Raw genomic sequence first — 71,808 nt, 5'->3', positions numbered from 1 at the left:
TCATGTGCTGAAGTACACGACTGTTCAGAAGCATTCAGAGGGTTCAGAAGTGTCTACAGTTTATGTATGGAAAAAACAGGCCAAATTTAAGTGAAACAGAACACTGAGGCTCCGAGAAGACTGCCAGCAAAAGGTTAAAAGATGGGACATAAGGGCAATGATTTCAAATCAGACCACTTGCTGATAATTTTTCAGCAGCTGCAAGACGTAAAGATACTTCAAGAAGTCAGCAAGAAGTAAGCATGTGTCACCCCCATTCCTGCATGACAGAATCCGAGACGGCTTGGGAAGTCTAAATCTAATTTTAAGGAGCAAAAGTAAAGTAGGGATAACTGAAAATATGGGGGATTCCACGAGAGTAAGGAAATCCAGGCAAACAGCAGACCCTCGGAAGAAAAAGAGGTAGAAAAATGTCTGTTTGAAGAAAAGAGAAAAGCAATAACAGTGTGAAGAGTAACAAGAGTCCCTCACATACTGCCATCTCAGAAGCTTAATGCTCTGCTGGATTCACATCCATGCTTGAGGTTATCTCTGGTGCATGCACCATACTCTAGCCCATGTATTCACCTGAAAGAAGTCTAGATGCAACTGGAGAGACCAAAGTGCTTGAGTAGGTTAAAGCATGCCTTAGGCTCCTCATCCTCCAGGTGCAGAGCAGCTAGGAGCAGAGATGGACACAGCCTGGCTTGTCTTTGCTGCTGAAAACAGACCATGGCAGTGTGGAGCAAGTCAGTACAATCCAGAGCAACTGGTCTGCATGAATCTAGGATCTTAAAAAGCACCTCCCAGACAGGTAAAACAAATACAGCTTTTCTAGCTAGTTTACATTGGAGACTTGAGCAATCTCACTCACAGAATACCCAGGAACTCAAACAGTTCTGCAGAACTATACTTTAAATGAATCACCATTTTCACCAAACAAGAAATTCCTTTTCAGGATATCTCCAGGTAGTTTTAGTTCTAGCAGAAATGTTTACATATGAACAAGGAGAGACACTAGTGATAGAATAAGGTCAGAAAAAGAGGTATGCAGAGCAAGCACAAGAAACACTGAACATACAAACGTCAAAGGACAAGTATCTTGCATTGTAAATGAAATGGGAGATGCAAGTAAAAAGTTTAACACACTGGTTGAAGGCCTAATTAAAAGCCTGTGATCGTGGATTCACCAGTAAGCCCACTGTAGCTCTCAGTACAGTTGCAGGAAAGCTCATGGACACTGGGAGAACACTGCTGTAGTCAGCGTTACCGAGAAAGGTGAGTAAGCCAAATTCAGCACGCATCCATCTGCTTCGGGAGTTTTGCAGAGTGTGCTTCTTGTGGGTGGCAAAGGAGTGATTGGGGCAAAGTTAAAGGAAAAGCAGGCTGAATTTTGACCTGGAAGATCACTTGTTGTCCATGTTTTTAAAAACATTCATCAAAGAGAGCACAGGATGAAGGAAATCACTCATTGTTATTGCTCTTAAGAAATCATTTTTTAGCCTTCCTCATGAATTTGGAAAGTTAAGTAACCAGCATCATCTGAGACACTGGCTAGCTAACAGAAGATGGAAAAAGGCCATCAGAAGGAATCCCTACCCCAGTCTGTGCTAGAAAAGGAAATGCAATGGCCTGGGGCTCGACAGTACAGAGCACTGGTGAAAATCCACCAGGGCAGATGCCTGGGCCTGATTTGGACATTAGGCAGACTTCGAAGGTACAAGGTCCTCAGTACATGCTTTTGACAATGTGTCCATAAGATATTTGAAAGGCTATGAACTACTCTCCAGAGTTATATAAATAAATTAGTCCGCAGAGGGTTTGTCCTACAGCTCCAGAGAGTTCTGTGTTTCTTGTTCAGCTGGTATAAAATGACGTGGCCAGTACATAACTCTTCTTTGTCTTCATGTCCAGTTCTCCTTTTGTTCAACCATTTGTTATTCATGCCACTCAGGTGAGCTCAGGGTAACTGATTTACACTAGCACTCAGTAAGAAAATAACTGGGTGCTGAGATCATGGCTTTCATTGAGCAAGATCTTCAGGTGAGTTAATACAAGCAATCTCACAGGCTTTGCAATAGCCTCAACCACTCAATCAGCAGTGATCTGGCCAATAATGTGCTAAATTTCTTGAAGCATTTGGAACTCTCCCCTGGGTGCTGGTTTCACCTTTCTAAGCAGAAACTGGGCACATTTCTTGCTTTCTTCCTGGGCATGTGACATGTGAACATCCCTCACCCACCTGTGGTTCTCCTGGGATATTCAGCCCTGTCACCATCCCCTTCTCCAGCAGCATACAGCTGGCTCGTTCACCCCCAGCTGTTCCAGCCTGCAGGGCACTGCCTGTGGTGGTGGGAACTTTGGCTGCCTGAACTTCCCCACTGCCACCTTCCAGGACTTCCCCCAGCAATGCCCCTTCAGCCAAGCAAAGTGACCTTCCCCTCAGTCCTGCTGCATCCGGGCCAGCACAGAGGCTGGTGGTGTCAGCTTCCTCGCAGCAGTGTCGTGTCAGCTATGCTGGGCCCCAGCTGGATCAGCTAAACCAAATTTAGGCTCAGTTCCCATCTCTGGCTTGAAACCACGCATCAGGGTGCTTGCACTGTCTGCCCAAGGCCAACTGTGGAGGGGCGAAGCATGCCTTCTGCCTTGGCATGGGCTGTGCTCATCTCCTACATCTGAAACTGAGTCAGAGGTGCTTGTGGCTATTCAAGAGGGTAAGCCAAAATGAAACCTCCTCCTGACATTCTGCATGTGGTCTGTCTGACAGTGCTGTGCTGAGCATACAAGATGCAAGGAATAGGACAGGAAGAGGTTAGAGATGAAAAACTCACTGGCCTGCACTAAGGCAAGAGGCTCAGATTTAGCAGGCAGTGAATGTTTCCCAACTACACATCATATACTAAGCCGTGTGATGTCTCATTGCTCAGTGTTTGCAGCTGCTGACACAGCATGGATTAGCAAAACAGCCATTAAGGATGGGATGGGTCAGCGAACTGTGTGCATTTTCCACATGACAGTAGGGATACTGCAAACGGGAGCTAAGTCTAACCAGTTAGATGTATACTCCATGAGTAGCTTGGGATCCTTGCCCTGCAAGCCAGGCTGAGCATGAAGCTTTCAGCTAGGAACGTGCTCTTAATTCCTCTGCCACAGGGATTTTCTTCCTCAAGCTGCCTTGAGGGCATCTAGTCCAGTAGCAATCAGTTCAGGAACAGCAGTGTCTCTGCCAGCAAGTCCTGCACGATTTAGGCAGGACTTAAAGTTCACCTCCCTGGAGACATTCAGAAGGTAAAACAACCGTAGTGATACCTCCAGTGGTGGAAAGGAGGGTGAGCGGAAGACCTGGGAGGTGCAGCAGGAGTTTAGCCCAGCCCATGCCACTCCGTGCACAGCACACAGATGGGAACATGGTCTGTTTGTCTGTGCACAGTAGCACTGTTCAGCACAAACAAGCAATTAGCCTGAGCTTGGAAGGCTTCACGACCTTCTTGGTAACAACATGGTAGAAAATACGGCCTTGGCTCATTGCCCTGAGTGTGTTGTTGAAGTGGGCTAGGTGAGGATCCAGGCTGTCCCAGCTGAGAGATGGCAAATGGACATCCTGAATTTGGGAAGAAATGCAATCCCCATTTCACGGGTGGGGACGTGAGGTAGAGCAAGGTCAAACAATTGTGCGGGAGCTGAAGTCCCAAAGTTTGGTGCTGCAAAAGCTTAAAAATGAGTGCATCACGGGCTAGAGCTGTCTGGGTGGGTCCCAGGATGTATCTTCCCTTCCAGAAAAGCAACCTCGTCCACTCAGGTACTGCATTATTTGTGAAATAAAGACGGGGATATTAGTGAGGCAGTATTCATTCATGTAGACCTGTGTGTCCTCATGCTCCCTTTCACCACCTGCATTAAAAGACTACCTGTTTCACAGGAAACTGGTAGCAGCAAAACCACATCCACTTCCCCACTGCAGATGGAGAAGGGGCATTTCAGTTTATAGCTGGTGAGAAACTTTCTACTCGTAATCATGTACACAGACAAAAGCACAGGGCATCCAACTATATGAATGCGGTACAACCTGGGAACGAGTGTAACGGCAACAACAACAAAAAAACCCTGATCTGATAAAGTTTAAAATCCTGTCCCGTGGGCTGAGTTAGTATTTACCCTGCAGCGATTTCTTTTAGCTAGAAAGCTCTAAGTTATGATTTGTATTCATTAGATTCACTGAACATGATGATAATTGCCTCTCTTAACACTCATGCACAGACAAGACTGCGGTGTTAAGATTTCATCTGAGGAGACTTCACAGTCTCAGGTTTCAGTGTTGATATAGTGATCTTGTCGCCGAGACCTGCAGATCCCCAGCCTGCCCTTTACCTGAGGGAGCGTTCTGGGAGCTGGGCTGATCGAGGCGCAGCCAATCCCATGTTCTTGGTGGCAAATGAGAGAAAGCTGCAGGTCACTTGTTTAATAGGAAAATCAGCTGAGTTCACAGAGCTCCTTCCCTCCCTCTCCCCTCCTCCTTGGGAATGTCCATGAGTGACTGGCTCACATTTGCCACACTATTTTCAAGCGGGGCCTGTGAGCTTTGCAGTTCCTCCCCGGCAGGAAGCCGGCAGAGCAGCACTGTGCTCACCCTGCCAGGCCTTCAGGACAGAGTGCAGGCAGGTGGTTTTGGAGAAAGCAGCCATACTCCTTCACCCAGCACAGTTTCTTTTTTTTCCCCCCCACCTTCACCCCACCTGGAGGATTTGAGAAGTCTCAAGAAGAAGAGACGTGCATGCAATTTGCCTCCTCACATTTACCTTGGGGAATCTTTCCAGACATTGTCCCCAACAGCATCTCATTTCTGAGACATTAAAAAGCCACTCTATTCAAATGCAAATCAAGTCCTTCCTGACAATAACTGTTGAGTAATTTTGACGTCAATACAAGCACTCTAGCCGGACGTTCCAAGAATAGACCTGGTGTTTGGGAACGGAGCAGAAAGGAAGCGACCACAGATAATACACAGGAGCAACTCTTTAAAGGAGAGACTGTGAGGGGAAGATAGCACAGCCAGGGGTATCAGGTACCAAAGCACTGGAGATTTAGAGCAAAGAACAGGCAGCAAACACTAGGCACAAGAGGGCTGAGGTGCAGGCTCTCCTCAGACCCAGGGTGAGGAAGCCGGGGCATTACACCAGAGTAAGCCTGCTTGTTGTGCTCCTGTGCTGGTAACTCTGAGGACAGCAGCAGTAGGATGAGACAAGGTTGTCTGTGTGAAGGAGACTCCCAAGGCACATCAAGCAACCCAAGACTTGACAAAGAGCAAGGCAGACAGTGTAGCACCGGAGATGACTCTACAATCTAACAGGCATTGTTTTCCCTTCTGTCTTGGGTGAGTCCATTTGTCCAGAGTCATCCCCAAGCTCCTTCCCTTAGATTGCATTTTGACCAAATTTCATACATCTGGAGCTTGCTTAGATTGCTCTGCCCTGTGCTACATTATACAGTGTGCCCTCTGGAAGGTGTCTTCTGCACAGTGTGTGCTGTCACACTCCTAAGCTGGTGGCAGAGAGGACACTAAACTTTCATGCATTCAGAGGGAAAGGCTTTCAACCAGAACTTGATACCAAAAAGTACATTCAGATGCAGAACAAGCTAGACCACCCTAAGGAAGAGATGCACGCAGTGTATATTACTGATGGGTTGATAAAGCAAACTGCTGTCCCCCAAGGCTCTCCAGGGCAAATAGCACGTTCTCGAGCTGAAGAAGACCCCTTAGGAAACATGATCCAGCAGAGATGCCATTGATGTGCCTGCATGATCAGAGGAATACATGCAGGGCTTCCCGAGTGGCGTGGCATTTGAGCACTAGTTGGAATACAATGGCCTTTCTGCCTGTTTTGGAAATTTCTGACATTCTAAGCACAATCAGATTTTTAATGGTTACATCTGGCCTTTCTGATTTGCCTGCTCATAAGCCAATGGAGAGCCCTCAGGTATAAATCTCCTCTTGGTTCTACCCTGCTCCACTATTCTGGATTCATCTGTTAATTAGTCACCCAGGGCTCTCAGAGAACTTTGGAGCATTAACCCATTCACCTCTGAAATACTTTCTTCCCACATTCACAATGAGTTTCATATTTATCGGCCAGAGAGCAAGGTGATTAGTGAAGCCTGTAACTACCAAGGTACCATAGGCCTTTATTTTATCATCCTTATTTTGCAAAGCTGATTTATCCAAATTCACAAGGCAAATCAGTGACAGAGATGGGAAATCAACATGGTGTTCAAACCCTGAGTTCTCCCGTAGCCATTGGTAAGCATTCCTTGTGAAAATGCTTTCTCACCTTTTCATACAAACCCAACCATAATCTCAGCAGACTGGAGACCACCAGATTTACATCCTGAGGGCCCTTCTGCTCGTTTCTAGGAGATTACAGGTCTTATTGCTAGAAAGCAGTGTGGTAAAATGCTAACTTGTTAAACAAAAGACTGTCATCAGCCACTTTATGCCCAGTTAAGAGCTGCAGCTTGTGTCATTTCAAGTATCTGCTGCCTGCTGTTCTTTGTGGCCTGCTTCTCTTCGATGTCTTTGAGGACAACATCACATACCTATGTCCTGGGGAAGTTGTACTGTGTGTGCTCCCAAATAGGTTCCTCTCTCCCATACATTTTCTATCAGCTGTAGATGGCCCCAGCTTCCCGCTTGAACTTTGGTGTTCACGTCTTGGCTGTGCACAAAGAAGGGGAAGACACCCTCTGGGTTTCCTATTTAAGCCCTCCTTTCATCTTCTGGCACGTCTGGAAACATGTCAGTGCATTTGAAAGGATAGGAAGAGCCATGTTCTCCAGTAAATGTGGCTTACCAGGAGGGAAAAAAGAGAGACGGCAGTAAGCAAAGAGCAGAATTGCTGAAGAACAGCCAACAGATGGATCCTAAAAGAAGTGCTGACCTCATCCCTCTCCATTAATATGATCTATTGCTGTATACAGAGGAGGCTACTGTCAGGAAACTGCACCATGTAACCCTGTTGTGGAGCCTCTTGCTGGCTGTAGAGGTCCTGTTTTGGGCAGGGGGAGCCATGGGCTGTCCCAGGTGGAGAGTCTGGCTCTGGGTGCTTTCGCAGCCATACCGCACACCTGGGTCTCTCTCGGGCACCTCCTGGCAAGGTCCTTCCCTGCATTAGGGTCTGGGCTTCAGCAGCATAAAGATGAGGGAAATCAGCTCCTGAAGGCCTTGCTTGGTTTTATCTGGACCCTGAAGGGAAAAAAAAAAAGAAGTCTGGGGTCTCCCAGCCCAGCTCAGCATCTTACAAAGCTCATTTCAAGTTTAGGGTGGCCAGTGTCCCCAGCCAACAATCTCCATTGCTCCCCACCACAGCAGTCCTCCATTATCCATTCAGCATGATTCCTTTAATCATTTGTGGGTGCTCAGATCAAAGCAAGTGCTTGCAGCCAGCACCACAGAGGAGCCCTGAGATCAGTGCTAGCCGTGGGGTTGAGGAGAGGTGTTTCTCCTCCTGGATTCACCAGGTGGGTGCAGGACCTGTAGAGCCCCGACTTGGGACACCAGGACAACAGGCGGCTGCCTCAGGGAGCTGTAGGCCACAGGCTGCCTCGCAGGCGGCGGGGCTGGGGCTGGGCAAGCACGCGGTGCAGGAAGCACCTGCTCCCGAAGTGACGACTCTCTTATCTGACCCCGGTCACATCAGGTGGCTTCCTTGTTTGCCTTGGCCGCCTGCCCCCGTGGCCCCCTCCGGCCGTGCTGGCGAGCTCCTCCGCTCCTTTTTCCGAGCGCGTTCATTGATCTGAAGAGAAAACCGCCCGGAGACTTTCCCAGCACAGAGCCCCAGCCTCCACTTCCCCACACCTCGGCCACACACCTACACCACCCTCATGGGTCCCCGTGCCCCTCTGGAGGAGCCGGTACCGAGGGTCTGATGGGCACACAGCCTTCCCTGGGCTGAAAGTTGTGAGGTGGGGCCACGGCCGCCCCGAGCCTGGGCTTTAAAGAAAAACAAATCAACACTCGCGGTTCCTCTTCCTTCCCCCCGGCCTCCATCCCGCAGTCAGGATGATTTATTGAGCAACGGCTGGGCCCGGCTGCAGGGAGGCTGTGCCAGGGGCCTCCCCCAGGCAGCACCCGGGCAGAGCCCACCCGGCCGCCCCGAGGTGTCTCCGGGCCATCCTGGGAGCCGGGAGCCTTCAGGAGCAATTCCCCGCATCTTCTTCCAGCTCTGCCTCAGGGGCAGATCAGGAGCTGGTGACGGGCTCCTGCCCCCATGCTGATCTGCATTTCAGCCACAGATGTTGGCCTGGTGCCAAGCTGATGCCGTTTCAGTTTGACAATCACCTCTTAAACAATCTTCAAAACAAATTTAACCAGCAGGTTAGATACTGGCACATTGAAATGTAATGCTACTGCCATATAAAGATAACAACAGGCACAGAGCGCACATTTTAAAACTGTATCCTGGTCAACAGTCCCTTGTAAGTCTTAGATGCGCGATAGAAATCATTTGGCTTTGGGTTTTACGAGACATGAGACATGTTCCTTGCAACATATTTTCCTTTTCCTTTGTTTTTTCTGCCTAATCCTTAGTCTTAGACTCTTTTGATAAGGAGAACTCATTCTCCAGGGGTAAAATTTGCAATGAAAAAACCCACAGAAGAAACTTTTCATACTTAACATACTATGCAAAGAGGAACAATAAGATAATAATGGGGCTGAATATTCATTATGCTAATCAAATGTTAATAAACTATGGGATAGCATGCAGCTCAGTTTGGCTCCCATCTCCCTCTCTTTCTTTCTTGCCTACTTGTATCTCTATTCTATTATTTTTTTTTGCTTCTTCCCTTCACTGCTATATGAGGCCGTCTTGATGGAGACGACAAACTCTCAGATTGAAAGTGTTATTTATTTAAAATAATCCTGCAAATAGTAAACACTGTCAAGCGGATGTGCAACATCTGTGTAGCTCAGGCAGAGTTGCTGAATATTTCTACTTTGACCTCAGGGAAGCCTCAGGTCCAGAAGCTGACGATAGCCAATAACCACAGACACCCCAAATAGAGGAGTGTAGCTGTCATTTTCAAAACATGAATATTCAAAAATGAAGACTACCTCAGACATCTGTCACCTTAAAAATGAATAGTTATATCTGGTTATCTGACATCCTTACAGTTATTTGGACAGTGTTTTCGCCTCACTGCATTAATTACGTAGGGAAACAAAACAAACAAACAAACAAAACCCCAAAGGGTAACATGTTCATGAGCAGTAAGAGCAAAGGCTTCAGTATAATATCTGTAACCAGAGATGCACCAACACCTTGTGTCTCCGGTTTCAGATAATCGCCGGTGTCAAATCCTTTGTACCAGGGGTGTGCTGCACAGAAAGGGAAAAAGAGACTAAAACAGGGTGCGATGCTGAAACACGACCCAGCAGGTGACCCTCTCCCTCTCTCTGCAGCAAAACCCTGCCTTAGCTTTACCACCATGCCTGTGACAGTAACAAGCTCCCTCTCTGCCTCTTGGGAGAGCAGCCAGGCAAGCTGTCGGCTGAGCGGCATCACCGTAAACCAGGTGTGTTGTGTCCAGGGACCTTTGGGACATCTCCTTCATCAGGGTGCTGTGTCCCTGCTCCCTGGGCTGGGGGATACTTGTGTCTGGGCTGAGGCAGCATCAGCCTTGTTCTCTTTGGGCAAAGGAGAAGAGACCTCTCAAGGGCCAGAACAGACATAGTCTTGGAGGTGCTTATATACGTCTGCAGCTCCTCAAGCCCCCAGCTCTAAAGTCTCAAGGTCTGCCACCAGCATGGTCACAGGAGGCTTGGTCCTCTTTTGCCAGCTGTGCTTTGGGTGGCCAGTGACAGGGTCAGAGCTGCCCTGACCTGAACTTTCACAGTGTGGCATGTTGTGGGAGTCACTCAGCAACTGCCCCACAGGAGATGAATATTAACCTTGCTAAGTACAGCTGGAAGGGCTCAAGGTCACTGTGTTCAAAGCAGGCCAGAGCGAAGGTCATGTTAGGAAGAGTGTTAGCAGGCCTGCTGATGCCTTCTGCTGGCCCAGCGAAGAGGGCATGCAGTCCCACAGCTAAGTCTGGCTGGCTGTTTGTATGACTGCTGGTGCCAAGGGGCCACGTCCAATTCTTGCTTCTGTCGTAACAAACTAGAAGAGGCAGCAGGTGTGAAAGTTGTCTGCAAAACCAACCCTGAGGGAGTACCTGAAGGATGCCACCCCTACTGGTTTGATCTGCAGCTGCATTCAAAGAAGCTATGCTCCCTCTGAGCCCCAAAACATGAGCACTCCTCTCTGGGATAGGTAGAAACCAGCCTCCACAGGTGTGCTGCTTCTGCAGCGTGTTTTCTTCTCTGCCATCATGCATGTGACTACTCCTCAGTTCAGCTCCTGAAAAAAGGAAGCAGAGCACAGACACCCAGGTGCATCACAATGCCACGCCAGACTGCTGCAAAGACCTGCTGGCTGTGCTGCTTGTGCTGTGACTTCCAGGGCAGTGGGAGGGAGCTTTTACCAGGTCAGCAAATTTTTGCTTTCTCCATCCTGAATTTTTGCCCTGTGCTGTGAGACTAGGAACTCTCCTGGGAAAGTTCTGTATGTAAGGCCTGAACCTGGTCAAACTGATCCCAAATGAGCATTTCCCATTGCTCTCAGTCTAGGATGCATAGCTAAGCTGATCCTTCTGATTTTACTTTGATTTGTACCTTAATTAACTTTCTGGGCTATTTTTGCTTTTCTCTCCCCTTCCATGAAATCCACTTCACTGCCCATTCTCCTCCCTTTCGCCTGTCTCTGATGGGCTCCAGCGCTCCCTGGTTGAGCAGCTGGCTGCTCTGTGGTGCAACTGTTTATCCAAGTTGCTTGCCTAACTAAAGCAGTTATCTGGATACCAGGGTATGAAGGAGGGTGCTGGTATGAAGCTGCACAGGGCTTTGGTTTTCTTTCTTTGGCCAGGCATCTGTGTTTGTGTTGGCAGAGTTGGGGCGCTGGTGACACTGGGAGCAGAGTTCAGGACATCATCAGAAACTGAATTTCTGCATTCACTTGTGTTGAAATAACAAAGGCAATTCCCTCTCAGCATGCCACACTCCACCCACTCAGCTGTGCTTGCTCTGGCTGCGGGGCCCTGCTTTCTCCAGCCCGTCCCTGGAGTTGCATTTTTCACTGTCTGCCTGCTGACTACAAGGAATATGGGGTAGCAAGGGGCTTTGCAGAGGGAAACACTGCCCCGCCATAGCAGGCTGCTTGCTGCCAGACCTTGCTGTTGGGAAATAAACATGAAGGTCAGTTTGGCTGCCCTCCTGCCAGAGAAAGACTGCATTTTGGGGGGTGGCTGGCTATGACTCCAAAAGAAGGGCTGTGGTATGGCATAGGGTGGGATCCTCTTTCCCCATGGCCTTCCTGCTGTCAGGAAAAGGGAGCAGGAGGTGGCAGGTTTCTTTGCTCACTGAGGCTGGAGACAGCTGTGTTCCTCAGCCCTTTGCAGGATACAGGAGCAGAGGAGAAGCCCAACACGATGCTCTTACAGCAACCACTCAGATGCTCCCGCAGGGAATATCTCCACAGCAGGAGGAAAGGGGATGCAGCCGTGGCAGTTCCCTGCCCAGCAAATGTCACTTCCCTGGGGACACAGACAGCTGCATGCAGGCTGGGTCCACCTTGCCCATTGCAGAGGAGTGAGAAAAGCAGGCTCAGAAGGGAGGAAGCAGGAATCCACACGCACTGATTGAGTCACGGTGCATTGCTCTTACAGGAGGGCTCTGGGTCCTGAGCAGGACAAAATTCATCCCCATATGAAAGCTGAAAGCAAGCACAGACACTTCAGAGGAGGTTGCTCGTGGGGTTAGCTCGCCAAGCAACTTCTGCTCAGTACTGCCCTCCACACAATGTACCTGGCACAACGTGACTTGGAAAACTCGCTGGGTACCTGAGCCCCGGAGGTGCCGAGCGTGCTGCGACAGAGTGGAGAGGTGAGAGGCAAGTTCCCCGGCCAGCGCACAGAGTGTCGGGTTCCCTCACTAGGCTGTGCTCCTCGTTCTGTATTTCTCATCCTGTCAGTCTGCCCCAGCAGCCTGTTTGTTTTGCTCCTCACCAGAATGTGCTGCTGCATGATTAGGCAGAGAAAGCAAAATGGGCAACACCACAACTGCTGGATCTGGGGAAAGAGAGGACGGGGAAATGCTTTCAGTTTTGACTTTAAACCACAGAATGCACACTGGATCCTTCCTGACAAAAGTGACAAGAAACAGCCATAGATCTTCACTGCATTCAGCAAGAGATAATGCTGAAGATGCTACTTGACACTTGCATGTCTCTCCAGTGTTTGCAAGTAGCTGGTGAGCATCGAGGGCAGGCAGTGGGTCAGACCGGGAGATGTGCTGCTGCCTTCCACTCAGCTGAGTAGAAGAGGACTACAGCTATCCTGCCCAGATCTCCTGGCCCAAGAGGTGCCTGCTTAGAAAGTAGCCTCGTGCTGTGGTCTTTGAAAGAAGAAGAAGGAGCCGTACCACCAGATGATTGATCCAGGATCCAGTGACAGCCACTGTTCTGCTTGTTGAGAGCCTGACACCCTTTTTACTCTTCCCTCACTCAGGAAAGCCACAAGCTGTTTGAAGGCAGGTGGGCCATGTCATGCCTGACTAGGCATGGAGCAAACCCTACCTCCACAGGGCAGCTGACTTACATACCAAGGGGGGTGCTTTGGTAAGTGGGGGGTGTTGTGTCTCTCAATGAGGCTTTGCATCTGAACATCCCAGAGATGCAGTCCTGTCTCCATGCATCAAGGCTTATGTGAGGCACCAAGTCATTTTCTCGCTGGGGGCTTTAAGATGAGCTCTTGTAGGCTCGGAGCCTATGAAATGAATGCTCTCAGGGTCTTTCTTTCAAGAGAGGACCAATGCTTAACTGGCAGGAAAAAGGCCTGCTTCTGGACAACACGTCCTTGACTGTCTCAGAGTTGATAGTGCTGCTCAGTAGGAAATGCGCTTTTGGATCCACTTGCTCTATAAACAGAAACGAGGAAGGAAGAAAGGAAGGAAGGAAAGAAGAGAGGGACAACGTGGATGTGTCATTAAAAAAGCTATCCTGTATAGCTCGTATTTATTTTCTAAATCAGGGTGAGAGCTGTCCTGCAGACAAGGGGCTATGCTTATGTATGGCAGAGCTCCACCAGTTTCAGTGCAGACAAGTCAAGCTCCCCATGGCTATTCCCAGCCAGTATTCAGAGGTTTTCCATACCCGCTCATGGCTCACCACTGCAGTCCCCAGCAGCAGCAGAGGGTGGCTTCTTGGCCCTGCAGCTAACAGAAGGGCCATGGCAAGGTTGCACACTCCAGGGATGCAGAAGGTGCTTACTGTGCATCTGTTTGGTCAGCGAGGAGGAAAGGGAACCTGCTCCAGCCTCAGAGATGCTCTGCAACTTCCCGGCAATAGGAGGGGGTATCCTGGCACAGGCGGAGGCAGAGGGATCGCGGTTTTGTCAGACCTCAGGAGTGCAAAATGGAGTGGTTCCTTGTGCCCCCTATTCCCCTCTGGCACCAGTGCAGCAGTCAGGTGTAGCCTAACCACACGTAGCCCAGTCCCACAGAGGAACATTTCCCATTGTCCCACTATTTTTTTTTCCATCACTGTAAATTTTATTACCTCAAAGGTATGGAATTAGGAAATGAAAGATGTGGAAAAATTCCTCGGACCAAAGCACTCATTTCCATCATTTCCACCTTGCCCTGGATTTCCTTCTCAGTTAGCTCCAGCAGTGTCCTTGGTTCAAGCCTTGGAGTCATTAAAGGCCTTTTGAAGCTCTAGTGCTCCCCACTAGTTCTCATTGCTCAGCAGAATGATGCATCAGGAATAACAAAGTCCACTTTGATCAGCTACTTCCATCCTTTACAGCTGCTTCTGCGGGGGTGATTAATCCCAGCTCTTCCTCCGCTAATAATAAGTCCGCAGAACCAGCTACATCCTTTGTTGTTATTATTTTCCCTTTTCATGTCCCTTTTTGGGGAGAGCTGTGGAAGACATGCGGTGATCTTGGCCCAGCTTCTGGTGGAGGGGTGGCCATGGCACAGGAACCAGTCCCCAAGGTGGAGATGGTGGCAGAGGACACAGATCCCCCGTGGGATGGGGTGGACTGAACTCTCCCCCAGTCGAGTTCGTGGGCTTCCTGAGCACCGAGCTCCCAGTGCACCTGCTCTGGAAAGCCTCGCAGCACTGCTCGTGCCTGTGGTCCTACCTACGTGCAGGAGATGAGCGTTTCCTCCTGGCAGGGAGCCTCTTGGAGATATAGGGCTGCTCAAGAGGAAGCTCTAGTCACCGGGACTTTGCTGGGAATTAGGCCATTTTTGAATAAAGCCCACGGTCCCCTGGGCTGCTAATCTGGCACCTTGCTCCTCCATGAACTTCTCCTCACAAATAAAAACCGTCCCAGGCCTTCAGTTTCTGTTTTAAGCTGACACTGAACTGGAATTGCTCTTGATTTGCACTAATCTAGTTGCGAGAAAGAGGAAGCTGACAAATGCCAGCTAGAGAAGGGGAGGTTGAATAGTAAATGACCACCAACTCTTACAGATAAGGCTACAGTCAGCTAATTTTAGCTACAGTTAATTAGCTACAGTTCACTAATTTTTGAAGGCTGTGGAGATAAAAGCCTTGGACATGGGAAATACCCTTGCAGACAAGCATTTCACAGCAGAAGCAGTGCTGTAAAGGGCCCGACCTCCCGGTGATGGCTGACACAGACTGTGGTATGCATTATGCATGCTGCAGATGAGGAGGAGACATCTTACCTTTAAATGTAACCTGCCTCTTTACTGGAAGCTGGTCCCTGAGGTGTCTGCTGCACTTATGTTCTTCCAGCTATCTCTTCCCACTGGTGCAATACTGGGATATCAAGCTCCATGCACATTGCCCCAGCATTGTGAGGGAGGGAGAGAGCATGGCAAGAAAAACGGAAAGCAAAAGAGCAGGGAGATGTGACTGGTGTTTCTGGTTTCTGTACCAGACACGGGGATGGGATTCACTGAACACTGGTGTGACACAGGAGCTGCAACTCCCAGCTGCAATTATCCCAGAATGCATTCCTGTGCTTTTGTAAATCTTTGGTAGGGATAAGTGTGTACGTATGTAAATGTCATTTCAGTGAGGGATCTTTCACTTTGGTTTGTAAGGTATGTTGGTGCTTTTCACAATGCACAACTCCCGAGGTCTCAGACTCCTCTGCAGGTCTGCTGGCAGGAGTGAGTTGAAGTCCTTGAACTTCTGACAAGTGTAATCCAGCACACCTCCGCAGACATTGCTGATTGTAAGATGGCTGAGGATATGGCCTAAGCGTGTGTGGGATTTCATCTACAGTATGGCTTGGAAGTGAGCTGACAAATTAGAGAGATGTTAGTCAGGAGGCAGCGGACGTGCTTTGCTTTTGAATGTCATCAGGTCCCTAGAAAGTGGCTTTGAATTCTGAGAAATCTGGAAAAATATGTAAGAGCTGTGTAGTTCTTCCTGTCAAACTCATCTAGTCTTAAAATGCTCTAGAAACATATAGAGAAAGAGAAACTGGCCTGACAAAACAGGATGAAACTTGCAACTACTTCAGATCTGCCCAGGCATCCCTGCGAGGCTGGTGGCCCAGAGGTCACACATGTGTCGTGTGGGGCTGGCAGTGCCTGGGCAGGGCTGGTGAGGAAGAGGGCACCAGCAGCCCTAAGAGGCCATCACCACATGGTTTCGAGCTGTTCCACGCTCCAGTCACTCCTGGATTTCACTTGTCTTTTTTCACCAGAGAGGCAGGCTCCAGAAGAGAAATGGCCAACCTTTCTTGAGAATTTCTATTTAGTAAAAATATTTACAGTGCAATTCTGACATCACCAGGCAGTACAGCGGTGGGTGTATGGATCCTGCATGCATGCAGGGATGTGTACCCACAAATACCATGTTACGGTCCTAACCATTCCTACATAATTAGGTTTGTTAAGAAGTTTTCCCTGGAGAGGACAGTTCGCTCTTTTTCATCTGTCCCGCGTGATGGACACTCAGCTCCCCATGCTTCCTACCACAAACCTCATCTCCTGCCATGCTATGCTTCTGACCCTGCTCTTATAGGGTCTTGGGGCTTTGCCATGTGCATGCAGAGCACAGCAGGGCCACTGCGAGAGCTGTTTTTTTTTTGCGCAGGAACAAGTGCTACTGCTCAGCAGTAAGGGCTGCTGGGGGAGCACTCACCCCTAGGTTAACGGAGGAGACCACATGCGTGGGCACATCACGCTGCCATCAACCTGTGAAACTGGGATCCATCCATACACAACTGGCTGATGCAACGTGCAACTCAGTCGGGGGCTGAGTTACCACTAGTTTAGATACTTGCATTGCATCATGTTTTCAGAAAGTCCTTATTCTAAGAAACAAAACATAGGTTTAGCCACAGACCATCAGTTGAATAAAACAGAAGTTTTCAAGGGGCAAGCAGAGCAGGAGAGGTGGAGACAGCATCATGGCCAGGGATGGACACACTCATGCATCGGTTGGGGCCTCTTCTGGCCTCGGTCCTGCAAACTCCTGCAGATGTGTAGCACCACTCAGGGATGGTCTCATGGAAGTCCATGGATTGTTTTGTCATTGCTATTATTATTGCCATTTCTTTTAAGAATGTAGGGTCCTTTTTATTTTTGCTACTAAGTGCAGCTCAAATCAATCAATTGAACTCGGTGGAACAACTCCCCCTCTGAAATGAGGACTGAGAACAGAAACAGGCCGCTGTGTGTTTTTCTGTCATGTGTTAACTTGCTCTGCTATCCTGTGAATGAGCTTCTTGTTTTCTTCTCCTTGATCAGACAGTTCCACCTAAATCAGGACTCGATGCAGAAGTAAATCTGGTAGGAGAATACACTTCCTGTTTATAAAAATACCCTTCCTGTGTGGAAGAGCCCTCATCCTGCACACTCGTCTGCGTGCAGCATCCCGGACCTGTTTCTATGCGGACACAGGCAGAGTGGCTGGGGGCAGGGGGGTACAGTCATTATGGATATTTCGTTGGACTGAAGAACCAAATAAATTAATGTAGCTGTTCTGCTGCCTCTAGAAATCATGTTCTTTGCACCCCAAACATCCCCAAACTGCGACCAAGATGTCACCCTTTTGAAATGAAGGACTTTATCTCTTTGGCTTAGAGCTAAACCTATCTGTGGATTTCCGTAACCGGTGTCTCATTGCCACGAACTTATTTAGCTAACTTATAGACAGTGCATCCGGCTCTCATGATTTAATTGTGTCTCATGGTTCACACGTTCACAGCAGCTGAGGATCTGAGCTGCATACATGAAATGGTAAAGTTAAAAAAAACACATACAGATCTGAAAAGGCAGTGAGCTGGATGGTTCTATTCATTCCCCTCAACGTGGGTTTTCCTGCTCCTACTTCTGAAAGGACCTAGCTAAGATCTTTGTCAGCACTAGATGGGTTGGCCCACTCTCCCCTCAGGCACCCTCTCCTCTCACGGCCGTGGGTAGCTCAGTGGTGAGCAGAGCAGGTCCCCATTCTGCCAAGACTCCCTACAGCATCCCCAGACCCTGCGAGACTCCAGGGATTATCAGATGGGCTTTTTTGATAAATGATTTATGAAAAGCCCCAGCCAACATCCCATCTTCACCCCATAGCTTCATTCATTCTTTTACCCCTCTAAGAGTTCCTCTTCTTTGCCCCTTTCAGAGACCTTTGATACCCATGCAGCTCAGTGACTGCAAGAGCTTCTCTTGGTCTCATGCCCTGCTTTGCTTTCCCACTTGGATGGTCATGCTTCCTGCAGCTCCATATTGGAAGTCAACGTTTGCTGTCACCTCCTAGCCAACATGTTCTGCTTCCTCCTCCCGTGTCTGATTATCACTCAGATCGTGCTGCTCTTGATGCCCACAGTATGTTTCCATGTTATGTGTTCCATGCTTACCCCGACACTTTCTTCTGTGGGCATCTCCATCACAGTCCTGGCCAAGTGCAAGGTTATTGCGACATACCATACGGAACTCCAGTGTCCTTCTACAGAAGGACGTGTTCATGGAGAAGGAGGCCCCTTCTCCTTTGCCAATCCCTGCTAAATTCCCAGTCAGTAAGCTCAAAGGCCGGTTGTACAGGCTACCCCAGAACATCCCCTACGTAAGTTCCTAAAATTCATATTTCCAGGAAAGTCTTCCATAACATCTGATTATAACTCGTCATGAGGGCTGCTGGGGACATGGGGAGCTGGGAAGGCTCACTGGAAAGCATGTCCAGACTCTGGCTGATGTGCTTTCTTCTGGGAACTCTGTTCCCTCCCCTGTCAGGCAATGCCACCTCTGTCCCTTGCTTTGCACATCATGAGGTCACCATCCCAGTCTGCGTGACGACATGACAATTAGCCTGTTATCTCCTCTCTGATCACAACAATGTACATTTCTGCAATTTCTTCTTGTCACACGGGGAGCCAGTGACCTCACTGCACCAGCATTTATCACTTTTATGGCCATGCAGCATTGGGAAGAAATCAGCCAGGTGGAAGGCAGGGGGCTGGATTGAGGAAAGTCCACCTAGCAAGTGCAAAGCTCGCTCTTTGGTCCTTCCTTTGTCTGTGTCACCTCCCATGCCCCACAGCCATTAATGGCACCCTCACACTCTCCATGCAGCTCCTGGGGGGCCAAAGCCACCTGATGACAGGGGGCTCCTGCTTGGTGGCAGCGGTGTCAGGGGTGGCAGCGGGTCCTCTTGGGGTGGCACCTGCCCTGCGGTGCAGGTGTGTGGCACGTCCCCTGCCCGTGGTGCCCCAACCCAGCCCTGCCGCTGCGGCCAGGACCCCCGCTGCTTTTCCGTCCCGCTTGCCCAGATTTCCTTCGCGGGGAAAACAGGATACGAGCAGGGGGGGCGGGGAGCGGAGTGTGCCTCCGGCTCATCCTGACACGGAGGGGACAAACACAAACATGCCCGTCCACACGGGCGGCGGGAAGCACCGTTGGGTGTACACACGTTCCTCTGCTCAGCCTGGGGAGAAGCATGGGAGACCATCAATGCAGCACCTCTGCTGTGGCTTGAACAGTGCAAGCATCCCCTTTCCTCGTCTCTTCCTGCTCCCCAGTTTTGAATAATTGGCTCCCTGTTTTGAGTGGTTGACATTTTGAGGGGCACCAGCCGTAGGCTTGCCAAGCACCTCAGTGGTGCATCATTATGGTGCTCAGCTCCAGAGCTGGGGTCCAGATGGAGTCAGACATGTTCCCACATCTAAAGAGACTGAGAAAGTTGGCTCGAGGGAGGCAGGGACCGGCCAGTTCTCATGTTAGGTGAGATCTGTCGAGTTCATGCCATGCCTGAGTCTGTTGATGAAGCCCAAGGGAAAAAAAGAGCCCAAGCTTCATGTGGTTGAGTGTGCAAAGATCAGAGGAGCAGGAGAGCAGTTTGTGTTTTTTTTGCCATTACAGGCAGCAGGTCTGGCTCTGAACGCGTGTGGGGATCAGATCAGGCAAGGCCTATTTACACAAAGCACTTTTCTGAGGATGACTGCACTTTAACACCATTACTGTAAAAAAGGAAGGAAAAAAAACAGCCTGAACATTTGAAGGAAAAGCTCTTGCTTCCTGTAAGGAGGCTCAGGCAGCAAAGGCTGCACCTCTGCCGTCTGTGTCTCCCTGAGGTACTTTAGCCTCAGGTATGGCTCTTGGTGGGAAAAGGCCAGACCCATGCCAACCTCTGAAAGGCAGCACAGGTGTTTTCTGGTGACCGCCAGGCTGGTGACCTTTGTGCTCATGTCATGAAAGCAGCTGATGTCACACTCAGGTTCCTAACAAGCTCTCCCATTCCCTATGCTGTGCGTTTGTGAACTTTGTTTCTGCTTGCAGCACCTGAACCCCAACGCTCCTGGCCAGGCTCCCGCTCAGCCCGTACCAGCGGCATGCCAAGCTGCGACTTGGCAAGGGAGAGACACCGAGCCTGCTTGCTGTTTGCTCAAAGTGCCCAGTGGAAGTTCTCCAAACCACACTGGCTTGGAAGTAAGCTGGAAATATCACAGATTTTTTGCAAGACTTCTGATACTTCCTATTCCAGGTCAGGCTGGAAGTGTTAAAGCAGCTCCTCTTGGGATAACTCTGCTCCTGTGCCTTTGGCTCGGAGAGGCAGCAGGACACTGAGTGATGTGGGTAAGCTGAAGCAAGCCAAGAGATAAGAAAGCAAAAACGTGTTTGGTTTAGTTGCAGAAAGCAAGGTTTAGGCATGAAAACACACCCGATACCAGGGCTTTTGTTTTTACAGCCTAGTCCTAAAGCTCTGTTTTGCCTGAAATGCAAAGCGGCCACAAAAGCAGTGCCAATGTTTTGCATCTGCTTGTCCTCACCTGAGTCATGCAAAGCAGTCAGGGCTTGAAAGTGAGCCTCTCCTGGCCACTCCTTATGGCCAATGCTTGCTGCACGTAGCATGCAGGCTGGGGAGGGCTGACAGCCAGCCCAACCCACCTCAAGCAAGGTGGCCCATTTGCCATCAGAGCCCCTGTCTTCCTCCTGCAACAGAGTGGTGATCCTGCAAGCTCCTCTGTACCAGCCGGTCCTGGGCTCTCACTCTCCGGGCTGTAGCAAGATGGTGTTTTGGGGATGCATCTTGCAAGGACAGCCATTTGGGCTACCTTGGTGCAGGGCTGCAGGTGACAACCTTCTCTCTGTGGACAAGTCACTCACTCCCACCGTTTCTCAGTTGCCCTGCTGACAAAGATGACCATTTGTCATTTGCAACCCTTCACCCCCTGTCCCCAGCCAGGAGACCTTTCCTGAGGGGACAGCAGAAGGCAAATGTAGTTTGCAGTGGAGGGGCTGTACCAGCACCGTGCTGGGCTCAGCGGAGTTACTGCAAGGCTGGGTGGGAGAAAAAACGGGTTAGGGAGGAAGAATATCCCCAGGGTCTGCTCCTCACACCTTTAGTGTCTCTGCTCCATGAGACACTGGTGGGGAAGGAAGTATTGCCTCCCTTCCTCTGCTTTTCAGGAGACACAGAGCAGGGACAAGCCCAGAGCCCCATCCCTGGTTGGTATAGGTGCAGGACATGGCTCTCAGCAGTCCTGAGGCCTGGTCTCTGTCGCCTCGAGATGACTTCATCAAAACAGGCCACTGAGAGGTGCTTTCAGCTCATGATCTAAGGTGTATCCTTTATTCTCCCTGTCATAATGGGGCAGGATTCAAGAACTTCTCTCCTCAAATACATCTTACCTTCAGTTTATAACTGTGGGGCAGCCAGTGAGTCCCTCTGCACTCGCAAAGACCCGGGCTGTAATTTGCTCCTGGAAGGAGCACGGAGAGCTGAGGTGGCCCTAGGCACAAGTCATCTGCAAGACTGCCCATGTTGGGGGACCATGGCAGCAGAACAAGACAAGAAATCTGCTTTGGAATAGTCTTTGTAAAGCTCACCTCTAATTGATACTTGGGGCTTCACACTGCTGAAGCACAACACTTCCAGGAGGACAACCCAAAATCTGTCCTTTGTTATTTCTAGGAAAATTCTGGGAGAAGCTGAGAAAAAGGGGCTTTTTTCCTTGGATCGCCTCGAGAAGCACCGGCGGATATCTGACAACACAGGGATAGGAAATGTTGCAGCGTAGGCAGCCAGCTTCTCCTGCTGCTGCTGTGAAATGAAACATAAACACATTGATCCTATAAGCGAAGAGTTGATCCTTGCTTGTAATATGCTAGTTATGAACAATTCGGATAGATACTGCACAGAGATTGGGTTACGGCTGATAAAACATGCCAGGAGAGCATCTCCCTCCTTTTTAGATGCAGGGGATTACATCCGAGTTCCTGGCCATGTTGCCACACCGAGACCATCCCCCAGTTGATTTTGGGAAGTGGGACCATATGAAAAACCACGGTCAGAAACATCTGGGAAGCAAGCTGGTCTGTCCAAAGTTTACATTGTCAGCCCAATCCAGATAAAATGAGAGCTGCCTCAAGTTGTTAACCCCAGGGGCACTTGGAATCAGAGATCTGTGTCAGATCCAAATAAAATAAAAAAACATCCCAAAATGTAGCCTAAAATGCAAATTAAACCAGAATAGGAACCATTTGTTTAAAAGAGTAATCATATAAACAAAGGACCAAAAAAAAAAGAAAAAAGAGAAAAATAAAAAAAAAAGAAGAAAAAAAAGACATAAAGAGCATGTGTTTGCTTTTAAGCAAATAAGAGGTTCCCCACCATTTTCTGTCCCTGAAGGACGGAGATGGTGTTTATTCTCCACACAGTGAAGCAGACAGGTCTCTGTGCTAGAATGGCTCATAAATGCCACCCTTGGCTCTGCTGTCGCATCTCTTCCTGCTGCATCCCCAACGATGACTTTTCCAGGAGGCTGAGTGAGCAAGACAGAAGTCCTAAAGTTTGAACCGTGGTTCAGGACTCAGCATGGGGAATGAGATAGCAGCCAGAGAAGATTTACACAACCGAAATCCTCCTCAAGACCCGTGTCAGCAAACATGCACTGGGCTGCTTTGTGTTGCATGATGCTGCCTACAGGTAGGGCTGCAGCAAGTCAAGCTGTGATGGCAGTGGCTCCACGTGGGCTCGTCACACCAGTGTGGGTATCCAGAGCAAGCAAGCTGCAACAGCGTAGAGCCTGGCGTGGGCTGAAAAAGCCAGCTGGAAAAGCCCAGGAGCTAAGCCCACGCTGAGCTCCGCATTGCTCCAGCTCATCTGCTGCTTTTGGCCACACCAGCCCACCACCGCCTCAGGCAGGTCTGCATCACAGGGCTGGCAACGCTGCAGCTGCTCCAGGATGCTGGGCTTGCCACAGGGGTTGTGGCACTGGGGTTTTCACCCCCTGGGCTTCCCTCTCCCAGCTCCTCATTGCCCCCACTGCCAACCTAGCCAGAGTTATCCAGGAGAATGGGTCATCTGAGGACACATTATGAAGTGTCAGACTGCTTTGAGACAGCGGTTTACACATGTGAAAACCCAGGACTTGTACTCTGTTGCTAACTCCACCCAGATGAAAGTTATTGGTGCCATTCCTGGCTGATCTCAGGATAAGTAAAAGCAGATTTGAGCCCTTAACTTCTACACGCTACAGAGAAATTCTTTTTTCCTTCATGGAAGGGATGTTGGAATTAATTGTTACACTTGCATAATATGATGCTGAAGTGCATTTTTCCACTGTGTAATTTCTAGAGGAAAAAAGTGAAATTACACAATATTAAGTACAAACTTAAAAAAAAAAAAAAAGAAAAAAAAACGTATGCTAGGAAAGAACTGCAGAAAATAGCCACACAACATGTTAGAAACCCAAGAATTTTGAAGGCAAAAAACCATGAAAGTGCTCCAAATGTATTACAATTACGATGCACCTTTAGGACATGTATACACCCTAGCGATGCCCTAAGACAATGCCTGAACAGGGTACAATAAGAAATCAGTGAACACAAAATAACTTACTCTAGGGCTTTTCCTGAAAACTCGGTTTCAGATCAGTATGAATGGCAAAGACTCTGATATCATTATTCTAACAGCTATTCCCCAAGCCCATGGAGGGCAGTGTGATGTCAAGATGTGACCTGAGGCCCTGCAGTTAGCCCGGCTTGCATTTACGCATCCTTACGCATCCACGCATCATAAGGACCTGTCCGCCTTGGCTCTGCACTTGGGACACATCCTGCACATTGCTTTCCCAGCTGGGCCCAGCCCATCCCGGCTGGTGACTCAACGGTGAGAGGGATGGAAGTGTCGCAGAGCCCCGTCGTCCTGACTCATCGGCTATTATTGTCGCGCAGGTGGACAATGCGGCGAGGGGAATTTCTCCAGCGCTGCCAGAAAAAGCAGCACCGCCACCTCCACACCACCACTGTAAAAATAAAAATAAAGACTTCTCTGTGGGGGTCGCGACTTCAGGCTGGTCCCTGGAATCCTGTGGGCTCCTGACAGAAGTGGGACTAGCATCTCTCTGTGTAAAGAAAGCTCAGGGACCACCTGCTGGCACTGAGCCTTGCCAAGAGTTACGTTTAGGGCTTCTGCCTGGGTTCTGTTTTGCTTGCCTTAAGCCAACACCCACAACATGTGCACCTCTGGATGCTGTATAGGATATTTGTGCTGTCCGCAGAGCAGATCCAGGGTATCGGGTTATATATGGCTTTTGCCAAGTCGCCTTTGCCAAACTGAAAATTTCCTGATTTATCAGCTTTGATCTCTTTGGCAGAGGCTGTGGAGTGAAACATTTCAGCTGTTAAGGTTTTGCAAGAAAGCACTGGCTGCACTGGCTTCTGACGGTGTCCCATACGTTTTCATTTTGGGGACTGGTCCGCGCTGCGTCCCCCACAAAGAGCAGAATCAGGAGGGCCAGGAGGACTGCTTGTAGGAAGGCAATGACTTAGGGTCATTTCCCCCACAGCTGCCGGGGACATCCAGCCAAACCCATCCATCTCCGGTGCCCTCATCCTCCTGCGGGCACCGAGGGGAAACATCACCTGGTTGCTGACTCCACGGCAGTGCAAAAACCAAAGCGGGGAAGCAGAGAGGAGCAGAGCCCTGCCCTGGGCCTGGAGGCTGCGTGCCCATTTCTGGCCCCCCTTCCTCGGCAGGCAGCCGGGCTCCTGGGCCAGGTTCATCCCGGGGGGTGCCAGGGAATCCCAGGCTCCACTTCCTAGGGAGAACTCGAAATTTGGGACGGCTGCGGCTGCTCGCAGGCTCCCACCGTTTCCTGAGGAAGCGCTCGGTCATGCTCGGCCCAGGACAGCTGCTGCCTCCCCTACAAACCTTAGCGCCTTTGGGATGGGGCCGGCGGCCCTCGGGGCGCCCGGGGGCTGCGCTGCACCTGAGCCCGGCCCGGCCCCGACCCTCGGCACCCACCTAGCGGCCGGCTGGAAGAGGGCGAGACGCGGGCTTCCCTTCCTCTGGTGCTTTCCTTTTTTGCCTTCCCTCTGTTTTTCGATTATTTTTTTTTCCTTTTTGTTCCGCGCTTGCAAACATCAGGACATCCTCACCCCTGAAGGGTCTCCTGCTTTGCTTATGGCGTCACCACCAAGGAAAGAAAGAACCAGGAGGCATCCTCCAGCCTGAAATTGTATGAGAAAGGCATCCAATTTATATACATATACATACATACATACATATATTTGTGGTGGTGGTGTTTTCTTTTATTTTGTTACCTTGAACAGATTCGGGTATTTTCAGTCAGAGCTCAGGTGCTTTTTGACAACCCTGGTGAAATTCCTGCCCCTACTGAAAACACTTTAGAAATCTCCAGTGTTTTTCCCGGGTGGAGGTGGGTTTGGGGCCAGACAAAGCCAGTCCAGAACTGCCTGTAGGTGGTCGAGGCACCATGAAACAGAGGAAGGTGGGTTATGCCTAGTGCTGAAGAAGACAAGGCTTTGGCTCAGCTGCAGAAGGGCTGGCACAGTGTCAGCAGGGGATGCTCCCACCTGGGCCCACCGGCAGGAGCACAGCTTGGCAGTGCCCAAGCCATTGAAAACACAAAAATACCTCCAGAATCCATGCCAATAACCCTATGGAGGAGCATTAGCTCAGGCACAGCCCTGTGGCTTGGGTGGTTGTCACCAGGCTCGAGCGGCCTTAAATCCATCACAGCTCCTGCTGCACTCCCAGTGCCCACGCTAACACTCATTTACCATCTCTTGGCTCTCATTACTATTTTTTTTCAGCAAACTTTTAACTAATCTTTTTAACTGGTCAGCCTGGAGTCCCCCTAATTTGAAGGAGAAAGTAAGTTTGTGCAGCTGGGTTGGAACTGGACTTGTCTGAAACTGGGATTGGTGTCAGTATTTACTTTGCATTTTGTATGGAGCAGAGAGCAGCTCTTTGTCTCATTTGAATTTCTGACCTGCTAGGAATCTCAGGTTCAAAATGCCCCGTGCACAGGCAATGCAAACCATGGCACATGAACTGGGTGTCTTGCTGGAAGCACATCGAGAGCTGCTGCTGACCTGACCCTTGCTTGCAATTCATGCGGCAGCTGCAGCAGGACTGGCATATTATTCACTTTCAAATCAAATCAAATTCTCTTGTATGAAGAGGCGCCCTCAGCTGTATATGACTGTGAGTGGGAGGAACTTCTTAGGTCAATGTTTATTGCAATGGTGGCAAATAACCAAAGGAGGACACCATAGGGAGGGAGAAGACCCCAGGACGGTGCCTCTCTCAAATCTCTCAGATTTGAGAACCCCAACTCAAATGGAAAGAGTGGGGGCTTCGGAGACTGGAGAGTTTCCTTCTGCCATACTCTGCAACCTTATACAACTTTATTAAGTGTCCTTCCCATTTCCCTCTCTAAAGCAGGGACAACATCGCCATATTTTGCAAGACTCCAGTGCACCTGAGGTAGTTACGGCTTCTATTGCACTGTAGGATTCTGCAGAAACTCATCCTTGCATGGCTCAGAAGAGTGCAAATCAGCTGCTTCCCTGGGCATGCAGTGTGGCAGTGACGAGGTATGGGCAGCGCCTCATGGGCCCCTCTGAGAACCTGCCCTACACAAACTGGCACCTGGAAATGGTCTGCAGCTTGTTCTCCCTCCACATTCACACGTCCCCCCATGGTCTCTGACGCAGAATTCTGCTGCCTTCCCACACACAATAATATCATTCAGCATATTAGGCCATGGGCTTTTCAAGGTCAGCGCCATCAATATGTGGAAAGCACTAGAGGACAATAACAGGTTGATAAGTCACATGGCAAATTAGGAAAAGGCCCTCAAGGGTTGTAAAACGTATCAGATCCACTTATCACAACCCTTTCTGATATTTTCTGCAAATCCACAGCAGTAAACATCCTGCCTGCTCGCGGTGCCAAGGACGCTTCCCCATTGTGCGATAGCAGGCGGCTGTCAGTCCCTCCACTTCTGACACTGCCGTGGGGTTCTCCTCCTTCTCTCCATGGGACCAAGCTCTGCAGAGCTTACTAATCCCATTCAGCACTCAGGAGACACAGTCGAGGGGCTGGTGAGGAAACCCTGCTGAGTCCTGTTGGCTTGTGCAGAGACATTTCCACTTGGTGCTGTGCTCGGGGCTGGGGCAGCAGCAGGAGGTACCTCCGAACCTCTCCAACCCAGCCCCAGGGCTGTGACCTGGCCTGCTGGCAGAGGGGGTTTTGCCCACCATGCCAGCAGCAGCAGGGGACACACAGCTCGTGCTGCTGGTCCTGCTGCTGGAGGAGCCACCTGAGAGATGAGCAGAGGAGGGGAATTGACCCAGCTCTGTCAGTGAGATCGGAAGAGTAAGTCTGTGGGAGCTCCAGCAGTTTTGCTGCCTGGTGTGGTGGAAGGAGTCTCACACGCAAATACATGCATGGTTTGCCAACACATGAGCTGCTGGGAATTCACAACAACAACAACAAAAAAGAATAAAATAAAACTGAAAAGCTAGAGTGCCACCAATTTCCTGTGCTGAGAAGCCTTCACAGGTAACGCCACCTGAGTGGTTCTTTGAGAAAGGCAGTGCCCGTGGGATTCCCGTAAGACAGTGTATGTCTGGGGTAACTGAGGATCTAGGCTCTGCCTACACCAGTAAGATGAATATTGTCAGGCACTGGAATGTGATCACCTACCCTGTCAGGTGGAAGCGTCTCCTGCAGCTTTGCTTGGCCACGTCTCCCGGCATGGCAGAAGAGCTAGCACAACTGGTATGAATGCGCTGGTTTGCCTTGGTGTCAGAAAAGCCCCAAGATCATTTAATTTACTAGTCCAGGTATACCACAGGGCTCTCCCAGAGCTGTAATCCACTGCCTCTTAGAAAAAAGGGACACAGGTCTGTTCCTGCCTTAGGCGCCAGACACCTGAAAGGAAGGTGGCTCACTGGTGAGCCTGGTGGAGCAGGGACTCTGGTACCACCGAGGGCTGCAGGCACATGCAACATGAGCACACCTTGCCTTTCTACCCATCCCTGGTTTGGGATTGGCCTCCCCTGGGAACGGCAGGGAGTCTGGCTCCCTGCAGAGAGATGGAGAGGCTCAGGCACCTCCAGGAGATGTTTCCTCCCATCCTAAATCAATGGCAGCCATTCTTCGCCAAGAGAACAATTCCCCAAAATGATACAGATACAGCAGGCAAGTGAAATGTGTAGCAAGGAAGAAATGGCCCAGTTATCTTCATCCTGTTAGCTCTGTTCCTGCAATGCTGTGTCCAGTGTCACTCGGAGATAAAGAGCATGTACCTTATTATCACCATCATGTCTGCCCTTGAGGGTTTATTCTTTCACCCCCTCCTGTCTTTGTTTCTTTCCCCCTTCCCTGATTTTTTTCTGTGTTGTCTCCCTACTTCCTACCATGCAATTCCCACTTCCCATACGGGTCTCATTTCTACTCTGTCCCCATCCTGTCTGCTAAAATAATCAGCAGTGAAACCCTGAAAATGGCCGTTCACATTGTTTCCATGGAACTGGGTGGCAAGTCTCCTGGTGCGATGAATGAAGGCAGGACGCACTTCTCAAAGCCATTGTTCCAAGCTGTCTGCCGACTCAGGAAAGCACTGCCTGCTCGGTTTACACCAAGTCTGTGACTGGTGGGTTTTCTCCTCCATCTGCTGTGAATCAGGCCCTTGTGTTTTAAGCAGTGACCACTTCGTTAGTGGAGTGCATGCTTAGTAACTAGCCCTTGGGCCAGAGCAGATCCATGGCAAGGATGTCGGATGAGAGCATCATGACATGGTCCTTTGTGACGAGCCACAAACCCTCTTTATTTACTCCCTGACATGGCTGTGAAGAGCAGGCATCCGGTTAGTGCAGCGATGACTGTGGATAGGATTGCCAAATCTGAGTGAAGGCTCTCCTCCTGCCAGGCAGTCCTGATGCCACAGTCATCCCATTTACACAGCTTTCAGTCAGCCAAAAACATGGACAGAGACGGCTCACATGTGTTTAGAGAGAGCTGCATGGACATCTCCTGACTCAGAATAACAACACGAAAATGCTGCAGCACCTTCTAGCTAGCACATGTAGTACCTCCCCATCTGTGCTGTTCACTGGGGACGTCTTACTGCATGACTTAAGGCCACTCCCAGGGAGGTAGGAATGATGGCAGATGACCCTGAAAGATATTAGCAAGGTCTTCAGGTTATAGAATAGTCTCTTCTTGAACATTTCAGATTGTTTTAATAGCTTCCAGACTCCCAGAATAAAGAAACTGATGGGACCTTTCCCAATAACTGAATAGCTGTACCATACAGTTTACAAACATGATTCACCAAGAGAGCACTAAGTGGGGTTTGAATATTGGCGTAACAAGAATGAGCATGAAGTGAGACATCCCATCTGCTGAGGAAATTGTCTAGCTTGCTGGTAATTGAAAATTCAAGGCAGTGTCATCTATTTCAGTAAAAACATCTTCCGATACTGGAGCACAGCTTCCCATCCATGTCCTGCCCCAGCTTTACAAGGAATTTATTCTGTCTGCTACTACTGTTCCCCTTTTGACCTGAGCAATGGATCAACGTTCTTCTGGGCAGTTTGTATACTCCCAAAGTGTGCACATGGAGGCCCTGATATAACAAAGGCTGGAGGGTCCCATCCTCCTATCCTAAACAAGATTTTCCCTGAACACAGTGGAGCATGACACAATTTCTTGTAAGTGCCAGGCCTTTCTCAACCACAGATAGTGCCCCAAAGCTATCTACTTCACCCCAGCCAGAATCAGGCTGCAGGGACCTCTCTGTGAGCACACTGAGCAGGTTTCATTCATTCAACTGAAGTGGAAGGCAGCTCTCGTGTCCAAAGACCTCCCTGCATGGGTCTCCCAGCTCTTGTGATCACACAGCCAAGGCCACTGACCTCCCCTTTGGTAGTGTTTCAGGTTGTGCTGTTCTGGGTTGTTTCTAGCTCTGTCACATGTATTTCCAGCCTAAGATTACAGACTTGTGGGAGAAGGAAAATCCTCCCAAGCTCTGTTCCTTTGAAGAAACCCCTTGGTATCTGATGGCTGCTGAACACCTGCCTGCAGTGCTGCAGGCAAGAAGGCAGTACACACAGCTTTGGTATTCTCTCCTGGGGTGAAACATAGGGAAGAGCAGCAGACCTGATTGTCTTTGTGTCCTGGCTGACACCAGGGAAATGTCATTCATGAGCAAGCAGATATGATGTAGAAGCTAGCCCTGCTTGGAGCAGGGCATTGGACCAGAGACATCCCAGAGGTCTGTCCAACCCAAATTATTATGTGATTCTGCTCCTCCTCATGGCCCTGGGATGGTCTACAAAAGGAAACATCTTCAGCCCAGTAGTGCAAGAGTGCGCTTTCCCTCCAAGTCCTGTCGTATGGGCAGTGAAACATCCCCTGTGGAACTCCAGCTGTCCTGCTGACCAAACCAGAGGGTGGGCGAGAAGGGACCTCGGCTGCAATCCAGCTGTTAGCCCTCTTGGGTGCAAAGAAGAGTGGTTTCAGATCCCCGTACCTGAGCAGTTTCTGTTCCTTGTATGACAACTGTGTATTTCACAAGCATACAAGGGCATCAGAGCATCAGAGGCATGGCTACGACACCAGCTGAGCAGGGTTTCAGCAGCACGCGTTTCAGCCTTGAGGATACAAGTCCTTTTGTAGATCCAAGCCCAGGCCACTCAGCAGGTTGCTGAACTCAAGTGGCTCAGACTAAATAGCTCTTTAGTCACTGCACCATCCAGCTTCCTCGCCCCATTTGTAATGTCTTAATCTTCCTCAGGCTGCTGACAGTTTCAAAAAATCGATTCTTTTACTGGGGCAGAATTTACTGGTAATTACAGCTCAGACTTGACTTCTCCAACAGCTAGAGAAACCTGAAGCACATATGTGGCACTGTGGGTGGGGAGGGAGAAATTCTTCCCCTGTATTGGCACATTAGAAATATGGCTGCCAAAAAGCAAGTTCCCAAATGCCTGGGGTCCACATGTTGTGTAAAAGCAGAGTAGCATCTTGGCACGGAAAAGCAATGTTGTATGAAGGAACCCAAAGTCTCCATAGGTCACGTTGTCCTCGCGGGAGATGAAAGCCCCAGGCCGTAAAGTGGTACCCATCAGCTGCATCTGCCACGAGGCAACGCATTTTGCTTTGGCTGCTCTGAAAGCAAACCCCTTAAAGGAAACATGTGCTGGGTATACAAACGCAGTGTTTCGTTTATTTAAGACACAAATGCAAAACCAAACAGGCTTTCACGGTTCTAAGTCACAGATGTCACTAACGAAAAACAGCTATTGGAATGTTAATAACGGCCCCTTGTACCGTAAGCAATGAGTCCTCTCAGTCATGCTTTTAGGAAACTAACAGTTTCAACAGATCAACCTATTAATCACTTGGCCTCCTAATGGTTCATTTAAGGGCAGCTCTTATGAATTTGTTCGCATGTTGCGCTGACAGTTTGCTGAGCAGTATATACACAGACATCCCATGTTCTGTTCCTCCGAGATCCTAAAATGACTGGCTCTCCTCTGAGATACTAATGAAGATCTCATTTGACCCAAACTGCTTCCATTCTATTCCATTTACACAACTGGGAGAAACCATACGGTAAAAGTCTCCTTTGCTTTTGAGGGCTCACCTCATCACTTGAAGGAAATCTTACTTCTTCATTGGACAGAGTCCATCCATATTTTGGGCGTGATATTTTTGAGTCATAGCCTAGAAAAAAAATAGTGGGCTTCTGTTGATTGGATCCCCATGTTTCTCTTTGCAAGGTCTGCTGGCAGTGCTCTGCAGCTCTAGTCCTGAGAGCCTTCATGGTAAGGCTTAAAACTGGTATGCAATGTCTCATTGTAGACAGTGACACCTGACTTTTCTTTCTTTTTATCTTCTTTCTTCCTTTTTTTTTTTTTCTTTTTAATTTGTAATTTTGGGCCAGAAGCATGTGTAGTACTAAACTACAATATGTAAACTCATTACTTCTTTATATTTTTAGAAATTCTTTTGAGCTTATTCATTGCTGTAGTCATTAGAAAGCCAGGAAAGACTAGCTACATATGGATTTTCCTCTCCTTAAACTTCAGCTTCAGGAGTAAACATAGGTTTTATGATGGGGGCTGACGCATGGGATGGAGTTTCAGCCAAGGGAAGCTTTGGCTCTGCTCCCCCTCTGGTTCCTCCCCTGCAGACCCCAGGGCACAGCGCAGTGCCAGAGCTCCTTTCCATCTCCCTCAGCCACTGGTGAGGTTGTGCTAAGAGGTCACGTTTCCTGGGGTAGGAGCAGGTAGATGTAAAGGTGTGGGGATGGTAACTTCTGGCACAGGAGTACCTTACCCACTGTTCCTGTAGTTCCCTCCTCCCCTCACAACGTAACTGCTGCATAACCAAGGCAGCAGCCTGGCAGACCTTTTCATTATTTCTAGTGAAAGCCATGGGGGCTCATTTTTTGGACCAAATTAATTTCCTCAGTGCTGTAGGACTTGTGTCCTCCAGCTGAAATATCAGAGTGTGGATGCCACGGCAGCTTACCCAGGGCTGCGCAGCCAGCTCAGAACGAGCAACACGCTTTGCCACCAAAACAGCACTGCCCATAGAGAGCAGTGTGAGGCCGAAAATTCAAGCAGTCAGTGCATGTCCCTGTCCCTCTGCAACCCCTTGTTCCAGTGAATGGTCACACTTTTAATCAAGGCATTTCGTTATTAAATGAGAAACCTGTGGGTAGTAAGTGCTATGTTCCTTGGGGTCCCTGTCCCAATGGGACATAAGCACTTGTGTATATCTGTGCCACCAGGTAAGCTCTGTGCCTGCTCCTGAGAGTCCCACCATCTGCAAGTACGTACACATGTGCGCACGCAGGCATGCACATACCCACACACCCATAGATAATAATCACAGATAATAATTGATTCATGGAAGAGAAACAGGAAAGATAACAGAAGAAAATGGCTGTAAAACAACAGGGTTTGGTACATAACACTGACACTCGGCCTGCTTGGCGTCAAAGGTGAAAGTTTAAGAATGAAGCATCCTTGCCCCCCTGCACTGCTTGAGAAAAGCCAGTGTCACTGGCCTGCAGAAGCCAGTTGTTTTTGTGCAGGGTTCCTGTTTGTTACTCATTTCCCCTCCCTGTCCCAACACTCTGTCTCTTTAAAGCTCTTCCAAGATTCCTTATAGGAGGTTTGTTGCCAGCTCAGAGCTTCCTGTTGTACTCAGAGCTCTTATCTCTGCAATCTTCATGCAAACTGCAAGGAGGGGGGGTTATTTATTTATTTATTTATTTTACAACCCAGACCATTTCTATGCACTGGCCAATCTCTTTGTCGCTGATTTAGGTGGTGCGCTTTCTTAGAAAATTCATCAGGTGGATTTTTTTAGGTTGCAAGTTTAAAATTAATGTCTGCTTCTGTGCTTTATAGAAAATGTACACTGCCAGGTTGCCTTATTTAAAACTCCCTTTAAAGTTCTTTAAATCTTCCAGAGATACACCTAGGGATCTCACTAGTGTCCATCTCTCTCACCTTTCTTTGGTTCTTTTTGTCTTTTGATTTTCTAGCACAACTCTCACCTCTGGCCCTCTAAATCACACTCTGCTGCAGAAATAAAAGCCTCATTTTCTTGTAGCCCTTCTCAACTGTAAAGCCTTGCTGTATTTCTCATCTTCACTGAAAGTCTGTCAGCATTCGAAGTTAATGGGAAAAAAAGTCCCGTTTCACAAATCTTCTTTAATTTCCAGTGTCTCCTTGCCTCTGCACGTGTGCAACTTTGCATAGAAGCTGTACAAAAGACAAGCTTTTAAAAATAAGTTTGTATCAATAAACCATTCTTACTGAGTTCTACTCTGATGCTGGATAAAGACGTTTCTGCTGTGCCCGTCCTGCAGTATAAGGATCCTCGTGTTGCAAGGTTATGCAGGAGCTTCTCCAGTTGCAGCCCAGGCACTGTCAGCACTGGGGTAAGGGCACTGGCTGTAGCTGGGGGAAGCCACCCTGAGCAACAGTGCAGGCTCCCTGCCTCAGACTCCAGTTGCTAAATTTAGAGAGAAATAGGTAGTATTGCTAAGGGGATCGATCCTCTGGGATGTCTTGCTGATTGTAATATCTGTTAACCATCAATCCCTTGTAGCATCTGGATGGGAAATGGTGGTAAAGTGACTGGCGGCAGGTCTGGCTCTGAGGAACGAGCCTTCCAGAGTTGACTTCAGAGCAGGGAGTCCTGAACCTCAGCTCAGCCCTGTGCCCATTTCTCTGTGGCCATCAGATGTATTTCACACTGTAGGACGAGGGGTTGCACCTGGGCACATTGGCACTTCTCGTGCTGAGGAATAACTACGGACCTTCCCGGACAGTCCGGATTAGGAAAGGATTTCTCTGCTAGATTTTATTTATTTATTTATTTTTAACAAACCAGCAGGTGGAGGTGGAATATCCTGGGCCATCCACTGCAGGATGAGTCAGGCTGAGCTGGCTTTGCTCTCCACATGAGTCACTCCCTCTCCGTTGTGGTTACGTCTAGGAATGAGGTAGGGCTGCCCCAGCGGCCGCTCTCTGGAGAATAGCTGCAGCTGCCCCATGCTGCCATGGAGAAGGTGCTTTCTTGTTTCCGTTCTTCCAGTGAAAATGGCAGAGGATAAGCCCCAGCGTGCACCCAGATGACACAGTTCATCCTCTGAGATGCTGCAATGAACAGCTTGGGCAGGCTCACAGCGTTGGTGTCAGCAGAGGCACATCCGTACAACGACCCCGAAGAGACAGACAGCTCAAGAAAGGTTGAAAGACCTGAAGAAGTGGCAATCTGGTCTACCAAGACTTCCTTTGTGAAGGCATGAGAGGAAAACATTCGCTTTGAACAGCCCCGCCCTTCACTAAGGAAGCTGGCTGTTTTACATCGTAGGAAAAGAGTAGGGACTCCTAGATGGTACCGGCCTTGTGACACGGCTTCATGCAGAGTGAGGATCCCATTTCCCAATAGCCTCATGAATCTGGCATAAGCAAATTTTACCTTTCATTTCTGAACAGTTTTACTTTTCTTTTCTAATGAGGTTGTTTCAATTGTCCTCACAAGAGACCTGTCAAGCCAAATCTGGGCAGACTGCAACTACGGCAGTGTCAGATGGAGAAGGAGCAGGTGGCCATGCCCCTAAGCTTTTTCTTCCCCCACTGTCATCCTTGGAGAATGGTTAGCAATGCAGCAGCCTTGCTTTTGGCATCAGAATTTAATTTGCTAGCAAATTATTGAAAACTCAAAATTATTCCCATTTCCCACACAGCAGCAAATAATAAACTATTAATATTATCCTGACTTGAAGAGCTGTGTGGTTTGCCAGAGCAAGATAATTATTTGGCTACTCCGAGCAGACCCCATCAGGCAGCCTTTCGTGGCATTCACTTACTGCTGAGCCCCCAAAGCCTCATTATATGATGTCCTGGGGAAGATCTAGAAAACTCCTCTCTCCCCACTCACAGCACAAGACTGTGTTATGTGTTGCCAAGCCACTACACTCACAGGTCCTCAGAGCGTGAACGAGACTCATCCACTGGAGCCCTCTGGCTCCAGACAGTGCTGGAGATGTTCCTTGGGTTGCTGCTCTCCCTGGCTGCTCTGCGGGAGATGCAGTTCACCCACTGTATTTGTCTACGGCATAGATGTCTGCATTTGTTCTCATTGCCTAGGCTCCCTTTCTAACAACTGGAAAGGGGCAGGCACTGCTGAGGCATGGTTCATCTCACCCTAAAGATGGAACAGCCCAGATAATTTGTTTTCTCTCCACTGACTGGACAGATATCTCCTCTTGCGTCTGGGGGGATGTTTGGTTTGACCACCAAGAGAAGGGCAACTCCACAGCCCACTGCTGGATGCTTTTTGAAAAGCTGCCGCTACCCTGCTGATGGTTTTGCTGGGTGATTTGTAGCCCGTCCTCCTTCAGCCTCCAGTCACTGTTTGCCTGGCACCCCTGAAGGTTTCCCTCCTGAGCATGAGCAGCCTGCTGAATGTGACCCAGCCCTAATGGCCCACAGAGGACTGAAAATTCATGCCAAGCAAGGGACAAAGAGTGGCTTAAATATAATAGCTCTCTAATGGTGAGGAAGATTGTTTCCTAGATTGCCACAGGAGCAACTCACACCACCTTCCCAGCTCATATTTTCTGTCTGCTCAGAAGACATCTTTTCAACTGAGGCAGCTTTCACCATCACCACCATCTTGTACTGCCACTTCACCAGCATTACAAACTTTCCATAACTCCAGGCTACTTATCCATGCAATGATCTAATGGCAAAAGTAAGAGAGCAATGAAATTTTGCTCTTCTACTTTTGACTAGCATCAATACTTCGATAACAATCTACAATTTGATTTATTTTTTTTCATTTCCAAGACAGCTCAGAGCAGGGAGAGAGAAGTGGCAGACTATTTTAAACCAGTCATTGATGGTTTGAGGTGACACTGAAAAGTTACCAAGTAACCGAAAGGTCTAAGTCTCCTTGAATGTTCTTCAGTCACTCAGAAACCTAAATCTCACTGGAAGTCAGGATGAATGATGCCCTTACCTGCCTAAATCACTTGAGCAGGGGATAGCACCTCGTAAGTCCACTCCAATGCCTTGCAAGATTTCACCCACTTATAAATGAGCTGCTTTTTTTTTTTTTTTTTTCCTGGCTTTCCTCAGTGCCAATTGCGTGCAAGTGTTGGCAAGACCCGTGTTAGTTTGTCTGGACTCCGAACCACTTTGCTGAATGCTTAATCAAGCTGCTCACCCCTCTCTCCCAGCAGAGGCCGTTTATACAGCAAGGAATCAGCTGGTCGACGAAGCAGACAAGTGGAGAGGGGGAGAGGGAGCGAGCTCTTTGAATGGGATGAGAACAGAGCCACCGGCACCTCAAGAAAGTTTATCTGCCTCCAGTGCCAAGCGCACACAGTGCTAATCTTTTGTTGCCATGAATATTCAAGCCCAGCTGCCAGCAACAGAGGGAGCAGCTGCAGTGGCAGAGCTGGCAGGTCCCCTCGTGGTGCCCTCGCTCGCCGACCCTGGCATCTGGGTCCGTCTGGGGGTGGGGAGGGGGAGATGCCGCATGCACAGCAGACGCCGAGCTGCTCTTCCACGAATCCTAAGCGGCAAGAAGCAAGGAACAGAGAGCCCGGCACTGGGCTCCCCCGCTGACATGGGTATGCCAGATGCTCCAGGTGTTTGGGGCCGCTTGAAGTCCTGGAGGGAGGGGGTGAGCATGGGACAAGACAGAGCCACAGCTGGGGCAATTTAGGTTTGAACAACCCCTGCTGCTGCTTGGAGAAGCTGAGGTGAGAGCCTGCAGGCCCGTTGGAGAGCTAGGTGCATGCAGCCCTGGGCTGGTTGCCGTTCTCATGGCTTGTTTGGTGAAGGGTGAAAAACAAACATGGTTTGCCTGGTGAAAACAAACAAACAAAACCAAACAGAGATACACAGATCTCCAGGACAAAGAACAGCCTTTGAAGGAGAGAGGTGGATATTGTGTGGATAGCTATTGATGCCCAAGAAGGGGGAATCTGGCTGTTTGAGAAGCTCATGAGACTTGGGTTTGCATTCACTAAATGGTTTCTGGTGATAGAAACGTCATCTCTTGGTGCTGTTGTTTTGCCAGTTCTCCATCCTGTCTCTATCCCTTCAAACTCAGAAAGAAAGTCCATCCCGACACCTCAGATAGAGGAGGAAAGGAGGATAAAAAGGCAGGAAACATCACATCTATCAAAATCTTTAATTTCATTTTACTCTTTCTTTGCCTTTTTTGATATCCAATTGTGGAACAAAACCTAATTTCAAAATTAATGAAATATTTTAGATTTAGGAGGGAGACATGTTGATCCAGATAAACACAAATTTAATAGTGCCTGCTTGAAAAATCAAATTTCTGTCTAGTGGTAATAGACATGAATTTCCAGCAAACTTCTCCTCAGAGAGCAAGAGTCCAGCCACCCCACAGTCCACCTGCCTGGCACACATCCCACTGGCTATTGGAATGGATACAGAATATAGGTGTTTCCCGTGGATTTATCGCTAACTTTGTCCCTGGATTGATATTAAAAGATAAACTGTTTGAGGATAAGAGCTTTATCCCCAGTAAATCCACCTCCTCCTGCCGCTGCTTTTTCACACTAAGAGGTCAAGGGTTTAGAAACTGATTTCAGACTCCCAAGCTGTTACTGCCACAGTGCTGATATAGCAGAAGGAACGGCCATGGTCACAAAAGGTATCTTTGTTTGCAAGAATTTAAAATCACGTCTCATATTCCAACAATACTGTATTTACTTCCTTCTGTTTTCATTGTAGATTGAGCTACATCCTTATGCCTGTAGTATCATTGCACTCATTGCATGCATTACTCTTCCCCCACCTTTTTTTTTTCCTATATTTGAAGACATGGATTCCCATGAAATCCAGCAGCATCCATGCATGCAGTCATGCTCCATGAGCCTGAATTATTTTATTCAAAGTGGCCTTGATGAGCTCTCACCCAGGTGCTTGGAAATGCTGGTCTGCACTCTCAAATACAGCGACAGCCCCAACCCAACAGGGGTGTGCACACCGATGCTCCTGTGCCACATGAGCATATTACAGAGCATATGACATTGTATACTGGCCAAGCGTGAAACGAGGCTCTAGCAAAATGGCTCAGGACACAGCTAAACCCACGGGGCAAGACAAGGCAAAAGGGGAAAGCAAAAAGGCAGGCAGAGCTGCACTTGGACTCTCCTCCTGGCACAGAGGTCTATAGGAGAGGTTCAGCCTGTTCCCAGATGTGGCGACTGTCACAGGGAATTGCTGGGTTCACAACCCAAATTCAGTTCCCTGAATTCTGCCAAACTGTCTGCCCAGACACCTAACTCCTTAGTTAGACCAAACAATTAATGAATAACCATTAAACAGCTATGTCTGCAATCTGGAAATTGTTTACAAACACCTTGTGGCAGCAGAGTGTTATGCAGAGCTGTGGACGCACTGTGTTTGGCATATACATTAAAATTTCCCTTTACTGCTTTGGTTTGGCATGAGATGAATTACACAGAATGGAAGTGTCTCATGTTTTTGTGCTGTAGGTGCTTTCTGCCCTGCATCCCACCTTCCACTGGTGGCCAGTTCAAGCAGCAGCTGCCGTGGGGAGCAAATATGCCTGAGCCCTACCAGCTGCTCCTGGCATGCCTGCTGCTCTCAGAAGAGCAGAGGTGGACCAGAAGGAAGCAGCAGCAGGTGGAAGAAAAGTGCTGGATGATGGATATGTGACACATACCTCAAAACACCTTGTTGCAGCCCTGGCTGGAGGGTGGTCAGTGGGAAGGGGGTTGGTTGGGTCAGATGGCTTTGCTCAGGTGTGCTCAAAGGCAGGAAAAAGCAGTGCCAGCAACACTCCCTTCTGCCACTTCTCTCCTGAAATTCAGCCCACGGGGCGCTTCATAAAGGGGGCTGCACACTTCCGTGAAACTCCTTTCTCCCAGGAACATTGTAGGCACTCCCTTAGCTTGCTGTCGTCTCTTGTAACAGGGACTGTGACACACTGGCCATTTATATTTGTTGTCTTCAGTTGTTTCCTGCAAGCTTGGTATCTTCCTCTGCCAGGCTAGCTTCTGGCCCCTTCTGCCTGTTTAAATATAGCCAAGATGTTTTCTGGTAGTTATTTTTTTAAAGTTTCTTAAGATTTTTCCTATTTATTTTTTTTCTTATAAATTAGTTACGCATGCCTGTCTACGTAATAGAGGGAAGAACCTGCCCAACCCACAGTGGCACCATTTGGTGCATCTTCCAGGCTCTGGTTGCCTAATCCTTACTTCACTGGAAAAGCCAAGAAATGCATCGAGTCTGCAGAGTTGTCTGCTGGAGTCTGCTGGCAGCCTGAGAAAAGTCTGGAGAGAAGGAAGTGGCTTGTCCAAAGAGCATCTGTCTTGTTCTGCCAGGTGCCAGGAACACCACCTGGCCTCCACACACTGCCAGGTGGGTGGCGATCTTCCTCACAGCATCGAGAGCACTTCCAGTCTCAAATTCTGTAGAATTTCATCCAAGTCCGCTGTACCACCCTGATGCTGCAGCAAGTCACCCTGACACTGCTTTAACATCTTTACTCCTTTGCACCAGAGCAATCCAGAAAGCAGAGGGTCTTGCCGGCAAATTTAGCCCAAGCTTGGCATAGAAAACACAGCAACTTTAATTCTGTGGGATTTTTTTTTTTTTTTCAAATGATGTCATGGACTTCACATAGTGTTACAGGACATGTATCCTAACATCTGTAATTACTTCTGTTGCACCCCCCATTTGCAGTCCTTCAGAGAATCTCCATCTGCAGGGCACTGGAATTCCTTGGACCCTCCTCTATGAGTGACAAAGCTTCAGTGTAGGCATGAGATGGGTGAGGGTACATGCGGGGAAGAAGAGAGCTATTTCAGATGGTCTTATACCCTCCACTGCCAACCTGCATATTGGTATATACCTTGCAGGTGTTTAACTGCTCTTCTAGTTCCTTTAAGCTCTGTGTTGCTCAGGTCTGTACTTCTTAGCCTGCCCTCATTGCCTGCGCCCTGTGTTTGCCTCCAAGGTTTCCCCTTTCTCATGGCAAATCCATCACTCAGAAAGCCTGGGGACATCTGCAAAACAAGGACTTGAAAACAGACTCAGTTCCATTTCACCAAAGTATTTCAAGTGCTTGTGTTGAAGTGGGATTTAAATCACAGTACAGCAAGCAGCTTCTGGACTAATCCTCGTCCATGGTAATGCTGTGCCATGCCCTTTTAATATGAACACTGATATCTATGCGGGTTTTGGCTGTTTCTACGGTACTTAAAACTTTAAAGATTAAAAATTAAAATAAATAAATAAATAAAAGAGAGGCGAGGAACCTGAACAAGCAATCATGTTTAAGCCTAAACAATTGAAGAAAATCCAAGTCTCTATTTTGTTGCTCTCTTAATAACCTAATTGTGGCCAGATGTATGTTGCTTATTTCTTCAAAGTAAACTGTGTTTTAGAGAAAAAAAAAAAAGAAAAAAAAAAAACTCATTTCACAATTTGCTGATGCAGGACATCAAGCTCATGCCAGGGAACAGTTGGCCGACATGCAGACTTTCCAGTTCACGCATCTTATTGGTAAATTTTCTCTTATTTATACTTCTCTGCTTCAGTACAAGAAACTTTTCTACTGTGTCACTGAAAAACTTTATACTGAAACGTGGTTTTCTGGTTTTCTGCTTGCACAGCGCATAGCACCGTGGCAGCCACACTTGTGCCTGGATGCAGCTCAGTACAAGGGCAGCAGGGCTGTGTCCCACCCAGGCCCTCTCCCTGGGACCTTCCACGGCCCCAGCAGCAGCAGGTAATTAGGAGGAACCTGGCTCGGGAGGGGAGAGCGAAGCACAGAAGTGGTAAAGGCATTTCCCAATGTGACATGGCTGCCAAATCGTGCACCTGAGCAGAGCAAACCAGAGGAGGATGGAAGTGGGGCTGGTCCCAAGCCGCAGCGGAGCTCAAATCCCAGCTGCACCCGTGGCAGGTGACAACTGCGGCGGGAGCCCGGGGTACTTTGTCTGCCTGTCACTCATGTGCCATCGCCACCAGAGCAGATGGGGCAGGCACGGCACGCAGGGACCTGCCTGTGCAGCGAGTAAATACACAGAGCTCATTCATGACGCTTCCCCTGAATGCGCTCGCTGCTTCACCCTCAGCCCGGTCCCGAGCGTGGACAGTCGGCACATTTGGCCTCAGGCCCAGCCTTGAGGCTGCTCTTAAAATTCAGCGTGGATGCAGCGACGGCGGCAGCTCCAGCACGGCGTCTCACAGAAACCTGCGGCCCTGCACATGCACCGGGCAGGACTGGGGCTGGGCACCCGGGGGTTTCACTCCTGAAGCAGCAGGCCTCTCCCCAGTGTGTTTACACTGCAGGAACAGGCCGCACATCTCGGCACACGGACACGGCCATATGCACCCGCAGCTACACACAAGCCTCCTCCCGTGTGCGTGTGCGCAGGCATCGCTCTGCCAGCACCAGATTTCTGGCAGGCAGCTCCGGCTGCCCTTGCCCCGCAAGCAGCAGGCAGCAGCTCTCCCATCTGCAGGCTTCACCCTTTCCCTCGCCTTGCTTTCTTGCCTGCCAGCAAGCAGCCACTCTCTACCTAGCCAGCCCTGCAGCCTCCCAGCCAGCTCCTAAACTGGTGCTATTTAATCACATAAATGCTCTGCTGGAAGTGACCAGCCTGCTTGAGGTGCTGTGCTCACAGCTGAGGCCTGTTCACGTCCCACAGGTGACAGACACCCCATGGCACAGCCGGGCACCCCTGGGACCGCAGGCCCCAGGCCCACGCACCGAGTGCTCGCCTCTGCCTCGGCTTAGGGTGGGCTGCCTTACATACCGATGTGTGCACAGCAGCGAGAGAGCACAGGCAGCGCTGTCAGATATGCTGATGTCTGTTTTTCTTTTGTTTGCTGAATTTGCCTTCTTATAGGTTATTGTAATTCCCCGTAGCATAGCGATGCTTTGGCGCCGTGCCAAAGGCTGTAGTATTTCGGGGCGGCTGACCGCAAGGTTAAAAATTGGGTTAATAGATTTTTAAAAATAGCTTTGATATTAGGTGGTCACCTGCTTTCCCTGCCAGATCAGTCTTTTTAACCTTTAGTTTCTATGCTATTCGTGCAATTTCAGTTACCCGCAGACCTTTTTACCCAGCACTTCTACCCTATATGTTTCAGTAGCATCCAACTTAACTCATCCTCTGCAAAGATTAAATCTTCACAGAGAACTGAATCGGTCTGATTTAAGTAGAAATTAAATTACACTTTCTTTTCCTGACTGCCCACATAAGTTTTTTAAACCCATGCAAGTGTTAAATTCAGTCTGGGGTGGAGATGGATGGGGTGTGGGGAAAGAACTGTTTGTTCTGAAAGATGGCTCACTTTTTACCACTTTCAAAAGAGAATGACAAAATTGAGTCTAAATCCTGTAACATTTGTTTTGATAGCACAGCTGGATTCAGAAAGCTTGAAAGACCTTGCTGGATGGCTGTCCCAACCACCTTCATATATCAGGTATAATGTTTCAGGTATGATTACTGTACCTCCTCCTAGCACCTCCTCCCTAAGAAAAACAATCAAACAAAAATGAAAGGAAGAGGAGAAGAAAACGAAAACAGAGCATAGCTGAAGGGAATTGCAATTTTGGCTAAAAGCACTCCTACAAGAAAATCAGTCCCCAAACCAGCATGTCTCTCCCACATACTTTATCACCCCAAATCCTTTCTAGGTTGTGTAGTTTTAAAAACCTGCAAGCTGGGACATCAAAGAGAGGCCAGGCATAAGAGGCAAGTACAGAGGCACTGTAAAGAATTAATGCAAAAAGACCTGTGGGATTAGGGGCTGCAGATTTAGGTCTGCACACAGTCACAGAAGAGACTGAGCAGAGATGACACGCAGAAATATTTGCCTGAATATCAGAGTTCCCTGGTCAAGGGTTTTGTCAGCTCTGCCCTACAACACAGGAAGGCAAAGGCAGCACAAGAAGATCTATACCGAAACAATGCCTGCATTACTGTCCCAACACCAGACACTTTCCTCCCAGTCACGGCTGTCACAAAGGCTGGTTGGGTTTTGTCGGGGCGATGTGTTTTGTTTTTGGAAGGATACACTTTGTCCTTGAGGGTGTTTTGTGGACAACCCACGTTTGGGGCGATGCCATAGATTCCATCAATGCAGGAGCCTGCTGCATCTTTTCTTTCTCGATCGAGCCCCCAGCCTGTGTGACCAGCATGGCGTCTCTTGATCCTTCCAAATGAAATTAGGAAAATGGGCCGGCTGACTTGCATCTGCCCTACACTGCACGAAACGGCATCGTGGAGAGGGCGCATTTGCTAGGAAAAGTAATAAATGTAATTTCCTCCACGAATTAGCTGTGCCACACTGGCTCCAAAAGGGGTCGGAGGGAGAACAAGAAAAGAGCCACTGTCTGTAAAAAATGCCAGCTTTTGAGTTATCAGAGGAAGCGGGATAGCAGGTCACACTTCAAAACCTAATGACAGCGGTTCAGGGGATTTGCTCAGCTGCATATCCTTTGCTCAGTTTTTACAGGGCACCAGGCACCTTGCAGCGAGCAAGGAGTCCTCTGCCCCTCCTAGGGGGAAAGGGCTGGAGAGGAGGGCAGAGCAGGGCTCCGGGTGGCAGCCCCAGCCCTGCCAGCGCCTGAAGTGACCTTGTGTGGCTGCAGAAAGAATTTCAGGTCAGCAGAATGTAATTACTCCGGTTGGAAAGTCGCCAAGATTCTGGTATTAACAGCCCCGCCACCTACTAAAATGCCACAGGGCCAGAACTATAGATTTCTCCATCGCTGGAAAAAAACAGTGCTGGAGAGGTAGAGGGGCTTATAAGCTCTGTGAGCAGTTTGAATTGTTATAGTGGAGGTTGCAAAAGCAGTTAAAATTTCCAAATCTCTCTTTTAATTTAAAAAACATGGCGAAATTAAAGGGAAACAGTCAATATTCCCCCACCCCCCTGCACTCTTTTAGAAAAGGAGAGAATAAATACCCAAAGATCTGTGGCAATGCATCCTGGCCCAATAGCACACATTATTTATGCTCGCACCAGGACGTTCTTTGTCCTCTCTTTCCCCCACCCTCACTGCTTTTTGCAAATCGATCTCCTTCAGGGCAAAGTCTACAGCAGGCAGAACAGCACTCAGCTCTAGCACTGCCCCAGCTGAAGCTAAAGGCCCCTGTAGCACAAGGGGCAATAAGGCTCTTGTACAGAGATCCATTGCAAGCAGAAACGTTTTGTATGATCAGGTGTAGAGATTTCCTCTATGGGTCTTCAAAACACACAGGAGCCCAGCCAGGGGCCAGACCTAGTGCTGGAGGAGAGGAATGGGCATGTTAGCACAGCAGCTGTATTGGATTATATTTATAATTCTCAGAAATGTACGGAAACGCTTTCCAGCATGTGATCACTCGTGTTTCAGGATTAGTCTTGAGAAGGCAGAAGTTAATTCTTCCCTTTCCTGGCACTCTCCCCTTGACCCACAGGGGATCAATCAGATTGTAACCTGCAGAGGAAAATTTGCATGCTGTTTTTTTCAGATACTGTGTTTGGCAAGAACACACCAGGAAAAAAAAAAATAAACAGCACTGCTCTAGTCAAGGAATGGCATCAGCTTTTCTTCTTGCGGAAGGCAAGGGACAGCAGTTACAAAGAAACGGGCATGAGTTTGAGGACAGCAGACCCCAAGGGAAACCTAAGGGACTTTTAGAGAGCCCCCTGACATCATGGTATGTTCCCTGTGCTGTCATGCCCTATGGCAGCACCGTGGCTGTGCAGCAGCCTCCACGTTCGGATTGGAGCCATGTCTCCTCACAGGATAGCTGTACAGAAGAGCCTGACAAAGCAAGATGGAGGGGTTGTTGCTACCATCGCTCACAGCTTTCTTGCCGCCTTTGCTATTTGGTTTTGTTTTTTTTTTTATAGCCCAGACACTGAAAACAGATGATCACAAAACACTGGTCTGTCACTTTCAAAATTAGCTTCTGTCCTTCTCTGCTGTGAAAGAAAATATAACAAATGCTGGAGGCCTAAAACATAACCAAGAGCTCTGCATTTTTTAAGTGTCAAGATTTCTTTGTCTCTTGGTAGTAGACGCCTGCTCTCTGAATGGCAAGATTGCTTTTTAAGCCCACTTCCTCAGGAGCTTGCATTTCACACCTGAGCTGCACCATCTCGACACACATGCAGGAACACCACCTTCTTTAAAGTAGGCCTCAGCCCCTGGAAATGAAGACATGGAGCAGGAGCAACAAGAAATCACCGAGGCCTTACCATTTACTCACAGCAAGGTGGAAGGACTGAAATATGGTAGTCTCAGTGAAACATCAGGAAAGAGTATTTTCTTTTTTAGAATGAAAGCAGTTTCATTTTCTGGCCTCCTCACTGATGATTGGGGGTCTCAGATAGCTGGATGATCTGGATTAGCATAACTTTAATCTGCTGGAGGGCTCATTCCATCACAAACCCTGGCAGCAATCCAGGCAGAGGACAGAAAACCTCCAACACTGTCTCAGAGCCTTCATCTTCCCTTTCCCGTCATATGCACAGCAACGGAGCTTTTCTGAATCAGAAATAAGCAAGTCTTACATTCCCATTTCCTCTGAGAGCCTGAAATAGCCACGCAGCCATCTGCCACAGGTTTCATTCTTCCCATTTTGTCATGGCGTTATGTGACTCACAGGTCACAGAATAGGCAAGTGTCAGAACCAGGAAGACGTGTTACATTTTCTACAACTTCAAAGAATAAAACATTAAGCAAATAACTTAGGAGCTATTTTATTTGGTTTTCATCAGTTTTGATAAAAAGACGTTGACTGCATGCAGACGCCTTCATTCTGTATGATGCTAAGAAAAGATGGGGAGGGAAAAAAATCTCAATTCTCAGTTCAGAATAGACTCCCAACCTTTCCTTTGGACAGCCCAGCAACCTTCAGAGCCTCGCTGAAAAAAAAATAAAAATTGCAGCATTTCTCCTACACAGTGGCAGATTAAACTGTGATAGCTACAAAGCAATCCCCCTCCCCTTGGTGTCCCATCCCTCCTGTACTCCTCAAGTGGGGAGCAGCATACCCACTGCAGGATCAGCTGGTCGAGGCACAGCGGCTCCTCTACCACCCTCACATAATCAAAGTTAACTTCACTGCATGTTTTTGAGTATCTCCCGTAAACTACAAAGAGGTAAGGCGCTCCTCACCACCAGATCCTCCTTCCTACTGAGCAGTTGTTGAAGCAGACTCAAGAGATTAAAAATTGCCCTCTAGAAGTCCAAGCACTGATTTTCTCATCTCCTCAGATCCTCCCAGCTAACACCCCTGCAGGGCAACAACTTTGGGACAGAACAGCTGGGGGATAGTAATTGGTTCAGCCATCTCAGCTTAATCAGGTGCCTACACACATGCATCATCCCTATTCCGCAGCTGGCTGCACTTATCTAGAGCTTCTGAGCACTGAGAGGCTTGAGATGGGTCCTGCTTCACCACTGCCTATACGTGGCTCAGGATACAGAGTAGAACACCTTGCAGGGGACCCAAAAACTCATGGCTGTTACTAAAGAGCAAGATTAGCCTCTGCAAATATCCATCCCTCTCTCAGAATTACCCACCACATCATGCAGAAAACACACTGATTCACTCTAGAGCTGGAGTCCCTATGAAAGAGTCTCTTTAAATACAAATTAAAAGCGTGCCATCTGTAAATAAAGCAACCTGCCCTGCGAAGCCAGGCATCTACTCTAGGAAGAAAGAGCCTCAAGTAGAAGGCCATAAAATATCTCAGTAGGACTGTTGGGGTTTAAATTCCCCCTTTGAAGTACCACACAGGGCTGTTATGTGTGCTAATGAAAGGCTCAGCATTCTCAGCCGAGTTAAGCGCTACGAGGAATTAGAGATGCCGTGTGCCAGCCGCTATTTTCTGTGCGGTCGCTGGCGATGCTTTCGCTGCAGTTTGACTCTCTGAGGCCTTAAAAGTGGCGTTGCTGAGATATTCCATGGAAGGAGGGAAGGAATAAAGAAGAAGCAGGTGTATTGTACAAAAACTAACAAAAGGGGCTTATTTCTGAGGAGTGCCGAGCACCAATACCTTGCCACAGTGTCAGCAGGAAGCATAAGTGTTCAGCAGCACTCCAGATAAGCATGTGCAAATAAGGGTCAGAGACACAAACGTGTGGAAATAAGAGTCACCTACTCGCTAATTCCTCATACTCCTTTTGGTTATTTTCATTTGCAATAGATGAAGGTCAGAGAAAGCATTTACTGTGTACTGTAACCAACGAAATCAACTGCTTTTGAACAAAAATCCCCATCTCTCTCTGGTGTCTAAAAAAGCCTGCACAGGACATCTCTCACAGTAGATGTACAGTATTACCAGGTGGACCAAAGCCAGGAGTCAAAGCCAAGATAACAGCAGAGAGAAAATGACTGTGATAAGCTATTAACAGCAGCTCAGTGGCTTCTAAGCTTAGCCTCCCTTTTCCCAGCAGGCAAGGTTCTGGATGCTGCTCCATTGAACACACTGCCTTAAGCAGCGTGGCCTCATTCATTTGAGCATCTGTTTCACCTGCTAAAGAGCAGCATATTTGGTCTTGCATGGGCTTGAAGTGACGTTAAACTGCACCGCAGCCTTGAGAACACTTCCAGGGAAATTTATGGTGAAGGGAGAACAGATGCCTTAGAAAAAATAAAATAAGTAAAGCCTCTCTGCTTTTGTTTGAGCTGTAGAAGTACTTCTATTTGTCCCTTAAACAAACCCTGACTTTCTATTCCTTGAGCTGAAATGTTGGTGCAGAGGCTCCAGGACATCTTGTGAAGCATCCTAACAAGCGTGGCAGCCTCAGTCAACACATGGTCCCTTGGACGTCAGTGGTGGAAGCATCCTGCTCAGCTTCTCGCTGAGGGAACCAAACTCAGCAGCAGATCCAGAGAAGCAGTCCTGCCCCAGTGCTCCTCCATTCCCCATTGCAGAGGATCATTAACCCTGCAGTAATATTGCACCGTGAAGTCTCGTTTTTACCCTGGAATCACTTAACACTAGGCAGGTCTTGGTAACAGCAGAGAAAGAATATTAACAGACAGCACTCTTTGGAAAAATAAATAAATAACCTCCACGCACTTGTTTCTGCTTACACTTTGATCAGTTCCAAGAAGTCTGTGTTTCACCCAGCATGCTGCTGTCAGGATACACACAGTCTCACAGTTGACTCCTGTTTGCCATGGTTATTGTTTCCACCAAAAGAGCTCCTGCCTCAGGAATACACGTTATCTTTACATAGCCAAACTGTCAGCAGCCTGAGATACAGTGAACTAAACAGCTCACCATCACCCAAAGATGAAATTTGTTCCCCCTTTTCCCACTTCGTCTCTCCCTACACTTTCCTCATTATCTTTGTTGCCCAGTGGTACTGTCCATAAGCCAGAGGAAATGAAATCCAGCTCAGAATCCAGAGATTTCTGCCTCAGGCTTCCCCCAACCCCCTCCCAACAAGGCTTCTGGGCAAGACCCAACATAATGAGGGGTCACCTATTGAATAGAATGGCTAAACGCTCCCATCTCTTTTTAGAAAGCATCCAGTTTCTCTAGATGTAGGAAATGGCTGAGCCATTCTCTTCCTAGAAAATAAACACATCATAAGTACCTTAGCACCTAAAAGGTTAGCCTATAACGCTGCAGTGGTATTACACTAGGAGAACAGTCCTAGACCTTCTCTGAAAAATATGAGGAACATGTTTTTTTGTTTGTTTTTCCAGAATAGCTACTGTGACTAGTTTTCACAGTTTCAGAAGTTACAAAAGATGGTTGTTATGTGAACTAGCATTTGGACTGCAATGTGTATAACAAGCCCCAGCAGCAGATGAAGTTTTTCCTTTGGCCACAGCCTCCAGTTTTCCTCTCATTTGGATTCCCTAATACCTGAAACTTTGAGCACATGGCATGTGTGTTACCTATGGAGCCACAAATAAGATCCGTTACTCACCAACTACTTTCAGGGATCTTACAAGAACTGAGAACCTTTACAACAAGATCTGTGTCAAATAAAATTACACTTGGTAAATAGATTTGGAAATTTCAGAGAGAAAACACAGACACTAAAAATAAAAAAGAAAAGATACAACAAATGTGCATGAGCTCAAATGCCCAGGCCTTGTTTCCTTAGAAACCAGGCTAAGGACAAGAAAATCTGCAGTGTCTGTAGCAGAGCATCAAGACTGAATTGTAAAGCCTTGTGCATATTTCTCACTGGATAAACTCAAACATAGAAATACTCCGTTTCCCCCCACATTATACAGCTGCAACACACAGGAGTAGATAGTAATTGCCTTGTGAGGCTCACACACTAGAATAAATAGCCACAAGTGCATGGCAGCACACAATACAGATGACACTGTGATAAATATCATTGTTCCAGAGAATTTGCTGATGTACTATCAGTGCCCAGGGTAGAAAGAAAGGATGCCTGGGGAGATTATCTGCATTTATGATTCAGTGGAATCAAGTCCAAATTTCAAATAACTCCATTGAGATCTTGAACCATGAAAGGGATTTCATAAAGTAAAAGGGTTGTATAAAAAATTGTCCTCTGTCCATTTATTCCTGCTGGGAAATAAATGGAGAATGGCACAGCATTAGCATCTACTTTCCAAATTCTTTAACTCAAATCCTACACCAAAATTCACAGTGAACAGCATAAAGATTAGATGATTTTGGGGAGTGAGTGTACATGGCTTGTTTCATATACAGAGAATTACTAATGGAAGCAGTCCAAATGCATGTAGTTTTCAGACAAACAGCAGAAATTCATAGCTCAGATTTTGTGTGGCATAGAAAACTAGTGAGTTACAAGACAGATGACTCCAATAATACTGCTCCAGAGTACATCAGAGGAGACTTCTTCCTACAAGAACTCCAGAATAGTTTAGATGTAGACTCATAAGTGGCAATATCAATGTGCAAAGCTGTAGAGTTGCGTTGAAGAACCTCAAAACATACAGAAGCAGAAAGCAATTTTTTTGACTGGGCACTGGACAGAGCAAACATGAAGTTGGTCTGGGTCAGAGATCTTCCCTAGCTTGTGGGGAAATCTATCAAAAAAAAAAAAAGAACAGAATGAGAAGTATTTCTGACTACATCAGTTGATAAGAGGTCTTGATCACAGGAGGACTGACTGTCCATTTCTAGCACTCTGTGTACAATCTCAGTCTCTTTGGGTAAAACCTCAATCTGTCTGTTGTGGAGAGCACACATATATATATTTACAAATATTCGGTGTGGTTGGGCAGAAACAAGTTCTTCCATTACTATTTCTTTAACTGAAGAGAAGGTGCTTGGTTGTCCGGCACTGCGATCTTTGAGCCAGTGGAAACAGAAAAAAAAAACATGAAACCTGTTCACAAGCTGATTATTATGCAGATCAGCAATCGTTATCCTTTCTCTCATTACCTCAAATGCTTTCTGCCATCTGTTGGTAACAAACCTGCATCTGGCAGATTACCAGAGGCGCCCTAATCAATGGGTAATTGGGGTAGAGGATTGTGGGGACAATCCTGGCAATGAAAGCACAGAAAAACTTAGAGCACAAGAAGAAAGTTTGCCTGTCACGAGCATGAGGTCTCACACCCAGCATTTCTCTACCATTCAGACAGAATTCCTTCTTCCTGGAAGAACATGGAGGGATAGACACAGATTTGTCACAGGCAATGGAACAAATTATACCAGCCCCTGTAATGATACCTTAAGCAAAAGTTTAATTTCCAACAAATTATGTCAGTGAGCGCTGCCAGGAGAGGCACGGAGCAGAGCAAGCACAAATACGCATGAGTTTGCATTGCCACGCTTACACCTTGGAACCATCTGTTAATGAGAAGTGGAGGATGCTGTGGGCTTCCAAGTAATGCCTCGTAGCCTAGTATCTTAGTGCCTTCTGATAAGAATTGCCCAAAATATGGCCCCTGCAGGTTTACCTCCCCCAGCTGTGCATTCAGGGTCCTTCCCAGTCTTGATCACAGCAGCTCAGATATAATATTCTTATTATCCCCCAAGAAAGCAAGCTTTTTTAAAATCATACTTACTGGTACTGAGCTCCCAATAGAGACATGTTGACAGATTTAATCTGAGTTTCAGAATAAGACAGTCTCAAAGTTACCGGACTCCTGCAAGTTTTGAGGGAAAGAAGAGCTGAGTGGAGCACAGCAGCCCAGCCAGCACCTCCACCAAGGGAAAGCCCAAGGGAACTTGCTGCTTGCCTTCCCTTCATCAGCTGGCTGGTCAGTCAGCAAAATGCGTTGGGCTAGTCTGTACACATGGAGCTGTCAAGTAACTGACACAGCTGCTGTCCCTCCTCCACCTTAAGCACCTAGAGAGTAAGAGATGAAAGCTTAAGAAGTAAGTGTAAAGGCCTCTGGAAGAATCAGACCATCAGTTCATATTTCAAAGAACAAATCAATATAAAAACAGTACTGTACTGTTTGAAAGACCCAATCCATGCTATCTGCCCTTCCACCACTGTGTAGAGATACAGAGGACAATTTCAACTGGAAAAATGTTTGGAGTGTTTGGCTCTCTCTCATCACATTATAACAGTGCTCAAGATTTTAAGATATCCAGCAGTAATAAACCAGAAAGCCTATGTAATCTGCCAAACTAGATGGAAAGAGGCAGAAGAAGCAGCGATTCCTTTTTTACTGTGCTTTGCACGCCACTGCTGTGATACCCCCTGCTTGCAGTGCCCCCAGCCCCTGGGAGGGCACGCACATAACCTCTATTGCCCAGACACCACCCGGGGCGTGCCACATTCATTGCAGCGTGGAAGGAACAACAAATTCTTGTAGTAAGAAAGCAGCCCAAAGAAAAGAAGGAAGTAGAAATCCCTATAAATATCCAAACGCTGCCAGTGCCCACGCACACTGGGCTGGGATCCAAAGTAACTGTTTTGGGGTGATAAGAGTGCTTATTAAGCACCTGAGCATGGGAGAGGAGCACCAACACCAAAGCTATGATGTTACTGAGACTGAAAGAAACAACATCCTCCAGTGACCTAATACCCAGGCTGCTGTGACTAAAAAGTAAGAACATGAATCTTTCAAAAGAGACCAAAATAAGAGAGGTTGCAACTGAAAGTTCATTTTAGAAGCATATTCCCAAGAGATACAGATCTTATCTCCTTCATGCTATTAAAAGGGGTGCCTTTGATATATATATATTGGATTTCACATTATGGTAGAACAACATCCCCACTTGTTCAAATCCAATTTTATTTAAATTCAGCATTCCAAGGAAGTTGATGCAACCTCCATCTAACAGCTAGAGCCTGCAACATGCCGGTTCAGTTGCATTTATATCCCCACAGAGAGTGGGGATTCAGACACAGTAACTTTTTCTAGGCTACCAACTTGAACTGCTATCAAAAAACAAGGGTTCTGTATAGATTACAACCTGACTTCTAGGACTTTTAGGAAGATTTCTGAGAGGTAACAGAAAAAGGGCTGCAAAAGAGAGAGACTTGGCATGCTGCTTTTTGTTTGTTTGTATTTGTTTGAAGTAGGGATATTGTGTAGTCCAATCTTCAAATGTGGAAGGAGAACTCAGTCCCCCCTGTGCAAGATCAAATAGCTGTTTGTCAACAGAAGGATTACTTTCTCCTACCATCTTGAGCCTCCCATATTCATTAATTGGTATTAATCAGAAAGAAGGAGTAACAGTGAAAAGCCAAATCCTCTTTGGATGTCATTTGTGGCAATGGAAAAATCAGTGAGGAAATACAAAAATCCAAACTCAGCTTCTCAACATAACCATGCTACTGTGGGCAATCTCTTTAGATTTTCATCTCAAACTTTAAGATGACTATTGCTTCACTGCTTAGCTCTGAAAAGCCACGATGGGCAACAGAGAGGTGCCACTAATTCAAAGACACAATGCTTAATTGTCCTGATGACTCCTTAGTAGTTAGGTAGTAACTAGTGCCCTGGCACAGTTTTGGTCTGTCTTACATTTCATCCTTGTGAAACCTGGAAGCCAGCAGTCCTCGTTACCCTCTCATTTCAACTCCCTTCCTTTATTTGTCAAGATGTGTGCCAGGCTGCTGAGCTGCTGCCTGTCCCAGTGACAGAAGAATGAATAGAAAAGGCACAACACAGCAGACACCATGAAGAAAAGGCTTCATCATCACTGCTCATTCAAGGCCTCATAAGAAGGCAGTCAGCTCCAAAAGCATTCTGACTTGTGAAGAATAGGATAAGAAGAGAGTGCTTTGAACTTCTGCTCCCACCTACAGATTTTGTTTGACTTATGGAGAGCATCCAGCAAGCTTGCTCCAGCTTAGCATTATGCAGATGTGCTGAAGAAAGATTGACAATAATACCTATGTTGTGTGAAGAATTTTTTCCTTGTTTCACCCTAAGTTCAGCCTGAACTTCCCAAGTGGTTGATTTTCTTCAGAGCATAACCCAGGGTGGGACAAGATGCCTGGCAGGCAAATAACCCACACCTTTACTTTTGGCTCAGGCGCCGCAGTGTCAGGTGAGCTGCTCCCTGTTAAGTCAAAGCTGCTGAAATGCAATAATGAATTCACTCAATCCATGAAGTTACCATCTTGCAGGTACCTCCTCCCTAAGAATACCCAGAATCTCTAAGAATACTCAAGATTCTTCTGAAAACTCCCCACTGCTTCTGAAGCACTTTTTAACTGTGCTGCAAAGATGACCAATTTTCAGGCAGCAGACTCTGACTTTAAACTAGCAAACTATCGCCAGAGTCCACCCTTGCCAACTGCTTACTACTGCTAATACACTGGCTTGCTTCACGAAGACTTGCTGTGTATAGAAATTAGGTAGCCCAAGGATCACATAACATTTCCAATCAACAGCCAACAAAATTAAAATAGATGCTACTTGTAAACAGCAAGCTGACATTAACCAATTTGCACTCACTTAAGCTCCCAGAAGACATTTCTGTCTGTTCTCAGAGAAGGCTGAGCTGAAAAATAAAGTTACTTTGCAGTTTATTCTTACTTTCTTGCTAAGAATTTTCAACACAATGAAACTTTGGCTTGTTATGGAATGGGTTTCTGTATTTTCCACTTTCATTAGACATTTCCTGTGCATTTTTTTTTCCTCTCTTTGGAAACTCTGCCACTGCAAGAGTTTGAAGCACATTCACATGATTATCATACGCAACCTTTCAGAGGAACATAGCAGAAGGATGACACAGTCCTAGTTATTCCAGACTCACTAACTGGGCAAGCAGGCAAGCATTGAAAACAGAACGTAGAACATAAGGAAGTGCTTTTCTCCCCAGAAAAAGGCTGCTCAGCAGAACATACCACTGCCGCACAAATGTCGATGTCACTCAGACGGTCATGCTGTGTAACAGATGCAAGTATTCGACAAAGAATTGGGACATCAAGGAGAGTAAGCCTTGACCCTCAGTTTCCTCCTCACCCAGTGATATTCTGTTCAGTTCTCCTAAACAGCACAAGCTGCTCTCAGTTAATGGCCCTGTTACCAGGGATGGCAACGGACTGTTCAGCTATACATGGAGGATCATTTTATTTTACCAACAGATCAGCTGTACATATTGAAGTTGTTTTGATGGCCACTACAAGGGAAATTGAACAAGTATTGCTAGACTCATGTTAGTTAGCCAAAGACCAAAAAATACTGACTACCCATACCTTCACAGGCCTTCACTGGCTCTTACCAGAACAACTTGTTCGCATGGATGAAAAACAGCAACCATCAAGAACAGACAGAGCAGCTGCTAATAGTTGTCACAACCCTGTCTGAATGCAGAGAGAAGTCCTAAAAAAAAAAAAAAAAAAAACAACAACCAAAACTAATACAGGAGCCTTCATATTCTTCTTCATCTGTAACACTCCTAATTCATCCAAAGGCACTGGCCCAATACCCACACATTTCCGTGTGAACAGAAGGAATGGAGCTGAAACACTAGAGAACAAAAAACACTAGATCTACTCTCAAAGAAAACCACATTGTGCACCTTGTCTTTCATAAAAGAAAAAAAACCTAGAGATATGAAAAACTTTCTTATGAGCCCAGCTCCATACCAAACATTTATTTATTAGAAAATCTACTCGATATGTACAAGCAAAGAGATGAAAAAAGACAGTTGAACAGCTAACTGCAAAACACAGATGTCTGCTTAAGTGGAGTCCAACAGCCTTCAGGTTCGGGCTGTGATCCACAGAACTCGTCCCATGTCAAGTGACCAGCGCTTGGATTTCAATTGCACAAAGTGGAGGATACCAAACCAGTTATTTAACCCTTGTTGTATGAGCTGCCACCTACAGAGAACAATTCAATATGAAACATGAAACGAGAAGGCGGTGGATCATTTTCTCCCAAACATAACTAAGAGAATTGCAGCCTTCAGGTGCAATGCTCTGTGCTACAGCAACCCTTGAAGTTGATCCTGAGTTTAGAACAGGGTGTGGATGATGCAGAGGCTGAGGCTGTATCATAAACAAATAAGGAACTTAGAGGAACCACAAGCAGTGTTCATCCTGCTCATTACAGGAACTATTCTCTTTTGTTTCCCTCTCACCCCACACTGGGGAAAGGAGGGTAGGATACAAGGGACAGGTTGCAGAAAATCAGTAAGTGTATACAGCCACATCACTAAATATTCAAATCTGAAAGTATTGATGCTTCTTCGGTTTGCATTCACACTCCAATACCTGATAAAGTGAGGACCTGGCCCAGAACAAGAACTCCAAAATGCTATCTGAACACAAATAACATGCAAAAAGACTGGGATAAAAATCGTACATGCATTTGTCATTCTCAATACAGCACTTTACATATGTAATGAAGTTAGGTGCACTTGTAACCTTAGAGTGCTCCTGTAGCTCCCTTGCTCCTAGGTAACCAGTCTTCTTCAAACAAGCTGCCTCCAACGCTTCTAGACATTACAGGGAAGAAACACTCAGAGCCCCCTTTTCTCTCTATCCCAACCACTTTCAACAGGTAGATCTAAGATTTGTTTAATCTTTTTGCCCTTCCTCCACCTGAAAGCAGTTGCATGGCAGGTTGCTTTCAAGCTCATACCCCACGGAAGCAGCCTGATGCCTTTCCATGAGATCTTGGGATGAGAAGAACCATACACTGAGTTGAGGGGGAAGCATCCAGAGTCTCCAAAATCACAGTAAGGGCATGAAACTCAACTCCTAGAGAGCTCATGTGGTGTAAAGTCTGCACTGGGCACGATCAGAGACCTGAATCCAAACAAAACCCACTGCAAATTTAAGGTATTCCTGTAATGTTTCAATTAAATGTGCAAAGTAAATGTTCCAAGCTCTTCAATTTTACCAAAATGTTAATGCTCCTATTTCAAAGGAAATGAGCTTTTTCTTCAGCACCTCAGTATGAAAAGTACAGATCCATCAATACCACAGTTCCAATGGTAACATTCCTCTGAAGTCAGACAGATATATGAAGTTATATTAGAGAAAAGACCATTCCCTCTCCTTACCAGGACACCCCTTCCTGCCTTGTGTACAAGAGGCAGAACAGGAGATGCTGGCCAGCATCTCTGTGCTTTGAGGATGCCCTAAGATTCTCTCACAAACACTGGACATACTGCAGTGAATTGCATGGTACACCATCTACTCTGAAGAAAAAGATTTAGTCCATCTGAATAAAAATAAATAAATAAAATCCCCAAACACACAAACTCTGGATATTTCAAACCTCAACTTTCAGCTCACCACCCCTGTTGGAAGGAAGAAGCCCATTTCCAGTCTATCTTTCCACAGAGCAGTACAGGATTGTTGGATTACGTGATACAAGGACCTAATGGAAATACTTCCCATTAACTCCCACTAGAATCTAAGCATTTGCACTTGTAAACAGAGTCTATACACTGACAGTGTGCTTAACAGGAACTAGCCTTTTCAGGAACTACATGCTAATGTTTGACTAAAGTCTGAGTAAAACGACATCATCTAATTTTAATGGAGTACTGGATGTTCCTACTACTACCTGTCCCACTGTTGGGATTATGACCTCGCAACTCAGAGGCAAAGACAAATGCACCAGCTTCTCTGGTCATGCAGGTCAGTGTCCAATATTATTATACACACCTGGCTTTAATGACACTTTTAACAAATATACCAGATGTAAAATCTGGCAACGAATGAGCTGGCTCACATTCACTCCACCATCTCTGGGACAGGGTGAAAAGGAAGCAACAAAAATGGCCAGATCCAAGGCCACCAGGTGTTGTCACTTCGAGCCCAGAGATGGTCTCTCCACAGCTTACTGAATTTGTTAGGTCTGTAGAAGCTTACATTGGAATTCAGTTAAACAAGAGAGGACTTGTTTTTGTTGTTTTTAAAACAGTAAATCCAACTTTCGATAGTCAAACCTGAAAAAACAGTGATTTGTGAAATAAAGTTTCCTTTTATTTAGAGACAATTCTCTTTAGCATCTCTACATCCAAAAAACTACCTTACAGGTCTGCCTCCACATCCTCACCACAAAAGAGGCTAGGAACCTGCTTCAGTTCCTGTTTTGTAGTATTTTCTGCTACAGAGCAGTTTCAGCTTCTCTACCGGAAACCTCAGTATTTAAGTGGACAGCAATGACACCTAGTGGCTTGTTAAGAATTTGCCTTACTAAATTTCCAGCACAGTCATTTATTTTTAGTAATGAGACAAAGTGCTCAGCTCCCAGCGTTTCAGTTACATGTTTCCAACTAAGTAGGCCAACAGCAAGAGCATCTGAAATTCTCTAGGAACACTTCCATAGTGCACACTCACTGTTGTCTCCTCCATCTTGCAGCATTTCTCCAGTCGCTTGCTTGAAGCGGAGGTGAGGTAGGAGGTACAAGTTTACTTTAGGTCTTGCCCACACAACTAAATTTCTTGAGCATAAACCTAGTTATAGCTATTTATTCTGGTTAAATAGGGCTTGGGCTTCCACCCACCTTTTTGGTTTTGTTCTCTACCTGCACTAAACCAAATGGTAGAGGTTATTTCTAGAAAGAAGTCCCAAGGCCACATCATTTCTAACAACTGGTACATAGCTCATTCACAACTTAAAATAAATACCAAGGACTTGAAAAAACAAAACAAAACATAACTGCATTGAAATTAAAGAGAAAAGAAAAATGCTGTTCTGAAAGTACAGAGGAAGAGATCTTGCAGACTGGACTTATGGGAGAACATTAAACACTTCACTTCTGTTCACTTGCCCAGAACCTACCCACTCTTACCTTTTTCAGTGAGTGATACTGCAAAATTGTCAAGAAGCACAGGTGATTAGTTATTGAAACTTTTGAAACACAGGACAATGTAAGGTAAGCTCAGAAGACATCTTCGTGTACCTTCCTGCGCTACCGACACCAGTCATTTAATCACTGCCGGAGTCTTTGCAGGGGGTAACATTCTCCATGGCCTCAGCAGCAAATAACCTAAAGATTTTCTGCCAACAATGGTGAGGAACCATGACATTTGTTGTATATGTACCTATTAAACAAGCCCAGAGCCCTCTGATAATTAAAAATAAAAAAATAAAAAACCTAGTTTCAGTTTTGTTAACTGAGACATATTAATACCCAAGACTGAAATCAGTGGATTTTTGAGGTACTTTCCCCCATCAATCTATCTCACGCAAAGACTTACGTGTTTTAATTTACTTGCTATGCCCCAGTTTCCAGACACACACTTCTTCCAATATTGCAGACCAGCAAATCTCTCTGGAACGTTCTGTAAGCAAATATTTCTCCTTGTCAGAGCAAAACAGAAACATTTGTCTAATATTGTGACATTCTGTTGCACTAATAGGAAAATAATGGAGAACTACTAATTCTAACATACCAGGAAAGCACGCTATAAACACTAAAAAGTAAAGAGATGGAACAAGCATTAAGAATGCCCCAAGGAAAATAAACAACTTTATGTTACTCACTGCATCAGGATGAGCTGCTACTCATGTTTCTGTTAAAAGGCAGAAAAACAGCCACTTGCTTGCTTTTGACCAGGAAAAGGTTTGGGCACAGGGCTGCTGTTTCTTTATAATGGTATATCAACATTAAATATCATACTGCTTACATGAAAAGACAATGATTCAGGATTGGCCACTTACAACAGGTTTAATGCTGAACTTCAAAAGACATCACATTTAGTTCCACCACAAATTCTTCTGATAACAGCCATCAACTTATGAAAAATAAAAGGCTATCCAGAGCCAAAGAAAACTACCAGATGGGGTTTCTGAACCACTGGTTTATGGAACCACTGAAACAGCAGTTTCTGATAAGCCAGCAACAAGCACTACGAGGCAATAATAACGAAACTGCTTATCCCACAGCTCTAGCAGTGAAAAGATTTCAAAACCTCAGATCTTCCTGCCAGCTCTGCTTTTTCTTACTCACTTTACACAAGTAAAATTCATTCATTACAGGCTGAAGATCCCCCAAGAAAAGAATGGACGTTCTTCTGGAGTTATGAATGGTTATCAAAATTCTTAGGTCTGTTCCTTGCGGAAGGAAATTAGTATTCCCTTTTAATGATGTGAAGACCAATTTCTACATCCTATGAACAAAGTGACTTGCAGATTGAGACAGGTGCTCAAGACAAGAACAGAGAGGTATGTGAAATAACAAGAGTTTTTCAGAGGACAATTGTTTTCTCTTGCCTTAATTAAAAGTCATCATCTTCATCCCCTAACAGTAGAACTTGACTAAAATTTTAGTTTCTTTAGTAATAAAACAAGGAACCCAGGCTAAACTGCTAGAGATTTTTGTTGTTGTTTTTCCCTCACCCACAATGTAGTGATCACTGCCTTCTGGGAAGAATTTTCCAAGTCAGAGCACTAGACCTGCATTGACCTGCAGGCATCCCCAAAAAGCATCAGATATTGTCAAGAAGGCAAAAAACTGCCTGATTACACAGTACTGACTTCAAATTGGAGAGCAAATTTGTCACCAGTTAGAGGTCTCTGTAGTCCATCCTTGAGGGAATCTATGACTAAATCCCTATTCAAGTGCAGCTTGAAGAGGAACAGAGTATGTCAATACAAAAGGGTAGTGTTCCTACTTGTCTGGAGTATCAGTTGAAACCTTACTAGTGCATGTATCAATTTTGGTTTGGAGTGGAGATGAAAACAAAACCCACTATACAAAGGCAATTACAGAAGAAATGGGACGGCAGGGTAAACAGGCTAGAAAGCATTGCAAAAAAAAATGAAGAGTCCCTAGAGAAAATCCAAATATTTGGACTGGCCCATAAGGCTCGTGGGAAAGAAGAATTATACCGCCTGAATTGCAGGCAAATGACTTACGTGTATTGTGAGACACCTGCTTGAAAATTATACACATTCCTGTATTACATTGTGCAGAAACATGTATTTGTGTGGCATGATGTTTACAAAATATATGTGCAAGAGCACTTCTCCTTTCATGTTCTCTCAGTGTATGTGGTTATAGCACTCATCAAAAAGGAAACCAAAGGCAATTCTAGCACTGGAAGTGATGGATAAGACTACACTGCTGAGTGTTCCTCACTGCCATCCCTTTAAGGTTGTCTTCACCAAAACAGATACCACACGACAGGGAAGAGAAACCACCCGCTGTTCCCAGTTCCCTCTGGGCAACAAGGCACTCCGTTAGCTTCACACTGAGAACCTCAGAACTGCAAGTAGCAAACATCTGCTAAAAAAAATCCAGTAGATTAGCTTTAATTATTTTTCAAGCTCTTAGCCATCGCTACATCTCCTCATTTTTCAAGACTAGATCACTGTAATTCCAGTAACAAGACCCCACTACTCTCTCCTTAGAGTTCCACAGAAGCCACCGTGTTCCCACTTCTGGAGGTTATATTTCCACCACAGAAGAGTCCCAAGTTGTGAACACAACCACTCTAGTGTACTGACAGTTGCAGTTTTGGAGGAGAACTACAGCCAGCTTTGCATCTCCTCTTCATACTTTTGGGGATCAATAAATGGCTTGTCAATGGACCGGATCATCAGTTCTCCACAGTACACACATTCAGCTGCCACAATATCATCAATGTCAGCTTTGATTTGTTCCCGGCTCTGCTGCCCCTTTCCCAAGCTAGCAGTATCTGCATCCTTGGAACGATGGTGGCCCTTGGAAGGCTGACTGGTAGCTGCCAGCTTCTTTTGAAGGTCTTCAAGCTTTGCCTGCTTATAGGCAGGAAGGTTTGGAAAAACTGCTTGAAGGAGACAGTCATAATGAAACATGTGACCACAAAGGAAAAGGTAAAATGGGCGGTTTAAAAGTGGAAAGTCACAAGCAGCACATTTTTCCTGAGGCTCAACAGAGCCGTACTTATTTCTCATTTCCTGGATGTCCTCTCGAATTCTCTTGGCACTCTGCGTGGCTTCCTCCATCTCCCTTTTCAACTCCTCAATGTGCTTGTTGTAGTCCTCCAGAGAGTTACAGATTGCTTCCTTGAAATGGTCAATAGTGACGAAGTCTGGAAAGAATGGCAGGACATCTTCAATCTTCAGCAGGGCGCAGCTGGAGAGGCAAGCCATTGCCTTCTTGACATCCTTCTCTTCTTGAACAACATGGCGAGCAATCTTCAACCAGAGCTTCTTCCGGAGTTCCTCATCATCTTCAGGGAGATCTGCACAGGACTTGGCGAGATCAACATCCACCTAGAAGTTGGATAGATGAGGAAACTGAGTTAAGCTTTCCTCTTTGTTTATCCACCATTCAATTTCAAAGCCTGCTGTCCGTTATAGGAGGCATTTATAGAAAACCTCTTGCTATTTCATTGCCTAGGGCTTCACTCATTACTGGCCTGCTGCTTGTTTACATGGCAAACACCTTCTCTCCTCTCCACCACTATTGCTCCAGCTAGAAGATTTGCTTACTACCCAGCAGAGAACAATGCACAGCACTACAATAAAGGCAAATCTATATTACACTATCTTTGCTGGCTACACGCTTCAGTGAAGACACAGCAGTGCCAGTAGAGAGAACTCAAACATCTTCCTGAAGGTCAGACTAAGCTGACAAAAGCATTACTCTGATAATTACCACAGCTAGGAATAGGAAGCAAGTAGAATCCTGAACACTAGCTTCAAAAGCCTTGCATAAATGCAGAATAAAAGTATTTTATGTTGGAGACTGAGCTTAAGACTGATAGTATTCCCCCTTTTATTCCTCATACACCCACCCTCAATTATGAGTTTTCCAAGTCAGCTGTCCACTTAAAACATCTGTGAAAGCACAGAAGTTAAGAACCTTTCCTCCTAGGCTTAGCTGCACAGTCCGTACACTGATGAGTCTGTCCACTTCCTCTCAGTTCTTGGTTATTCAAGATAACTTGAACTAGCTACATTCCCGTATGTCATAGCATGCATGCACAGACACACGTACCTGTAATGCAAGATCCACAGCTTCTTCATATAATTCCATCACTTTGTAAATATGGACACATGCATGGTGGTGCCCATGCTCTGCACACAGGCGCAGCGCGTACTTCAGGTCGTAGTGGATCCTGTTTGGGTTGGTTCCTGCTTGCTCCAGGTACGATAGCAGTGAATCTGGCCGACACAAAGCATAGAGAGACAACAAGTAGTTGTGAATAGCTTGCTGGGTTTCCTCCAACTGATAGACACAGAACTCCATGTATCTAATGGCTTCATTGATCTGCTGGGTGCTGGCACTCTGGCTATAGTTAACAAGGGCTGGAATGAGGTTCCTGGCATCAAGCCTGGAGCCCATAGAAATCCAAGCATCAACTACCTTCTTGGGAATATGCTGGATGAGGACTGGGGAGAACTTGTAGAACAGCTTCTCATCTCTGTGCCTAGACAGCACGTTTAGAGCTTCATCATACTCATCATGCTGGCAGTGGTGAGCTACTACTCGCTCATAGTCCTGCATGATGACTGCAAAGTAGACCATGTGCTCCGTGTCCCCATGGCTCGCCAACAGTTCATAAATAGACGCCCGATTATTAAACAGACAGTCTTTGTTTTTAGGGCTGCTCAAGAAGGTGCGAAACTTCTCCCGCGTATCCAAATAGAGATTTCGCTGTGAGGGATCTCCTTCCAAAATACCCAGCCAGTTCAGGTACAGCTCTGTTAACCATGTGGTCAGAAGAGTGGTCTGTGTCTTCTCAGAAGGCTTCAAGCTACTTAGCTTCTTAATCAGAAACTCCATCAGGGCCTCTTCTTGCTTGGCTTCAATGAACTTAAGGGCAATTTCCTCAAAGTAGTTCTGGGTCAGCGCGTAACATTTGGCACTGTCTAGATATCTCTTGTTTTGGAAGCAGTGCTCTGCCTCTTTTGCCAACACAATGTCTAGGCACTCCGGACGGTCTTTACAATATTCTTTAGCTAAATCAAATTTGTTCATATTCATATACATCTTCCACACATCTCTAGATTCCCGCTGGACGTGATAGCGGAACACTACTTTCTCCGTGTGGATCCATATCTGCTGGACTGTGGGATCCTTGATCATGCGTGTCAATGTGCCAAACTTCTCCAGGAACAGGTCTTGAAAAACAACCTGCTCATTAAGAGTGCATACAGCCTTCACCCGGTCAGGCAGCAGCAACAGAAAGTGAAACTGGGTAAGTACAATGGATATTGGCTTGTTCACAGTTATGTCAATATCAGAAGGATAAACCCAGACCCGTTCATCACTCAGAATTGAATCAGGACGGCTATAATCCAAATTACCATACAAAACACCATTTCCCATCATCCACGCAAAGGAGCGTGGGTTGGAACGCAGTTTTGGAGTGTAAAAGGCTATCTCGCTGAAACCGAAGCTGGCTGGAAACTCCCGGAAGCTGGGCAAATGGTCAGCATGCATAGCAAATATGGAGCTGAAGCCTTGCTGCTCTGTCCCTTCAGGCACTTTGCCAACAAACTGGAAGAGTCTCTTTCGAGTGGTGGCGATAATAAAAAATTTCCCTTCTATTCCTCGTTCAATCTCCAAACAGCAGACTGGTGCGGGTCCCGATTCCTCCTCCAGAGTGTAGACCTGTCGGAAGTACTGGTCAGGATTAGTGCTGAAGAGACTTCCCTCGCTGACAGATATTTCGGCTTCGTAGATTTGCCCCTGGGCTGTTCCCACCAGGATAGGCCCAGTGTTGGTCTCTGTACCAAGAAATTTGTTCCAGCCCACGCTTTCAATCAAGTGGCCTTTCCAGCGGGAGAGTGCCCGCGCTTTCTGAACACTTCTGTTCAGGTAAAGGCATTCACTGGTGTTCAGAGCAATCAGGAGATGAGAGCCTGCAGGGACACAGAAGGGCAGAAGGATAGAACAAATTTACACTGTTGCCTAAGCAAGTCAAATTCCTGAGGCTTCTCAGCCTCACATTAGATAAGCACTAGTATCAACATACTTAATCAACATACTTTTCCAGGCATTCATAAATATGCGGGGGATTTCCATACTGGATCAGAACAGCAGTTCATGTTGCAAACTAAAATTGCAAATCCCAGAATCTTCAGCAGAAAGGTATTCTTCTATTTTAACAAACACTCTAAGAACAAACATTTCCCAGAGTTCTCTCCTGTCCCTGGCAGCTAATGAGCATCTCTTTCCAAAAATTTTGTTTGGTTTTAAATTAATCAAGGCTATAGCGAGCTGCAGATGTTTGACAGTTCTTTTTAAAAAATCTTACATATACACAAACAGTACAAGGCAACTGCAAGGATTTTCTTTGGTTTGTTTTAGCAGCCTTGTTCAGAACAGCCTCATTGCATCAGTGCTCATTTCAGACGGTTCAAAAGCAACAACATACACATGAACCAGTAGGCAGAACCCCTGGGCAATAGAGTACAGCCCACAAGAACCAGCTGTTTGCTTTATTCACAGAACAGAGAAGAAAGAGGACTCCTTCCCCAGTACTTGCAATGCACATTCAATTGCCTCTGCTGCCAACCACTGTCCGTAAATATACATTGCCCATTGCCTCACCTGTGTGGTCCAAAAACATCTTGTAGACTCTGGCTTCATCTTTGCGTCCCAACTCTACCTGATTAGGTTCATCTGGCTTCCCAAGATCAATCCTGCAAAGAGAAACCATGAAAGCATACTGCCCACAAAAGTTCACATAGGCATAGTTTCTTTCTATTTTCCACATATGTAGGTTCTTGGCTTCTTATCCCTTTTTTAATTACAAATTCTCTATTAACTTAAAAAAAAAAAGAAAAAGAAAAACACTCAGTAACTTCAGGTGACTGGCAGCATTACCTGAGAAGGGTGTCTTTGCCAAGGCTCATACAGAGCTGGTTAGAGGAGACCACTAAGCTGTTAATTTTCTCTGGAGGAGCAAAATCAATTCTTTGCTTGTTAAATATTGGTGTTTCCTTCTCCAGCCGTGCATTCACATACCCTGGAGAAAGAACATGAACACTTAAAAGACAAAGAAAACACAACAAGAATTACATACTACACCAGAATCTAATCTAGAAAGACAGAGGAACCACTGCCTGCTCTGGGTTTTACCAAAAAGGTACAGTGCTCTGTGAAGCATGAACACTGAGATCAGCACTCCCTTAAGTACAAAACAGAAAAGTAGTAATGTGCTTTACTGTCTTGTTACAGAAATGCAAGCTTGTCACAAAGAATTCCAGGGCAAGATACAAAACCGTTACATAAACTGCATATAAAGCTGAAAATGGGAGCAGAATCAAAGACATTTTTTGGGGGGTGTGAGGGGTGGCAGTTTGTGTTCAAGACAGAAAACAGATGGTATTATGTAAGACACAAATAGCACTCTGGTTTGACACTCCCATACAAGCTACTCAGGAGACCACTGCAGTGTTAGCCGAAATATATTTCTTACTTTTTCCATATTGGAATTGAATAGGATACAATACTCGACATCCTTAGTTCATAAGGTGAAGTTATTTTTAAAACCATGTTAATGTTAATTTGTTTTTTGATGGTGAGAGTGTTATTTCTGTCTGTGTTTGTTGTTGTTTGGTTGTTGTTTTGTCATATGAAACTAAAACCAAGTCATAATAATCATCAGCAAAATCCTGGAACATCTGTACATCCACAAACAGATCGTATCACAAAGTTGCATCCATATCTGTCCCACGAGACAGGTTTTCCCATTGACTGAGTTTCCCATACGCACAAAGTATTACATAACCTTCTGGCAAAGAAAACAGCAGAGGATCGCAGTCTGACCACACTACCTCCAGCCAGAAAGCCAGACAGACGGGATACGTGGCTAGGTTAACTCATCTGCTTTGCTCCATGAGCAAGTGAAGGATTTCTAAGGCAAGTAGATCCAGGCAGCAGTTAGCCTGGACAGGAAGATTAAAAGCAAAACAGAGCTACTGCAAGTTAAGGCCATTCACCACCAAAGCAGCTATCCAGCAAGATGTATACAATGAAAAATTTGTATCTTGGAGGAAACAGACTACTTCCATTATGAAGAGCATTGGCCTAATAATCTCTAGGCTGGGACAAACAGCATCCCTCCAATGCATATTTCATACCTATAACCTCCTCCACATTATCCTGAAAAACTTTAACTGCAGCTCTGTTGTTGTTGAAAAAAATCAGCAGAGTAGCTGAAAGCAGGCTGCTGACACTATGATTCCTTTTATCGCCCGTTCTGCCAATGGCTTCTCCTTGCTTCTGCCTCAACACTAGGCCAGCTGTGGGATCTTTAAAGGATTGCTGTTTTAGAGGAGAGATGCACACACGGGAACAGACAAAGCAACCACAGTCTGAGTAGGCAGATTTTTCCTCAGCATGAGTATTTTTCCTACGTGTTGATCCACAGCCTAAATTTTACCCACTCATGCAAATGTGCATTCCTTTATTTACACTTAAGCAAAACAGATGTTCTTCAGTTCAGATTGAGCTGCAATGCGAAGGCCTGAACTTGCTGTTATGAATGGTGGTTCAAAACATGCAGACAAAGCTCCCAAGGTAGAGATTCACATGATGTCACAGGTAACCAACATATATTTCCTTCATATATGCTTATATAAAGGAAAGATGACTCTAATGGAGAGAAGGGAAAAAAAAAAAACAACACCCCAACAAGATCTCCAAGTCACATTCATTCAGAGAGTCTTGAATTTTTTTCAGATTGCCACCAGGCTAAAGGTGGACTGGGACAGCAAGAGGTAGGATGTTTGAGGGATTGTTTGTTTGTTTTTTATACAGTTCAAATCAGCACATTGTAGACTTTTTAAGACTGTATCCATTAGTTATAACAACTGTAGCAGCAGCAGCATTAACATGAGGATTTTAACTAGTGTCCGTAACATGACACGGATGCAGTTCTCCAGCTTACAATTCCCTGTACAAAGGAGATATGTATTTTATAACTCATATTCCTTTCAAACAGCCCCCTTGCTCCATCCTGACCCCAATGTCCTCTTTCTGTTCAGGTGAGATCCTATTTCAGTATTTCCCACCCTGATTTCTGTGCAAAACTATGTTCTTCCTTAGAGCTTTGAATCTGTTCAAGGATTTAGGTTCACCAACATCGATCGAGTCCACCAGATCAAAGTAGGGCTTTTCAGGCTGGAACTGGAGAACTTGAAGTTTACACTGCAGCTGTACTTGAGCTCTGCAACAGAATCTACAACTCTGAGAAACAGTACCTGTTCTGAAACGTTGGGAATGACTCACTGAAACAGAGAAATAAATTTTTAACATCTTCCAATATTTCCAACCTAACCTTAAGGACTGCTTTGAGGAAGTTGACTGTTTACTTACACTTCTTTCAAAATCAATTTGCTTAAACTTAATTTTGCCCACAACTTACATCAGGCGAAGTTTTGTTCCAAAATGGCAATGCATTCTGATGTATGAATGACTGAAATCCCGATTAGACTGTGTCTTTGCAATTAAGCAGTTTCCAAAACCTCCTTTGCCAACATCATTTGTCACCAAACGGGTAGATTTCCCAACTGTAAGACAGCCATGACTGAAGACAGCGTTGCAGAAGTCAAGAAGAAAAGCTGAGTCCTTGGAAATGTATTTTCAGCTGGCAGCATGTCCCAACACTGTTTTGTTCAACACCTATTCAGGACACTTACTCTTACATAAGATCACGCAACAAAATAACAATGTACATTAAAACAAACAGTAGGTATATATCTACTTAAGCATGTAGACATCAGAGTAATTTTGTGTGTTTATTCTTTATAATACATATATGAGTATGACAATACATATATTGAGTATGACAATTCATCAGTGCCACATATACAAGCATCACAACCTGTTTTCCCCACAGACTAACAGTGGGCAACACTATATGAGGAAAAGACTTGAAATAACGTGTCCACGCATTTCCAAAAGTGTAACCCTCATATGCCAACTCTGCATAGCAGTGGTTACTACCTTGATTATACCAGGTAGCACAGAATCCTCTCTCAACCAACATTTCCTCCCCCAGTGATCAATATGATGCTGTGAGGCAGCATCCAGTGGGGAACGGTTATTAAACCTAAGGGTTTTGCCTTGGATTTATCAAGGAGCATGCTTGCCATTTGTTTGCTTTCTCGCATATGAAAGAAATGACTGACTGGTCACCACACCATTGCTTTACATTGACTGCACACCCCAAATCACCCCAAACAGTGAAGCTTTTAGAAAGCTGCCCCAGGATAGGAAACCGACCCCATGCTGGTACAACTGCCTGCACAGCCACTGCGGCTGTAGCAGTTGGGTTCCTTGACGAAGTCCAAACATAAAAAAAAAAAGGAAGCTGGCTAGGTGACCTCTGACAGCTCCCCCAGCCCCGACATAAGCCGTGCTGCAGCGCCGTGAGGCACACGCACCACACGCCGCCTCGGGGCACGCGGCCCTTCGGGGACACCCCTTGTCCTGAGGCACCCCGGAGCCCGACGTGCCACACTGCCCAACCCCGGGCACGACACCGGGGCCCGTCCGTTCGCGCTGCGCTGCCCCGGGCAGCAGAGAGGGGCTTATTACCGGAGTGCGGGATGCCCACGGCGGCGCGGCTCTGCTGCACGGCGGCGGAGCGGTGCAGGGAGTCCTCGTACTCGTCCAGAATGGACGCCATGGCGCCCAACGGCCGCACCAACCGCCGCCACCAACGGCCGCTTCCGCCAGCCTTCCCGTGAGCCGCGTCACGTGCCCGCCCGGCGCCGCTCCGCGCCTGCGCCGTGGCCGCCGTCCCCGCCCCTCCCGGAGCGGGGGGCGTGAGGGATCCTCCTCCCTAAGATGGCGGCGGAGGGAGCCAGGCGGTGGGGTGGTTTTGTCCCCGCTGTGGTCGCAGCCGCCTGGCGAGCTTGTGGCCTTGGTGCGCAGGTGCTCCGTGTCAGTGTGGTGCTCACAGCTCCTTGGCAGTCTGTCGTGTGCAGGCTGGCTGCGTACTTTGTAAACCATCACATTAGTGCACCAGCATACTTAGCACAGCCACTGCTTAGTTGTGATGCTGCTGCACGCACATCTAGTGACTGCAAACGGCAGCTGGCTGCTTATGGACACATCCATACAAACTGACACGTCTTTTCTTTAGGACTGTTTGATCCAATCTTGGCTTTGTAGCTAAACAATGATAGCCACGAAGCATGTGGCAATCCAGCGTAAGGCTGACCTTGAATTGAGCTAGATTTACTCTGCATGTTTGTCCCATCTTTCTAGGCAAAGCTTATTAGGCCCAACTTCTGTATCAATAATACTTCAGACCTGGATTTTTGTTGTGTTTGGATTATGCCAACAGTTGTATTTACAGCTTTGTCCTCTAGTTTAAACTAGCCGACTTTGTATCTGGCGTTATGAAGTTAATCTTACACAACACTTTTGGGCTTCATCTGAGTTATATTATTTTATAATGAGAACATGTATGTGTATGTACTGTATGTATACAAAATATATTACGTGTAAACTTCGTAACACCTTCTGGCAGAAGCAGAGAAATGTTTTCCCACGGAGTACAGGGCACTTTACGACACATTAAAGTCGGTCATCCCCATCTTTGCTTACATGTCAGCTGGCAGTGAGTGGCATCACCAGTAGCAGTGGCACATGTTTAGCTTTGCACAAACTAACACAGTTACATCTCCTTTTCCTCTGCCCTTCTTCTGCAAACCTCACCCCCATAAACATGGGTCCAAACCACAGCCCTGTGCCTCAGGCCTTCTCCCTGGTGCAGAGCCAGACATGCAGGTCCCACGCTGGCTGGGCTGCTGGAGGCTCCTGGAGCATGCCTCTGCGGGGTCACCTGTGTCTGCTTTGCTAAAAACACAAGGTGGCTTTTCCTGACTCAGCCTGTCTGCAAGCACTGGCAGGAGCCTAGACCCAGGTCCAGCCCCAGCTGTTTACCATCTTTGTGTGACAACTCTGAGCCATAACAACAAAACCACATTCCTTTGCTCTCCAATCATCCTTATCATCATAAACAGCAAGTGTTCTCATTTGGCTTCTCAAGAGGTACACACAAATTGCATTAGGTTTAGGAAAATTAGGTAGGAAGGGATTTATTGGACTATCAGATCCATTCTCCCACTCCAGGAGATACCACATCACATAGTCCTTTCTCCAATCCTATCAAGGTCTGTCTGAAAGCGTGGGTATTTTTCCCCAACTGCTCTAGCCCGCACCTGTCTCAGATGCTGATTGCTCTCATGATTTTGAGCTCTGATTTCCACTCTAATGTAAGCCAAGTCTAGTCTGAATCAATTTGTTCTTGTTCAAACACTGTCTTGCAGTGTAAATAGTCCTCCCATTCAGGCATTAACTTCCTTCACAAAAATGAAGTTAGAACCTTCATTCTGATTTAAAACCCAAGATTTACAAGACCAAGATCTTTTCTTTCTTCTCTTAAAAAAAAAAAAAAGAAGAAGAAGAAAAGAAAAGGAGACAGTTTCCTGGAACATACTAACATACTAGTATTTTCTGCAGCAGTTGCAGCTTCAGCTCATCTTCATGTAACATGAATTTAACCCCTCCTTTCAGATGAGGTCTCCCCTTTTGCCTTAAACAATGATGCTTATACTTTTGTATTTTTAGCAGTACGAGACTGAAAGGTTGTTTGGTTTGTGGAAAATAAGCCATCTCAAAATGTAACTGGAAATTAGGCTAAACAGAAATTTGTGCACAAATTTCTCAGTGTTCAGGTCCATGGAGTATTTCCATTCAAAGTCCACATCAGGACATATTTTTATAATCTTTTTCTTCTTGGTCAGGTCCAGAAATGGAAGAGATTTTCTTTCCCATTTTGGCAGATACCAACACCAGTTAGGACTGATACCTCACAAGAAAGCTTTGTCTGAGTTTAGTGTGGTTAAATTGCAAGCCAGATCCTCCCCTTATTTGGGAACGAAACATCAGCCTAAAGCTAACCCAGGCCCACAAGTCTGCTCCGTCCATCTGCACTATCATCTGCTGAGATTATTTAATTTACAAACATGTGCAATAATTATATCCCAGTGCTGCATTCACAGGTTTGATGTTCCGAAAAGAAGAGGGGAACAAGGGTTGCGGGCAAAGGATTTATCAGCTCTTTG

At 46.7% G+C, this 71,808-nt stretch overlaps 1 protein-coding gene across 1 annotated transcript; it reads right to left on the bottom strand.

Moving 5' to 3' along the window:
* Positions 1-61,024: 61,024 nt before the first annotated feature.
* VPS18 (VPS18 core subunit of CORVET and HOPS complexes) lies at positions 61,025-69,449 on the bottom strand. Its single transcript, XM_040558696.1, has 5 exons — positions 69,269-69,449; positions 65,549-65,690; positions 65,273-65,364; positions 62,711-64,581; positions 61,025-61,983 (listed from the first exon to the last, which is right to left on the bottom strand). Exons 1-5 carry the CDS (start codon positions 69,357-69,359, stop codon positions 61,255-61,257), a joined length of 2,925 nt encoding a protein of 974 aa, XP_040414630.1. The 5' UTR covers positions 69,360-69,449; the 3' UTR covers positions 61,025-61,254.
* Between the last annotated feature and the right edge of the window lie 2,359 nt (positions 69,450-71,808).

Source organism: Cygnus olor, chromosome 5 (genome assembly GCF_009769625.2).
Source record: "Cygnus olor isolate bCygOlo1 chromosome 5, bCygOlo1.pri.v2, whole genome shotgun sequence".
NCBI lineage: Eukaryota > Metazoa > Chordata > Aves > Anseriformes > Anatidae > Cygnus > Cygnus olor.
The sequence above is the reverse complement of the archived record's forward strand: the minus strand, read 5'-3'. Positions and strand labels throughout refer to the sequence as shown.

Excerpts from the sequence above, each read along its gene's own strand:
- VPS18 (XM_040558696.1), bottom strand. The coding sequence starts at position 69,359 with ATGGCGTCCATTCTGGACGAGTACGAGGACTCCCTGCACCGCTCCGCC. Across the intron at positions 65,365-65,548 it reads GGCAAAGACACCCTTCTCAG|GATTGATCTTGGGAAGCCAG; the intron begins GTAATGCTGCCA and ends TTCTCTTTGCAG. Across the intron at positions 64,582-65,272 it reads GATGTTTTTGGACCACACAG|GCTCTCATCTCCTGATTGCT; the intron begins GTGAGGCAATGG and ends GTGTCCCTGCAG.